Source organism: Chionomys nivalis, chromosome 19 (assembly GCF_950005125.1).
Source record: "Chionomys nivalis chromosome 19, mChiNiv1.1, whole genome shotgun sequence".
Lineage (NCBI taxonomy): Eukaryota > Metazoa > Chordata > Mammalia > Rodentia > Cricetidae > Chionomys > Chionomys nivalis.
The window spans coordinates 17,139,092-17,211,180 of NC_080104.1; the positions used below are offsets into that span (position 1 = coordinate 17,139,092).

At 36.8% G+C, this 72,089-nt stretch overlaps 1 protein-coding gene across 1 annotated transcript; it reads right to left on the reverse strand.

Annotated features, from left to right (window-relative positions):
- Positions 1-16,659: 16,659 nt before the first annotated feature.
- Positions 16,660-44,995, reverse strand: Crisp1 (cysteine rich secretory protein 1). Its single transcript, XM_057751415.1, has 8 exons — positions 44,938-44,995; positions 37,579-37,661; positions 35,526-35,660; positions 32,469-32,559; positions 30,495-30,643; positions 24,320-24,417; positions 22,473-22,561; positions 16,660-16,787 (listed from the first exon to the last, which is right to left on the reverse strand). Exons 1-8 carry the CDS (start codon positions 44,993-44,995, stop codon positions 16,660-16,662), a joined length of 831 nt encoding a protein of 276 aa, XP_057607398.1.
- Positions 44,996-72,089: the final 27,094 nt, after the last annotated feature.

Below are 72,089 nucleotides of genomic sequence, written 5' to 3' on the forward strand. Positions count from 1 at the left end.
TCTCTGAATCTTTTGCTCTCTCCTCTATAGCTGTTCAATTATCTAGAGCAGTATGATTTCTTACAAAAGGCATTAGGTTCTTTAATTGCTTCTTTTTGGGTCTGGGTTACCTCACTCAGGATCGTATTTTCTATTTCCATCCATTTGCATGCAAAATTCGAGAATTCATTGTTTTTTACCGCAGAGTAGTACTCTAATGTGTATATATTCCACACTTTCTTCATCCATTCTTCCATTGAAGGGCATCTAGGTTGCTTCCAGGTTCTGGCTATTACAAATAATGCTGCTATGAACATAGTTGGACAAATGCTTTTGTCATATGATAGGGCATCTCTTGGGTATATTCCCAAGAGTGGTATTGCTGGGTCCAGGGGTAGGTTGATCCCAATTTTTCTGAGAAACCGCCACACTGATTTCCAAAGTGGTTGCACAAGTTTGCAGTCCCACCAGCAATGGATGAGGGTACCCCTTTCTCCACAACCTCTCCAGCAAAGGCTATCCTTGGTGTTTTTGATTTTAGCCATTCTGACAGGTGTAAGATGATATCTCAAAGTTGTTTTGATTTGCATTTCTCTGATCGCTAAGGAGGTTGAGCATGACCTTAAGTATCTTTTGGCCATTTTAACTTCTTCTGATGAGAATTCTCTGTTCAGTTCAGTGCCCCATTTTTTAATTGGGTTAATTATCCTTTTAAAGTCTAGTTTCTTGAGTTCTTTATATATTTTGGAGATCAGACCTTTGTTTGTTGCGGGGTTGGTGAAGATCTTCTCCCAGTCAGTAGGCTGCCTTTTTGTCTTAATGACAGTGTCCTTTGCTTTACAGAAGCTTCTCAGTTTCAGGAGGTCCCATTTATTCAATGTTGCCCTTAATATCTGTGCTGCTGGGGTTATACATAGGAAGCGATCTCCTGTGCCCATATGTTGTAGGGTACTTCCCATTTTCTCTTCTATCAGGTTCAGTGTGTTCAGATTGATATTGAGGTCTTTGATCCATTTGGACTTGAGTTTTGTGCATGGTGACAGATATGGGTCTATTTTCATTCTTCTACAGGTTGACATCCAATTGTGCCAGCACCATTTGTTGAAGATGCTTTCTTTCTTCCATTGTATACTTTTAGCTCCTTTATCGAAAATCAGTTGTTCATAGGTTTGTGGGTTAAAATCCGGGTCTTCTATACGATTTCATTGGTCGACTTCTCTGTTTTTATGCCAGTACCACGCTGTTTTCATTACTGTAGCTCTGTAATAGAGTTTGAAGTCAGGGATGGTAATGCCTCCAGAAGTTCCTTTATTGTATAAGATTGTTTTGGCTATCCTGGGTTTTTTGTTTCTCCATATAAAGTTGATTATTGTCCTTTCAAGATCTGTGAAGAATTTTGATGGGATTTTAATGGGGATTGCATTGAATCTATAAATTGCCCTTGGTAGAATTGCCATTTTTACTATGTTGATCCTCCCAATCCAAGAGCAAGGGAGATCCTTCCATTTTCTGGTATCCTCTTCAATTTCTTTCTTCAATGCCTTAAAGTTCTTGTCAAATAGATCTTTCACTTCTTTGGTTAGAGTTACCCCAAGATATTTTATGCTGTTTGTGGCTATCGTGAAAGGTGATGATTCTCTTATTTCCCTCTCTGCTTCCATATCCTTTGTGTATAAGAGGGTGACTGATTTTTTGGAGTTGATTTTGTATCCTGCCACATTACTAAAGGCGTTTATCAGCTGTAGGAGTTCTTTGGAGGAGTTTTTGGGGTCGCTCATGTACACTATCATATCATCTGCAAATAATGCAAGTTTAACTTCTTCCTTTCCAATTTGAATCCCCTTTATCCCCTTATGTTGTCTTATTGCTATTGCTAAAACTTCGAGAACTATATTGAAGAGGTATGGAGAGAGTGGACAGCCTTGGCGTGTTCCTGATTTTAGTGGGATGGCTTTAAGTTTCTCTCCATTTAATTTGATATTAGCTGTCAGCTTGCTGTATATAGCTTTAATTATATTTAGGTATGACCCTTGTATCCCTAATCTCTCCAAGACTTTTATCATAAAGGGATGTTGAATTTTGTCAAATGCTTTTTCAGCATCTAATGAAACGATCATATGGTTTTTTTCTTTCAGTTTATTTATATGATGGATTACATTGATAGATTTACGTATGTTAAACCAGGCCTGCATCTCTGGGATGAAGCCTACTTGATCATAATGGATAATTTTCTAATGTGTTCTTGGATTCGGTTTGCCAGAATTTTGTTGAGGATTTTTGCGTCGATGTTCATGAGTGAGATTGGCCTGTAATTCTCTTTCTTGGTTGGGTCTTTGTGTGGTTTTGGTATCAGAGTTACTGTAGCTTCATAAAAGGAATTTGGCAATGACTCTTCTGTTTCTATATTGTGAAATACATTAAGGAGAATAGGTATTAGGTCTTCTTGGAAGTTCTGGTAGAATTCCGCATTGAAACCATCTGGTCCTGGACTTTTTTTGGAAGGGAGGTTTTTGATAACAGCTTCTAATTCTTCACGACTAACAGGTCTATTTAGGTTGTTCACCTGGTCCTGGTTTAACTTTGGTATATGGTATTTATCTAAAAAAGCGTCCATTTCTTTTACATTTTCCAGTTTTGTGGCATACAGGCTTTTGTAGTAAGATCTAATGATTCTCTGAATTTCCTCTGTGTCTGTGGTTATGTCCCCCTTTTCATTTCTGATCTTATTAATTTGCAAATTCTCTCTCTGCCGTTTGATTAGTTTGGATAGGGGTTTATCAATCTTGTTGATTTTCTCCAGGAACCAGCTTTTTGATTCATTGATTCTTTCAATTGTTTTCTGTGTTTCTATTTTGTTGATTTCAGCCCTCAGTTTGATTATTTCCAGTCTTCTACCCCTTCTAGGTGAGTCTGCTTCTTTTTTTTCTAGAGCTTTCAGGTGGGCTGTTAAGTCTCCAATGTGTGCTTTCTCTGTTTTCTTTAAGTGGGCAGTTAGTGCTATGAACTTTCCTCTCAGGACTGCTTTCATAGTGTCCCATAGGTTTGAGTATGTTGTTTCTTTATTTTCATTGTCTTCAAGGAAGACTTTAATTTCTTTCTTTATTTCTTCCTTAATCCAGGTATGGTTCAGTAGTTGACTATTCAGTTTCCATGAGTTTGTAGGCTTTCTGGGGGTAGCATTGTTGCTGAATTCTAGCTTTAATCCATGGTGATCTGATAAGATACAGGTGGTTATTAATATTTTTTTTGTAACTGTGGATGTTTGGTTTGTTACCGAGTATGTGGTCGATTTTTGAGAAGGTTCCATGAGCTGCAGAGAAGAAGGTATATTCTTTCCTATTTGGGTGGAATATTCTATAGATGTCTGTTAAGTCCATTTGATTCATTACCTCCATTAATTCTCTTATTTCTCTGTTAGGTTTCTGTCTAATTGACCTGTCCATTGGTGAGAGAGGAGTGTTAAAGTCTCCTACTATTAATGTGTGCGGTTTGATGGCTGCCTTGAGTTTTAACAATGTTTCTTTTACGTATGTGGGTGCTTTTATATTAGGGGCATAGATATTCAGGATTGAGACTTCATTCTGATGAATTGTTCCTGTTATGAGTAGAAAATGTCCCTCTCCATCTCTTCTGATTGATTTAAGTTTGAAGTCCACTTTGTTAGAAATTAGTATGGCCACCCCTGCTTGTTTCTTAGGTCCATTTACTTGATAAGCCTTATCCCAACCCTTTACTCTGAGTAGGTGCCTGTCTTTGTGGTTGAGGTGTGTTTCTTGTAAACAGCAGAATGTTGGATCCTGTTTTCGTATCCAATCTCTTAGTCTGTGCCTTTTTATAGGTGAGTTGAGTCCATTGACATTAAGTGATATTAATGACCAGTGGTTGTTAACTCCGGTCACTTTTTTAGTAGTAGATTTTGTGTGTTTCCCTTCTTTGAGTTTCGCTGGTAATGGGTCTCTAGATGTCTGAGTTATTGTGGTCATTGTTGGACTCCTTGATTAGTGATTTTCCTTCTATTACTTTCTGTAAGGCTGGATTTGTGGCTACGTATTGTTTAAATTTGTTTTTATCCTGGAAAATTTTGTTTTCTCCATTTATAGTGAACGAAAGCTTGGCTGGGTATAGTAGTCTTGGCTTGCATCCATGGTCTCTTAGTTTCTGCAGTACATCTATTCAGGACCTTCTGGCTTTCATGGTTTCCATAGAGAAGTCAGGTGTAAGTCTGATAGGTTTACCTTTATAAGTAACTTGGCCTTTTTCCTTTGCTGCTCTTAGTATTCTTTCTTTATTCTGTATGCTTTGTGTTTTGATTATTATATGGCGAGAGGATGTTTTTTTTTGATCCAGCCTATTCGGTGTTCTGTATGCTTCTTGAACCTTCATAGGTATATCTTTCTTTAGGTTGGGAAAGTTTTCTTCTATAATTTTATTAAATATATTTTCTGGACCGTTGAGCTGCGCTTCTTCTCCTTCTTCTATTCCTATTATTCTTAGGTTTGGTCTTTTTATTGTGTCCCATATTTCCTGAATGTTTTGTGATGAGAATTTGTTGGCCTTGCTGTTTTCTTTGATCAGCGTGTTTATTTTCTCTATGGTATCTTCAGAATCTGAGATTCTTTCTTCTATCTCTTGTATTCTGTTGGTTATGCTTGCTTCTGTAGTCTCTATTCGTTTACCTAGATTTTCCCTGTCCAGCTGGCCTTCTGTTTGTGTTTTCTTCTTTGCCTCCATTTCAGTTTTTAAGTCTTGAACTGTTTCCATTATCTGTTTGATTGTTTTTCCTTGGTTTCCTAGGGTATCATTCACTGATTTACTCAATTCTTCAAACTTTCTGTTATACTTCTCATCCATTTCTATAAGGGCATTTTTTACATGCTGTTTAAGGGCGTCAATCATTTTCATAAAGTCAATTTTATCTACTTCTTCATGATTAAGGTGTTCATGTCCTCCTGTTGTGAGGTTGCTGGGTTCTGGTGGTTTCATATAGTTTTTCATATTGTTGGGTGAATTCTTGCATTGGCGCCTGCCCATCTCTTTCTCCGAATGCTCCCCTATGGATCTTCTTTTACCGGATCAGGTCTCCTAGCCTACTGATGTACCTTCCCAGTGATGGCTCTCTGCAGTGATAGCTCTCCTGGTGCTCCAGTGATGTCTCTCCTGGTACCAATATCAGATCCCCGTGCCCAAAGACGGCTCTCCTGGTACCCAGATTAGCTCTCCCACTGATGGCTCTCCTGGTGCCAAGATCAAATCTCCCTGCAGGTTGGGTAGTTCGTAAACAAAGCCCCTACCTTGCTTGTTGCAGGCAGGCCAGTGAAACAAAGGAAGTCTCCTCTGCCTGCTTGCCCTGAGGATTTGCCCCCAGCGCCAGACAGACTGAGCTGGATGGTGTTATGTGCCCAAAGAGGAAAGGGGGCAGAAGGAAGAGGGGTTCTGGATGCAAGCTGGGTGGGACAAGAAGAGAGAGGCAGTATGCGGGGTGTAGAGCCCCTGCAGGGAACCCAGGGAGTATAGGGTGGGGGATGAGGAACTTCAGAGTTCCCTGTCCAGGGCTGCTTCCGCCGCCGCTGGTCACAAACTCACCCCACTGCTTTCTCTCCTGGTGCCGAGATCAGATCTCCATGCAGGTTGGGTAGTTCGTAAACAAAGCGCCTACCTTGGTTGGTGCAGGCAGGCCAGTGAAACAAAAGAAGTCTCGCCTGCCTACTTGCCCTGGGGATTTGCCCCCAGTGCCAGACAGACTGAGCTGGATGGTGTTATGTGCCCAAAGAGGAAAGGGGGCAGAAGGAAGAAGGGTTCTGGATGCAAACTGGGTGGGACAAGAAGAGAGAGGCAGTATGCGGGGTGTAGAGCCCCTGCAGGGAGCCCAGGGAGTATATGGTGGGGGATGAGGAACTTCAGAGTTCCCTGTCCAGGGCTGCTTCCGCCGCCGCCGGTCACAAACTCACCCCACTGCTGTCTCTCCTGGTGCCGAGATCCTAATATCAATCTTTGTAAGAAATTTGTGAAGTATTTTTAGGGGTCTTATATGACGTTTTTATGTCATACAGCATTCAAATCTGCTGCTTGGCCTAAAGTCAGAATGCCACTTTAATATAGAGACTGTCTTTCTACAGAAGCATAATCTCTTTTTTTTTTCAAGTATTTTATCTTTGGAGCTTTACATTTTTTTTATTCTACTGTTTTTTTTTTATTCTATTGTTGAATAGTCATAGCCTCTTTTCTGAACAAGATACTTCATTGACATTGTGGATTAGGCTCTAAAGCAGCTTTAATCAACTCTATCCAGTCTTTAGGCAAAAGTCTGTGGGAAAGTGACCATGAACTTAACATTTTCTTCACAAAAGATGAATGCATACTATACGAGACTGTCGCTTCCTTAAATTCTCTTAAATCTACCATTTGCAGAGGATTCCATTCTGGACTTAGTGCCTCTTTTATTTGGCAATTCCTGTAAGATTATTTGATATATTGTTTAGCTGTTTGAAAACCTCACACTGTTCCTCTCTTTTACTAGAATGCAATGCTAAATTAATTTTCCATTAAATTCCTAGTCTGGTTTCAATATCTCTGTGATTTGTATAATTAAGTTTTTATAAGGCCTGTACTTAACACTCATACTAAGCAAGGTTTTTAGTGATGAATTTAAAATGATAATGGTGATGATGTTTATAATTGACACTATATAAATCCCATCTAAATTAGTTATCCTTTCATTTAATTATTCCCTTTTCAAACTGTCTAATATATTATCATACAGAAACTTAAATTCCTCTATTGCAATTGTTTTTCCCATTTTTTATGGTAGAAAATATTCTCTCTTTATATTATTCCTCCCTGTAAGAATTCAGAATTGTCTTACCAAATTTGCCAACTCTTTTAATAAAGATTTAAGACTTATTACTACTGTGGAGAACAGTAAAAGACTGGCTGAATTTCCTGGCAGCTACCTAGTTTTTCAGCATCCCAATGGGGAGAAATGCCAGAAAAGAAGGTAAAAACCTAGCCGCTGGGCAGTAAATCCTACCATGTATAACTCCCACTTATACCAGTAGTTTTAAAGCCACAGGTAAATACCTCATTTGTGAATGCATACCTCAAACATTGGACACAAATATAGCCAGAATAACACAAACCCAAAGAGTTATTTGGGTCAAAGCAGAAGATCAGAAAAGCAAAGTAGCCAAGTCACTAAAAGATCTTAGCTCTACCAAAACTCAGACAAACAAAGGGGTGATGATGCAATTCTATCCAACAACTTGAGACTCTACACATCAGTGAGTTCCTATCTCTTCCCCTGTATATTCCCCTCTCTGCCCCATCATATCTCTCTTATCTCTACCTCCCTAGTGCTGCATTAAAGGTGTGTGACACCCAAACACTGTAATTAAAAGTGTGAACCACTGCCACCTGGATGTATTTCTGAATCAATCTTGTATAGCCCAGGGTAGCCTTGAATTTAAATGATCTGCCTGCTTCTGTGAACAGAATCCTGGGATTAAAGGTCTGTGCCACCACTCCCTAGCCCATATGGCTGACTAGTGTGGCTGCTTTGACCTCTGAACTTCAGGCAAGTGTTATTTATTAAAACACAAATAATATACCGCCATAGTAGGCACCTGTGACATATGGGAACAGGACACTTAAAAGGGAAATGCACTATCAGTACATGGTCTTTACCAAATATCAAAGTGCACATTCATTAAGGAGATTGGGATGCATGTCAATCAGTATAGCTTGAAAAGTTGAGTTCTGATAGGAAACTTGTCTGGACTGTTCACTCTGAGAAATATGAGCCTGGGATAGAAAAACCCAGGAATGTGCAAAGAACTTGATCTCAAATAATGTATAATCTGAGAACCAATGTCCAAAATTATTCTTTTACTTCTAAGACATATCCAGTCTTCCTCAATCTCAAGATAAGTAACACCTCCATCCTCGGTAGATGCTTCTTATACAAGTTTGATGACATACATTCTACTCAACAAGAACTTTTAAGATGCTATATTTCTATATTATTCCCAATAATTTTTTAAATTTTTAGACCTCCTAATGAATACCCCAACAATATTTATTATGGAGAATTTACATTTCTTCTGAAGAATTTTTATATACAAGACAAGATTGCATAAGAAACGGAAATTTACCATTACCTTTTCTACTAAAAAAACTAATTTCTCTGTTTTGAAATGTATTTTTATTATACTCAAAGCCTAGTATAAAACAAATACATTTCAGAACAGAGAAATTAAACCAAAGTTGTATTTCCCATGCTATTTTTATTATACTCAGAGCCAAGTATAAAACAAATAGAATGGAAATAACCGCTTTGGTTTAGATAAAAAAACAAAAACAAAAAACAAAACACTATGCTTTTATCCAATTTATAATATAATAATGTTTACCAAGTGTTTACCATGTGCATCTTTTTCTACAAGGTATGGTAAATGTGTTGTGCTTTTTTAAAGCAATGACAAATAGTTCCCCTTCCTGGAAAAGCAAAGTAAGAGAAAGATATATACAGAGTAGAAAATTGTGTACTGTATAGTGAGGTCTATGAGGCTAGATTTGAGACTCTTAAAAATTCAATATTTTGTTATGGTCAAATTAATAACTCAGTCTATCAGAAAAAATATATAATAGTACATTGTTTACATGTGCATATAACATTGCTTAGTCATAGGCTACCATACTGCTGTAAATTCAATCTTACATCTTTTTCCAACAACTCCCAAGTATTGTTCTACCTTTGCACTTGATGTTCACATACACACATCTACAAAATATTGTATAAATTTGAACCAGAGCTAATAGTTCATAAATAGCATTTCTACAACTAACCTGAACAAACTCAGAAGCTATCACTTCAGTAAATCAATTTTTTCCCAAAATAGACTGAAAGATTTTTTTTTGTGTGTGTTAATATCTGAAAGCTAGTTGTTGATAAGTCCTGAGGAATGTGATTTAAATCTGTAAAATATTCCTGGTAGAGTACTAAATGGGAAGCATGCCCTTGCCATAAGTAAAACTCTTTTAATGTAGATGACAAAGAGGCATGTATTTCCTGTAAAACCTAGGGGATGTCATGAGTTCCCAGCCTTCCCCATCTTATTACATCGTGTGCAAATACAAGTGGCTAGGCCTTACGTTTCTTCCTGTAATTCTCATAATGTTACCTCTACCTTAGACTTTTTCACAGATCCGCAAAGAACCTGGCATATCTCTGGCAGACAAGGCAGAGCTTAGGGCTCCCTTGAAGAGGATTGACTGCGATGATGAAGTAAAAACAATGGAGGCTTTGAAGCTGTTAAGTCCTGAAGAACTAGCAAGGCCGAGAGGATTAGAAAATGATGATAATAAAGCCGTGAAATATTTGTCAACAATAACTGCTGCCATGAGAAAACCTTGTTATTACAAGCTAAAAGATATCCGATAAGATTCAGGAGCATGGCTACAAAGAACCAGAGTTAGGCACATACAATACAGTTCTATTTCTGTTGTATATATATTTTTTTATTCTCTTGCGGGCCTGCACCAAGCTCCAAAATAAATCACACATGGAGACCTACTTTTACTTTTGAATGTTCAGTCTTAGCTTGACTTGTTTCTTGCCAACTTTTCTTACTTTAAATTAACCTGTGTACCATTTGCATCTGGACTTTTACTGTTCTCTTACTTCTGTATATCTTACTTTCTATCTTATTCTGTGGCTGATTGAGTGCCTCAATGGCTGGTCCCTAATATCCTCCTCTCTTTGTTCTCTCTTGATCCTCCTTCTCCTCCTCATTTCTCCTTTTATAATGTCTGCCTGCCAGTCCCACCTTTCCTTGCTTCTGCCTTGCTATAGGTTGGTCTTCTTTTTATTAGGACCTTCAGGTGTTGTAGACAGGCAAAAAATCAGAGTTTCACAGTTAGTCAAGTGCAGCATAAACAAATGCAACATATCTGAAAATAATATGCCTCAAAGGATTTCCACTTTAATTAATGAGATGAAGGAATTCTTGATCTTAGTACTGTGTTGGGCTTAAAATAATGTTAAAGAGGAGCCTCCTGGTATCCTAAACCTAACACTAACCCATCACTGTGCCCATTATTATGTTCTCTATCAAGTCCTTTATACTGTTTAGTTAAGCACCAAAATACAAGCAGAATGGATACTGTAAATAAATAAAATAAAGTTAAGCAGTCTCTCTGCCTAGGGTCAGTAAAAAGGTGTTCTGAACAAGTTGTCGATGGAGCAGGCATCTGAGAATTAGCAACACTTCAGAACTCATATCTTAACCTTTCTATCCTTAAGTCAGTGGTTCTCATCCTTCCTAATGCTCCAATCCTTTAATACATTTTCTCACGTGGTAGTGAACCCCAAATATAAAGTTATTTTCTATGTGACTTCACAGCTGTAGTTCTGCGACTGTAAGGAATCATAATGTAAATATCTTATATGGATAATATCTGATAAGCAAAACCTATGAAAGTGTCTTTGAAAACCCCCAAAGGAGTTTGACCAAAAGACTGAGAACCACTGCTTGAAATGCACGTATTATTTCATGGCAGAATTCCCGGTAAAATTGTTATGGATCTCCCAATCTTCAAACGTGTAGTTCAATCTAACTTGGATGGAAATGCTTTATACTTCAGACTATGAACATTGTAATTACAAATATCATTTGGGTTCTTTATTCCTTTTATGCTATTTTGTGATGATTTTATACAAGTATATGGCAGATTATTGATCACACTTGCATCTCATGATCTTTTATTTCCCTTCCTCTCTGGGGAATAATCATCTATTTTCTCAATAAATTAATATTTCATGGCTTTTTGTTGTTTTTGTGACCTTCTTGATTTATCTTGAACTAAATGCAAGCCAAGTGTATGAAGTTATCCCTAAAGCAAAGGCAAATCAGTAATGGCTAAGACACTGAAGCTAATAACTCTATATACTCCAACAGCTATCATCTGCCTGGACCTCTCTAGAGAGCACCCAGTTCCCATGGGACCCTCCCCCATCTTTGACTGAATCTTAGAAACCACAGTCAGTGTTTTGCTTTCCTGTAGTTGACAAACCAATGTCCCCTTCTCCACGTTGAAAAGAAAAGTAACTCTGAAGGGAATGTTCATATTTATTCAATTCATTTAAACACCTACTATGTTCATATAAGAAGCCGATAACATATTTGTTCTTGAAGACAAGCCTTTGTAAACGGAACAGCCTTCACTCTTATATTTCAAAATATCTGGCATATTCACCACCAACAATGATGATTTTTTTGGTAGGTCTGGTGGGGTTGTTTCCCCTTCAACATTAACTCTGCATATCTCATAGAACATTTGAAAGAAAGCTTTGAACATATTCATGTCTTCCTCAGAGAGGAGATCTCTTTGACACTCTTATCACAGAAGCCTTCATAGCAGATGCAGGCATTATAACCTTATATTGCTTCTCAGGAAGCTTTGGATAGTGGGATCTTCCCATATCTTGTGCCCAGTTCTTAGAAAATGATTTTCCATGATGTAATGATTTTTTAGATTACTTGTGCTTTTTCAATTTGGCAGGGCAGAGTATCAACTACTAAGTCTTATTATAGAGTAGAAGACAGCAAAATCAAATTTTAATCTTGTAATTTAGTCTTCAGTGTCAAACACAATCTTAAATTTTCTGAACATAGACATTTTCATGTAGGTTTATAACAGGAAAGAAAGGAAAATAAAATCAAAGAGAATAAATCTACTAACAGTGACTTTTTGTGAATAAATATAAAGCAAAATTTTTATCTGTAGAATTAAACTACATCAGGTACATCTCATTCTACAGTGTAACTCACACACTCTAGATTGCACAATTCTTTTACCTTTTACCTAAATACAACTCATCCTCACAGCTTTCCAGTTCAATAATAGCAGGCTCATCTATGGCACTGTTTTAATGTAATTCTTTGTTATTCTGCATTATCTAAAGGCATGAGCTATAAAAATTTTCTCAAGTGAAAATGTTTTATAACCTGTTCCAGTATACACTCTTTATTGTTTAATACTTAAGTCCCATTCTTAGTAAAATTGTGAATTACTGGGTTTTGTTATGTCATTGTTGTGTTTTCTGCTTTTATTATCAACTCTTTTTGAACTGGTAATCAAAACACTAGTCAGATTTTGGCTTCCCCAGAAAAATACCCAAAACATTTAAGAAACAATCAGTAAATCTTTCTTTTACACATAGTTTTAAAAACTTCAGTCCTGTTGTGTTACAATGGCAAGCAGAACTGCATTTCTCTATTAAAGGGAAGAAGAAGAAGGTAAGATTTGGAATTCTTCCTCCAATTTTCTCTATTCATTCTCCACACTACCACTGATGCTACGGGTTAGAGCCTACTTAAAGAAACTCCTCATTGTAAAAACCCTGTTTTCAAAATATTCATTCCCCTGAAGGCCTCAATTTTGCAAGTAGTAACTCTGTTTATTTATAAATTAATGCATAGGCCAAATGGCTCTCTACCTTCCTGCAAACATTAAAGCCATATCCATTCACATGATCCATGAGGAAGAGAATGACAAATAACTTATTCTCAAATGATACTTAGTTATAAACTCATTAAAACAGACTGAAATCATCTGAGCACATGAGAGAATTCAAAACATGTCAGGTAAACAAAGAGCAGAGCAACCTTATATAGGTCGTTTCGGATTTTTGCAGGCAAACAAAGCTTAAACAAAAGTAGAACTTTTTGCTATGAACACACACACACACACATTTAGGGTGTTGAAGTCCTATTTAGTGTTACTATTGCTGTGATGAAAGTGATGACACACTATGTCCAACACAACTTGGGAGGGAAGGATTTGTTAGGCTTAACATTTCTTATCACTGTTTCTTGTTGAAGGAAGTCAGGACAGGAACTCAAATATGGCAGGGACCCCAAGGCAGAGATGATGCAAAGCCATGGAGTGGTGCTGTTTACTGGTTTGCTCCTCTGGCTTGCTTTGCCTGCTTTCTAATAGAAGCCAGGACCATCCAGGGAAGGCACCACAAATCAATCAACAAATTAAGAAAATCCTCTTCAGACTTGCCTACATCCTGATCATATGGACACATTTTTTAAATTGTGGTTCCCTCCTCTCAGATGACTTTAGCTTGTGTCAAGTTTACACAAAACTATCCAGCACACTATGTAAAGAGAGATTAAGAAAAGTATGCAAGGATATACACTCAAAAACCTTACAAATTAAATAAAAATGGAAACTTTTAAAATATTCTAATGATGCAGATAAAGTCAAGGAAGGAAAACAGAGTAAGAAAACATGAGTTACTCATACACACATATACACATATACATACACACATACTTAAATACATATATTCAAATGCACACACATACACATATACATACCACACACATGCATCTACACACCACACATTCACACACACCACCCACATGTACACATACACACACACACACACACACACACACACCACAATTAATATAACGACAGACTGAAACACCAAAAATGTTTTGAGGTGAAAGGGGGACAGGGAATCTCTGAAGAATAGTGACCTAATTCCACAAAGGACTGCACTTGACTACAATGTGACCTCTGCTAAGACATCACCCAGTACATTACCTTTAAACATGTACCGGAGAATTCTCAGAAAAAGTTTCTGACCAATGGACGTGGCATTCTAGCAAGGGTGGTGACTAGCGGATTATGATGCTGAAAGAGAAGCTTAAAGTGAGGGCAGGCAAAGGTTTCAGTTACTCTTTCAAAACCACAGGCATCGAATTGGTAGCTCAGTGTGTTTCCCAGATGGAAAAAGTCTGTACTAGTCCTGTCTACAAAGTGTTAAGAAAAAAATGAAAACAAAAATAAGTATGGGAACAAAAGTTCAGATTCCTACTTTGTTATTACAGTTTAAGAAACGCGCCTGAGCCCTCTGCTGGTACGTTACATCACTGCATCTAAAGATCCAAAGAGGATGATCTTGATTTAAGTTAGGTTTCGTTTTGGTGTTCCCTGGAGGAAGATGGTTAAAATCGACGGTCACTGCCTTCATAGTAACATGGAGATAAACCTCATCTCCAGCCTTTTCTATACTAGAAATAATATGTCATCTATAATATGCCAAGTATGTTGGAAGAAATAAAAATGCTACTGTGGAAAAGCGACTCTCAGATGAAAGATCCCGATCTTGGAATGCAGATGCGATTGACTTCTGAATCAAAACAACTTCCAAATCTTTTCACACATTGCTCAGCTTTGTTTATTTGTAGAATATACAAACTGCTTTGAAATATTTTCCACTAAATAAATTCTTATTTTTTAAAAATACATTCATTTTATCTGTTTAAAGAAACTTTGATATTTGCAAATCTTTAAAATAAAATAAAGAGGCTTTTTTATACGTGTTTAGATAAATGAACGACCCAAACCAGCATCAGCACATGGAATAAGTAAAAGCCAAGACAGATGGAGTCTTTGTTAGGATTACTTATTACAGTATATACAGTCTGCCATCTTGTGGTCTTATGCTTAACTTGCCTGGAAAATTGCTGTGGTTTAAGTCGTTGGGAATCCTGAACTTTTGTTGAAGAAAACCTGAAAACTGGTCCTTCAATGAGATAACTGACATCACAGTAGTGAACTTCCCTTGCTGTTTCCTCCTCCTCTCTCCCACAAAGATAAGCAAACAGTGAAGGCTCATTTAGAGTTGGAGGTGGGCTACATCCCCATTATAATAGAGATTTCTGAAGAGTGAACTCAGAATTATATGAGATCGTAGAAGTGGTCCCTTTGCAGTGAAGTAGTAGTGTCTTTCTATGTTGAAAAATAACGCAAATGTAGAATTAATTAACAACACTGTGAATCAGTATTCAATCTAGACATTTGAAAGATCCCATTGTTTTTGTCTACACATAAACTGTGAGGACATCATGCTACTGAACTGCTCTAAATCAAGAATCTGACACATGATATATTTTCAGTTTTATCCATAGTTTCTGTCTTCTACACCCCGCCCCCCCCCCCCACACACACTGTGTCCTTATTCTTTTCTGTGACCAAACAAACGTCTTACTTTGGTATTTATCCCTAGTATAATTCTTTTATTTTTTAATAAACATTGTTGCATTCATAAATATACATGTATTAGATGTTGGCAACCCAGGATGGCAGTCATTTCCTGACACATACCATAGCACTGACTAGTGTCAACGCTGTACTGCACTGCTGAGTACACAAAAGCCCAGCATGAGCTGTGATCCTAGAAGTGTGGAGAAAAGTAGCCTGGCATTTGCCGCACATTTTGAGGAAATATTTGTTCAGTAAATCTCACTTGGGATTGCAAAAATTTCCATCTCTGAAACTAAACATGGATAATCTTCATTTTCACTTACAAAGTGTATTAAAAAATAACACAGACTTAAGGACCGTTGCTTTAGAGACATTTTCAGAAGGAAAAAGTAAATTTTTGAAAGAAAAAAATTATCCCAGCAAAACTAAAAGTACCAAATATCAGACTCTGTATGTAGCTATGCTACTTGCAATGTTTCTTCTTTGATATTCAGACTCACAAGCTTTTGTATCCCATTTGAAACCAGGAAGGTTTGTGGGTTCTAAATAAGTATATATAGGAGGAACATATCACAACATCATCATCTATTGTGTTCGATTTTCAGTTTTCCTTGTTTGAAAATATTTGTATACAGAACAATTTATAAGATATAGTTTTTTTCTAGTGAAGTAATATAATAAGGTCAAATAAAACAATGTTTAGGGTATTCAAGTAATTTGACAGCATGGTGTTATATGCATTCATTTATGATGTAACAAACACAAAAGTCTCAGAACTGGATGTTCAGGGTGAGGTGAGAAAACAGAGGGACACTGGAGAAGTGGAAGTGAAGGTCAAGGTACCCAAAGATAGACTGGCTCTCATTTCCCTCACTTCACAGATATGCATGCAGAGACAGGAATGAGTCAGTGAGGCTTTTATACCATTCTTAGCTGAGTAATACCTACAGTTCAAGTGGAGACTTGGTTCATGTTAGGTTGGCAAATGTTTTTAATGCCGGATTTAAAAGAAAAAAGAAATTGAAAAGTAAAGCAGAAAAAAATGGGAGAGTTAGAAAACTGAGTTGATTATAAAAATACTTATTTTATGTTACAAAGAACTCAATTAAATTATTAGTTAGATTGTGTCAACCAAAATTACATGTATTAAATTTGGGGCAAATATTTGACTTGCCCTTTAGTTAAAATATCAAGGAAGGGCCCACTGGTGGTTGCGGCAACAAACACCATTAATCCCAGTACTTGGAAGATAGAGGCAGGTGGATCTCTTCGAGATTGAGGCCAACCTGGTCTACAGAGTTAATTCCAGGAAACCATGTCTCGACCCCCCCACACCAAAAAAAAAAAAAAAAAACCAACAAACAAACAAAAAACCAGAAAAACAACCCAGACATTTAAAACCGTGTTACTATAGGATGGAATGGGGAAAGGGGTAACATGGATCATGATCTTGATGAACATACACTGATGCCTATAAAGGATGATTAAAAATTAGGTTCTTGAGCATGATAAAAAAAGCAATTGAAATTCAGTGATGATCTTGTGGTACATTAATGTGAAATCAATGATCCTGAAAACATCCTTTGTCTCCACAGCACAGTAGTAAATAGTAGAAGATTATTTTATTTCGGTTTTACACAGACAGGTAGCCTTGCAAAACTGCAGAACTGAAGAATGTGAACATCCAATAAGTGTCACTTGTTTATCACAGTTGTTGTATTCATCGTAGTAAAGGCAGGGGTTTGCTGGAAAAAAAGTAGAATAGTTACACGACATTGTGTTTAAAACAGTGGCAACCATTGAGGAAAGGCATTATCTTCCCAAGAGGCAAAGACAAAGATTCTATATAGTAAAGGATTAACTTACTTAAGGTGAGCTAATTAGATGTGGATGCAAAACAATTGAGTGAGATCAAATTCTTTTGAAATAATGGACCAATTCTTCTCATGACACAAAGCAGTTTTATTCATCTAAATTTTTAAACCTGGGTACACTACACCTCAAAAAACCAGAGATGAATAATCTTTTCAATTACTTTGCCATTTTGAGGCCAATAATGCCATTACAGAAAATAAAGCCATAGGTTTCAGTCATTTTAAAAAATGGTTTTGGAATTTATCCTTGAAGGACATAGGTAGTCAAGAGGACACCAAAAAAAGGCTTCCAGCCAAGTCTCTCAAAAGACATATCAGTTTCAGTGGCAAACCAGGCATGAAACTGTCCTCTCAATAATTCATCAGCTGAGAGATCTCAGTACCTGTTTTATTGCATAATAGAAAAAGAATTTCAAATTAATGAAAGAATTGCCATCACAACTCCCTCCTCAACATGAAGAAATACAGAATAAAGAGATCCTCTCTAAGCCCAGGTCATAGGCCTGGAATCCTATATGAGACTCAACACAGAAAATGTCAGAATCAGAGAGAACCAGCCCCTCCTACTATGTCATTGCTCATGAACTGAGCCTTTAGCTCTATTTTAGCCTTGCTTTTTGACCTTCCTCCACCAGTGCTCTGATGGTGAAAAAGACACCATTCACTCTTACTCTAGATAAAGTAATAATGTCTAAGTAGAGGAAAGCACTCCACATAAAACTAGTAATTAGTAATAATGCTTTGGAAGTTATTGAATAAGTGAAATTTATGTAAATTGGTTATAAATAGCCAATTGAATGAGAAAAAATCAAGGAATCACATTACTAATATCAGTATTATGATTTATCATAGATTAAATTTTGTAATTTAAAATATTTAAAAATTTCAAACATGAGGAATGTAGTATTTATACTCTTTCCTCTGTATCATCCATACCTATCAATATTTCTCAATCTCAATGGTTAATTGATGACGTTATTTAAATGTTATATCTATGTCAAGGCTTGGATAACCTATCAAAAAGCTCATTCTTAAAGTAACTGATTCTCCCTTTTTAAGCAAACAGCAATTGTCTGTAGCTCTTTGTCTGCAGGTGGAGCCTATGCAAGTTTGACACACACATGGAGTTGGATCTGGTTTTCTCACTGTGGTGAGTTGATTGTTGGTTTTTCATGGGTATGTAGTTTCTCAATGGCTTACAGAATACATCATCGCAGCGCAGATGTCCTGCTCCCTCGGATCTTATACTTTTTTTGGCTCCCTCCTCTGTGATTCTTTCTTAGCTCTATGTATAGGGAGTGTGTTGTAGATGCATCAAATGGGGTTGTGCACCTAAATATGAGTTCTTCTCAGTTTGACTAGTTGTGGGTTCCTGTAATGATCTTCATCTCCTGCAGAAAGAGGCTTCGTAGTTGAGCAGTGAGAGATAAACCTATCTGTAACAGTGAGGATCACTGCTGAGACTCTAGCTAGAAATGATATTGGGTTAGAAAAGACAGTAGTAGCTTATCTTCAAGGCCAGTGACAAAATCCATGGGTATTTGTGGTTTATAGTATCATGCATGCGTTTCCTCCTATTAGAAGGTGTAGGCCCATTCAGACGGAGGGAACATGGGTCCTACTCTCTCCATGGACAGGAAAGTATGCAAAAAGGTAGCCTCAGGGAACTGCAGTTTCAAAAGAGCTAAAGGGCTGTAAAAAATAAATGACCAGGTTAAATATGCTTCTTTTTCCATTTCACAATTTTTGCTGTAAAAATAAGCATAAACTAATATATAAAATAAAATACATTTCCTTATGGTGTTCTTGGGCATCCTTAGTGTTATATATCCCCCATTTCTCCTTCTCTTTATGAAATTCTTTCCCTTCCCTAATCCCAATTATAGTCTCTTTTCTATTTTTTTCCATTTTCCCTCTCGTGTCTGAACCCTACTATACCCTTTTCTAAAGCTCCAAACAGTACACCATGGTCTCTCCTTATTTTCCTGGTTTCTGCAGGTTGCTCTAGGTTACATACTTGCAACCAAAGATTTGGAAACTAAGATTCACAATAAGAGAGAACATGTGGCAATTGTTTTCTGGGCCTGGGTAACCTCAGTCAGTATCATCTTTCTTTTCCAGTTTGATCTATTTCCTTAAAAATATCTTGACTTTATGTTTTTCACCAGCTGGACAGAATTTCATTGTGTGTAGATGTAGTGTAATTTAATCATCCATTAATCTGTTGAAGAGCATTTATGCTGTTTCCATTTCCTAGATTTGTGAATAGAGTGGGAATGATCATTGCTGTGTAAGTTCCCATGAAGAAGGGTGTCAGCTCCTGTAGGCATATGCTAAGGAGTATTATAGTTAAATGGCAAGATAGATCTGTTTTAATTTTCTTTTGAGAATTCTCTGCACTAGTTTTAATAGTTACTATACCAGCTTCCACTTCCACTAACAGTGATTGGGTTTTCCCATTGCCCTTCACCCTCATCGACATTCGTTCTCACTTATTTTCTTGATCTTATCATTCTGGCTGTGGCAAAAGCAGGTCTCAGTATAACTCTTATTTGCATTTCCTCAGTTTTTAAGGGTGTTGAACATTTCAAAAAGAAAACTTTTCCCTTTTTAATATTTTTTTCTTTTGAGAATTCTGTTTTCAGTTACGTCGTCTATTTTTAATTGAGTCATTTGCTTTCTTGACTCTTGTTTTGTTGGTCTTTATATATTCTGTGTAGTCAAGCTCTATCACAAGTACATACAAAAAAAACCTCTCTTGCTTTTGGATTCCTATTTATTGTCTTGATTCTGGGAAGTGACTGTGATGACAACTCCGTGCAGTATTTGTCAGTTGTTGACCTTATTTTATAAGTGAATGAAGTCTTAGACACAGGGGCCTTTCTCACACCTACATTCTGGAAGGCATTGACTATGCCTTCTCTTTGTAATTTCAGTGTTTCAGGTCTCACATTGATCTATTTGCTCCATTTGGAGTTGATTTTTCTGTAGAGTGGTAGATCTGAAACTAATTTCATTATTTTACGTGTGAGTAACCAATATCCTGAGTTTGTTGAAAATGTTGCCTTCTCTCTAGAATGTATTTTTGACATCTTTGTTCAGTCTTCTTTCTTGATTGAAATGCCATGTGAGTAATATACATAAAGAAGTAAACTCTCTCTGTAATAAAGCCTCTTATAATGAGCTAGTAACTAACATCACGCTGAATATCAAAGCTGGATGATTTTCTACCGAGATGTGAAAAAAATCAAGAATGGTCACCGTCATGAATTTGTTGAACACATTGGTAGAAATCCTAACTGAAACAGTGAGGCAAGATAACAAAATGAATAGTTTTCAAAATTGGAAAAATAGCTATCCAAATTGTCATAGTCAGAAGATGACATGGTCTCATATAAAGAAATGGACAGAGAGCCTGCCAAAATTAAGAAAAATTAAATTAGCCGGGCTGTGGTGGCGCACACCTTTAATCCCAGCACTCGGGAGGCAGAGGCAGGCGAATCTCTGTGAGTTCGAGGCCAGCCTGGTCTACAAGAGCTAGTTCCAGGACAGGAATCATAAAAGCTACAGAGAAACCCTGTCTCCATAAAAATCCAAAAAAAAAAAAAAAAAAGAAAAAAAGAAAAAGAAAAATTAAATTAGTTCAATAAACTGGTTGCAGTAAATCAAAGCAGCATTTAAAATATGGAGCATGTGTAGCCCAGGCTGGCCTCGAACTCGTGATCCTCCTGCCTCTGCCTCCTTCAGCAAATCCTACCGGCGTGCGAAAGAAAAACATATAAGCATCCCCCTGAATATTAACCTTCATCAGGCGATGAAAGAAGACAGAGACAGAGACCAACATTGGAGCACTGGACTGAAGTCTCACGATCCAAAGGAGGAGCAGAAGGAGAGTGAGCACGAGCAAGGAACTCAGGACGGCGAGGGGTGCACACACACACTGAGGCAATGGGGATGATCTATCGGGAACTCACCAAGGCCAGCTGGCCGGGGACTGAAAAAGCATGGGACAAAACCGGTCTCGCTGAACATAATGGACAATGAGGACTACTGAGAACTGAAGAACAATGGCAATGGGTTCTTGATCCTATTGCATGTAATGGCTTTGTGGGAGCCCAGGTAGTTTGGATGCTCACCTTAATAGACCTGGATGGAGGTGGGTGGTCCTTGGACCTCCCACAGGGCAGAGAAACCTGCTTGCTCTTTGGGCTGAGGAGGAAGGAAGACTTGATTGGGGGAGGGGGAGGGAATGGGAGGTGGTGGCGGGGAAGAGGCAGAAATCTTTAATAATTAAATTAATTAATTAATAAAAAAAAACAACAAAAATGACAAAAAAATATGGAGCATGGTGTATGCAATAGCAATATGTGAAATAGAAATTAAGAAAAACAATTTCATTCATAAAACACATAAAATTACACAGCACTTAATTTGTTCAAAGTAGTGACATATCTATTATGAAATAAGAGCATTATAGATGGCACACAAAGCAGGAAGGAAACCTGTGTCTTGTATTGGAAGAATCAATATTTGTAAAATGCCATTCTCTGGGTCCCACCACTAGACAAAGAACTCCAGACAACAAATGGCTACTCAGAGAAGGAGAATTAACATCTCAGAGGGATGAGATGCCTTCCTGAGTGTTCGATGCAGAGTGGTCAGCTTTAAAACACATACACTACAAAAATGGACTCAGGGTTGTATTTATATATTTGTGGACATTTTTAAAATAATAGTCAAATTAAAGAGGCTAGCAACTTGAAAGTGAAGAGACATGCTTATTAGTGGCTGCTAAGTAGCAATTAGACAGAATTGAGAGAGGTAAATGTGTTTATTGGTGTCTATACATGATAGCATACTGCATACTTTTTTAAAAGGTGGAATTTGAACAATGTTCCAAAATTACAAATTTTTGAAAAATAACAGGTATAACTACCCTGATCTAAAAATGTGTAATATTTACCTGTCAGAATATGACTGAAACTTCTACATATTCAACTTTCATATGTTAATTAGAAAAAAATCAGAATTTACACAAGCATTGAAGGAAAAATTGTTATAGAATGCTGTATCAGATAACTTCTCAGCAAATAAAAAAGAATAAGGATCAGCCTAAAGAAAATTCCACCATGATGTGTATTCAGCCAAGTTGGGGGCAGCAAGCATTTTGGAGAGACTGGTAAACTGAAAGCAATATGCATAATTTGTGGTCAACAATAAGGTATCCAAGGAATTGTCTAGGGACAGCAATCACACATAAATATTAGGGTCACTCTACCTCATAATTTGAAACTGTTGGAAGGTACCCTGAGTTTCATACCAAGGTATTCCAATTTTCCATTCACTCCAATAGTGAGGTCAAAGAGATTTGCTTACACTGGATATGAAAGAAAGGAAAATAGAAACAATATAGATATATCTGTGGTAATACTGAGCTGAAAATTACAGAAATATAGATCTTAGTTAAGTGTAACCTAAAGCATACACATTCACCATATCAATATGATCAATATGCCAACTTTAAGCAACCCAAGTTGAAGAACAAAAACAACTCACTGCATAGTCCATCTTCACAGTGATTTGGACAGTCTCCACATGGTGAGCCTTCCTTATAAGGCATATTTAGCAAGTCGGGATTATTTCCCCTTTACAAAAGAAAAGAAAGTGGAGGTATAATGAAAACTATCAGTGGAAAATATTTATAAACTTATGTTCACTGTTAACTGCTAATTCAATAGATAATTCATTTAAGCATGTTTGTAAATAAACAGAGTTAATATTTATGATAAATTTATACATGAGTATTGCCTTTGCAATAAACCATCAGTAGTTCTGTTTAGTTGTAGTTGTTGTTTCCCTATCTCTGAACAGTTGTGTGCTCACAGGACTCGGGACATTTGTACAGTCAAGACCTGAAAGTGGGGCTTTAAGGTGGTTTTGTGTTTTGTCTTGTTTTGTTCGTTTTGCTTTAACCTTCACAAGAACTTGAGAAAGTGTTTTGGAAAATGTATGGATCTTAATAGTGTTAAGGAAAAATACACAATTTATTTGCATTGGATCTTTTTGTTTAATCTCATTTTAACCAGTGATAAAAGCATGCCACTTCTTATTGTGTCTATCTATAAAAATTAAAAAAGCATTAAGCATGGATAAAACTAAAGGAAGTACTGGGTGTGGAAAACAGAAGGAGGAAATCAATAGTTGTGGAATCGCTGAAACTTCAGAAAATGCAAAGTTCTTGCTTATCAATATCAAAATGTTTGGATAATATGCAGTTCTTAATTAGTGCCGCTTTTTAAGTTGCATCAAGACTCAATGATAACAGGTAGTCACTTAAATAAGTTATGTTGAAATATTTTATAATCTATTAATACACCACGGTTCAGTAAGCTCTATTTTAAATATAAATAGGGTTCAGTTTTTAAGGCTCATGTTAGGTGTCTCACTGTTCTGTACACATACACACTCTACTTAGATATCACAGTGTTGGTCTAAATAATAATACAGATAAAAGAAACATTAGGAGCTGTCATCAACTTTTATCAGCAAAAGTCATTTCAAATTATCAATCAAAGTCAAATATCCTAGGTGTTTGCCTAGTCTTGAAGAACCCCCGTCTCCTACCATCCTCCATTAGATTCACAGCAGTAGACCCTTATAGTCATCTTTACCTTCATGCACCCTTCTGCATAACAGCGTTTGATAAGATAAGGTTGTATACCTTCTCCTCACTGAAGTAACTGGGTTATATGTTCTAGAATTTATCACTAGTACCTATGATAGCAGCATTTAGAATACACAAATTCACTTTAAAAAATGATTTATTTTAGTTTTGAGATTGGATGTGCATGTGTGTGAGTCTGATGTTTATATGTGTGCAATGTATATATGCATCCAGTGTTTGTTTGTATGAACGTGGTCAGTGGAGGCTAGAAGAGTCCATGGGATCCCCTGAAGCTAGAGTTATGGGCAGTCCTAAGACTTCAGTTTTTGGGTACTGCATGAGAAGCAAGTTCTCCTAATCACTGAACCATCTCTCCTGTGCCATGTAACTATCATTTCTAAGGGAAATGCATAGGTTAACACTGACATCAGAAGATGGTACACAATGATTTGTGTGCCTCGGAATATCCTTGCTTTGCCTACGACAGCTCAAATTCACTTCCTTGTGGGACAACTCTCCAGTGAATACCGATAAATTGTCTGAATGTTTGTGTCTTTTAATAAGTTTATTTTTAAAAACATGATGAAAAATGAAGGGCTGTGGGTGTATTTATGACATCTTTCTGACAACCTAACTGAAAAAGAAATATCAGAACACTAATTTATGATGCTTGAAACATTAGACAAGATTTTTAAGAAGTTAATATATTTTAAAACAATAATAAACTGGTATTACATACTCGTGGCAATAGTGACACACATAGAGATATATAGGTGCCTTTTGTCTGCGACATGATGCAACATCACAGCCAATGAGGTAAGAAGAGGCCCAGACCATCTGTAAAGATAAGAGATAATTTTATGCCAGTGGTGATGGTGTACATCTTTAATTCCAGCACTCGTGAGGCAGAGGCAGGTGGATCTTGGTGTGTTTGAGGCCAATTCGGTCTAAAAAGCTAGTTCCCAGATAGCTAGGAATGTAACACAGAGAAACGAAACCCTGTTCCCAAAAGCAAAATAGAAAAAGAAAAAAAAGAAAGGAAAAAAGAGAGATGATATTATTCCAGATTTGCATGCTCACTGAATGACTACAATATCAGCACTATTGTCATGATTAATTGTAAACATTCAGAGTGTAGAGAGATGACTCAGTGCTTATGAGAGCTTGCTTCTTTCCTAGCAGACATGATTTTGACTCCTGCATCCCCCTGGACTTCCCACAACCATCTCTAAATCAAGATCTAGGGTATCAAAGATCCTCCTCTTAACTCTGTGACACTCTTGGGTGCATGTGTAAATGAAAATATATATATACACACACAATAAAAATTAATGTTTAAAAAGTAGTCATGTCTTCAGTGTGCATTCAGCATCACCTACTCAGAAGGCACACAGATGAAAATCTCATGTGTTTATATCATCTTACTGCAACAAGAAACCTGTTATATAATTCCCACCAAAAAGAAAGAGCATCATCATCCATACTGCTTATTCTTTCCATTTCAAACCTCCGTGGTGAATAAGCTAATATGGCAAAGATAGCTTTTAAGACTCAAACCAAGGAGGGATGCTTTCTCACTGGTCAAGTATAGGTTAATACTCAAATGGCTTTCAGTGCAAGTGAGCTGGTTTAAATTACATCTCTATACGACTAAACTTGGTGGGGTTTTTTTTTTTTAATTGTTGTTTGTTTGCTTGTTTTGCAGTTTCTTGGTTAGCGTTTCATTTTCTCATCTGTAAGATGGGTGAAATAATGCTTCCCTCTGTATGCATGTACATGGTGAGGGTTTAATAATAAAATGGTTAAGAGGTTGGAGGATGAAGTGAGGGTGAGTGCAAGGGACCCATTATCTCCTGTGACCTCTGCAGGGGCCTAGATGAAGTTTCTCTCAACCCACACTGGACTCTTTACTCATGTGTCCTTCCTTCCTTCCTTCCTTCCTTCCTTCCTTCCTTCCTTCCTTCCTTCCTTCCTTCCTTCCTTCCTTCCTTCCTCTCCCTCCCTCCCTCTTTCTTCTTTCTTTTCTTTTCTTTTCTTTCTTTCTTTCTTTCTTTCTTTCTTTCTTTCTTTCTTTTCTTTTCTTTCTTTCTTTTTAAATCATAGTAGCTTGCTCTGACTAATTTTGAAAATTCCTTCACAGAGGGAAGCTTTCCTGGGTGTCAGTCTCTCTCCACACCATGCAGTATTTAATTATCTATGATTAAGGCTATGCTTTACCAAATTTGGGACTCCACCCACTATGCAAACATCAGATGATGTACCTCAATGTTTGCAAGTTTCTCTTCTCATTCTTTTTCACAAATGTCTATTTGCTTATATTTTTTTCAAATCAGAATGTTAGAAAACAGAAAAATTGTAATGAAAATGAATTAGAATATCAGTTTTGTCATTTTCACATTATATTTAATTACTAATAAAGTGGGTAAGTTCTTTCTTCAATTTATTCATCCTGTACATATCTAAGAAAAAGCACAAATAATGTGAAAGAAATGATTTATTTTATTGAATAGTTCTATGATCATACTAATGTACTCACATGGACTTTAACATTTAAGGAAAAAAGATTAAAAAACATTTATTTTTGAGATTAAAATATAATTGAATCATTTCCCCCTTTCCTTTCCTTTCTCCAAGCCCTCTCGTAAATCCTTCCTGTTTTTTTTTCAGATTTGTGACCTCTCTTTTCACTAATTGTTATTTCTTAGATGTATAATATTTTCTTCTACATTTCCTAGACAGTTGACAGATTGGATGAGTCATTTATTTATTTATTTGTTTGTTTGTTTGTTTGTTTGTTTATTAAAGATTTCTGCCTCCTCCCAGCCACTGCCTCCCATTTCCCTCCCCCTCCCCCAACCAACTCCTGTCCCTCAGCAGCCAGAAGAGCAGTCAGGGTTCCCTGCCCTGTGGGAAGTCCAAGGACCTCCCACCTCCTTCCAGGTCTAGTAAGGTGAGCATCCAAACAGCCTAGGCTCCCACAAAGCCAGTACGTTGGAGCACCGGACTGAAATCCCAAGATCCAAATGAGGAGCAGAAGGAGAGAGAGCATGAGCAAGGAAGTCAGGACCACGAGGGGTGCACCCACACACTGAGACAATGGGGATGGTCTATCAGGAACTCACCAAGGCCAGCTGGACTGGGTCTGAAAAAGCATGGGATAAAACCGGACTTGCTGAACATATGGAGGAGTCATATTTTTATAAGTTCTTTTGGCATGCTATTGAATTCTTTTGACAAATGAAGAAGCGATTATTGAAACCGGTGGAATAAATTATTACACAAGACTGACAGAGCTGAAGCCTTTACTATAGAAGAAAAGGAAGGGTCGAGTTGACTTTTGTTCGAATGGATTACAAGGCTGGGGTGACATCATAAAATTTTTGACTGTTTTTTTCCCCCCTTGGGTTCCTGTTCTGCTGATGTCCCCTAATCCTTTGTTATCATAAAGCATACAATTCAATTGTTGAATATTAAAGCATCCTGATTTATTGACACACATTATTGGTGTCCAACAGCATTAAATTTGAAAAAAATATTATATTAGTGACTGATATTCATTTAATAATTTTGTACATATATCCATGACTGCTTATTATGTTTTATTTTTGGAAATTTCTAATGTCAATCTTAACCAGAATTTAATTTATGTAAATTATGAGACTTACCAATGAGTACTTCTGTGTCTTCTACTTTGTGGACAATAACTATTTTCTAATATTTTTCATTTTAAATATTTGAACATTCTCTGTCTTCTAGTAGATATTCTTTTTTTTGTTTAAAGATTTATTTATTTATTCATTATGTATACATCATTTTGCCTGCATGTATGCCCACATGCCCGAAGAGGGCGCCAGATCTCATTACAGATGGTTGTGAGCCACCATATGGTTGCTGGGAATTGAACTCAGGACCTCTGGAAGAGCAGCCGGTGCTCTTAACCACTGAGCCATCTCTCCAGCCCCTCTAGTAGATATCTTTTACTTTATATTTAGGGATTCAAGTTTTGTCTTCAAAATTATTTAGTCTCTCTATGGCAGGCAAATGTTCCTTTAAACTTTGTAATCAAATTAAGACAATCCCTTGTCTATAGTCCTTCACTGATTCCTTTCTGAATTTAAAATAAATGTAAATTTGATAACAGCTAACAGGCTTTACTCAAATGGTACTGCTTTGTTTCTGTTTTCAATACCTTCTCTATTCCAATTAGTCACCCTCTAGTTTTCTGTAATAATAATAATAAATGAATACAAAGAAAATTAAATTAAGAAAATTAGTTTGTTTAAAAGACATAATAATAACAAAACTACTCAAGAGTCTGTGACGAAGAACCTTAAGTATTTTAAGGTTAGATTTGCAGCACATTGTTGAAAAACATTAAAGAAGATGTGACGTAATTTGAAAATGGATACTGCTCCCCACTGTGTCAGATGTTCAACATTTTGAACATTGGATAGTTGTACTTGGAAAGAAGAAATACAAATGTCCAATAGATCTTTGGAAAAAAATGTTCAACGTATTTAGCCGTTGGAGAAATTTAACCAACATGTCAGTAAGATTTCTCATCACTATCACTGCTGTTAAAATGACTGACTTCTAGGAAAATTAAAAGGACAAACATTGATGATTTGGGACAAGAAGTCTCTTGCCTAGTGCTGGTAGAAACATACAGCAGGCCTCCCCTGTGGAAATCAGTATGGAGCTACCTAAAGGATTAGAAGTAGAACTTCCATAGGGCCCAGCTTTATCCTTTCTGGGTGTAGGAGGAAGAAATCAAAATCAGCTTAAAACAGAGACATGTGCACACTTGGGTTTACTAGAGTACCATTTACAACAGCCAAGTCAACATAGGTACCTGCCAATAGATGAATGTATCAGACCTAATAGAGAGTTTTGTTCAGCCATACGGAACAACAAAATGTGCCATTTTCGGGAAAATAGAGCTGTGGATCTTGATATTGAGTGAACAAAGGCCATCTAATGAAGTCCAGTTTCAGATTTTTCTCTCATATCTGAAGTCCCCGGGTTAAAAAGACAGGGCATCCCTATCTTTGACTCCTTTGCTCATATTATCACTCCTTCCTCTCTTTGAACTTTGGGAGTTCAGCCGAGTGGCTCACAGTGGATCTCAGCATCTGCCTTATCCTCTCTGAAGAGTGGATGGGGGTAAGGTGGAGGGAAGCTGGCGAGACTGGAAGAAGGAGAAAGAGTAGGAACTGCGATTGGTATGTAAAGTGAGAAAAGATTGTTTTGTTTTCATTTTTGTTTTTTGAGAAGTAAATAAATACATTTAAATTATATCGGAGACCCTCTGGCAAAAATCAGCTGGAGGCACCCTGGGAAGGGATGCTGAGCCTGAGGAAATGCTAGATTAGGAGAAATGAAGATAGAAACATAGGATGCACTGGGAGGACTGAAGGTCAATATCCAAGAGCCAGAGTTTATTTCTCAGCTAGCATTTATACCAATTGCAAGCAAAAGGTAGAGCAAAGAACAGTGCAGTGCACCTTCCTGCACTGTCCTTGGGAGGAAGCTCAAGCAGGTGCATTATCTCATTCAGTTAAGCAGTTTCTAATCTCTGACAAGGAGTGCCTCCAGCTGGCATGTGCCAGCCCAAATCTCCATAGAAAATATGTGCTCTTTCATCTGGGCAAAAATGCTCTTTCTGTGGGCTAACAGAGACGTTACTCATAGCCCTCAAGTTTACTGGGAAAAGCAGAGCACAAAAGTGTGAACTCAAATGACTTCTTTATGTCAGAAATGACTCCAGATGGAAACTGAGTCACTCGTGGGCTCCCACAAATTTAAAAAAGAAAAGAAATTTTTAAAAAGCTGTCTAGAAACAAACAAACAAATCAAGCTTAAAAAATAAAAAGACAAGGCAATAGAGGGAAGGTTAGGGTGATGAAAGTTAGAAAGGAAAAGGGAAAAGAAATGGTAAGCACAGGGAAAGAATGGTCAGAGCAGGCATTTCATGTATGCAAATGGCCTGACAAAATTTACTCTGTACAATTAGTGTATGCGAATAAAAATAAACTAAGTGGGAAGCCAGGCGGTGGTACACGCCTTTAATCCCAACACTCAAGAGGCAGAAGAAGGCAGATCTTGGTGAATTCAAGGCTAGCCTAGTTTGCAGAGTTAGCCAAGGCTACACACACACACACACACACACACACACACACACACACACATACAGTCCTGTCTCCAAAAACCGAAACCCAAATCAGACCAAACCAAAACGAACAACAACAAAAAAAATGAGCAAATAAACAAAAAAGCTAAGTTAACTGAGTTGGGAAATTGTTCAATAGACAAAGCATATGCCTTTTCTACGTGAAGCCCAGAGTTCTGATTTCCAGAACCCATATAAAGACTCCGGCAAGCATGTTGTCCACTTACAGTTGTAGTGCTTGCCATTTAGTTTTATTTAATCATAAAAAAATAAACAAAAATATGTTTGCTGCAAACATCATACATGAGCTCCATATCAATATCATTTCTACTCCCACTTCAAGTTCCTTCATGAACCCCTCATTCCTTCTTTAATAACAATTATTGTTACATATTCTTTAATAATCATTATTGTTACATAAATATCTAGATATGTACCCATTGTATATTCAATCTACTGAGTTCATTTGGCATGGCTCTTATGTAGACATGTAGGGCTGACACTGTCTTTTTCTCAGCAACCCGAGATCAGCTGGCACTTGTCACCTAAGAGGTGGGACCACATGGAATTTCCTCTGCCTGCAGTGGCTCAGTAAGTGGTGTTTTCATTGTTCTGGTCACGTTCAGGCCAATTGTATTGTTCGGATTTCAAGGATCATTTTCCTGAACCTGAGAGGAGAACCAGTACTTATCTTTGACCCACATGTGTATCCACTTATGTTTGTATCTGAAAGGCTATAAGTTACCTGAGTGTAATGACTTGTTTCAAAGTCATCGTCTGAAGATGGCCATTCTCCATATGTGAAGTATTTAGATTCATTGTACCACATTTCAACTACTTTTGACCAGGAGTAGGGGTAACGTCCCAAGTGCATATTTTCTCCACAAAATGTATCTGAAAAGGAAGGAAATGACTCTATAATATTGTTTTCTTTTTTTCTCTATATATTTCTGGTTTTTCAAGGTCAGGGTTTTTCTGTGTAGTTCTTGCTGTCCCAGAGTTCACTTGGTAGACCAGGCTGGCCTTGAACTCACAGAGATCCACTTACCTCTACCTTTTGAGTGCTGAGATTAAAGGCATGCAGCACCACACCCAGCTATAATAATCTTTAAAAATAGAATACATTTTTTCCTCATTTTCTTTCACAAATGTTTTAATGATCATCTAGGCATCAATTTATAGTTGAAAATTATAGTTGTTTCTCTGCTGAAAAATCTTCATTCTTTTTGAATGAGCATGCGGTGCTCAAGAAAAATTGGTAATAGATGATGAGAAAGCTTTGAAATGATAACTGTTCTATCCTTTTCTTTGTCTCTCTTTCTTTCTCTCTCTCTCTCTCTCTCTCTCTCTCTCTCTGTGTGTGTGTGTGTGTGTGTGTGTATGTGTGTGTGTGTGCGTGCGTGTCTTGATTTGTTTGAGACAGAGATTATCAGTGCCACAATTTTGGCTGTCATAAAACTCCTTTGTAGGCCAGGCTGGACTCGAACTCACAGAGATCTGCCTGCTTCTGCTTCTTAAGTGCTGGGATTAAAGGCGTTTACTAAAACCACACAGAGACTACAAATATCTAAGTCTCTTGTCAGGCAAAGAAGGGTGGGGAAAGTGCATCAGCTCTTTTGCAAGCAATTACAAAGAGGGCTCACAATCTCAAAAGATATTGGATCCAATTGTCATGCATTCTCTAGGTGGGTTATGGTACTGAGAAATATTCTGTTTTTTTCAAGAATACAAAGATCCCCCCATTGCCAACCAACTGCTCAACACCTTAGCATAAGAGTTCCAATAATCTTTAGACATAAAGTTGTACTTTTAAATGTTAGTTTGGAAGAAAGCAATGCATACAGTTTTATATAGTTCTGTCCAATACACTAAAAATTGTATCATAATTATTTAATTTATATGACAAAACCAAGTCCACTTTTGAACACTCCAAATTGTTCCTCTGGGTAGTTCTACAGTTGCCTATAACTCAGTACTTAGCTGTGTTAGTGTTCCAAAGCCAAGGAAATCCCCATTCTGATGTTATAAACAACTGAGATAACATTGGAAGGAACCTTCCTAGGTATCCAGATGCACGCAATCCTTAAACAGTGCTGGTCATGATTCCTTTCTCCTGTTAATCATAACATAGACTCTAAACCCAAGGATCCTCATATGTTAAAAATTATAAAGAATGATATGGTAAGTCAGGCTACAATCCACCGTCAAGGACAGGTGTCAGTGTAGAGTGAGTCTGTCAACTTACTATTGTCAAGTTGCTTGCATCTGTGAGGTTTTGGGGGGGCTTTTTCTTTGTTTAAATTTTTGTTTATTTAAAGGTAGTTTGTGTCTAACATGCATGACAAAGCCTCACGTGTTGAAGGCTTGTTCTTTGGATGCAGGTAGTTTTGTGAGGTTGTAGAAGCTTTGAGACATGGAGCCTATCCAGCAGGGTTGGGTCTTTCAAGGCATTCATGGCAAGTGTATACTTCCTAACTTAATTCTTTCTGTTCTATCCTGTTTTGTTCCAATGGGGGTAAGAAGCTTCCTTCACTGTAACTCTAGCATGTTATTTGGTCTCAGTTCAGTCCCAAATCGCTCCAACTAAAAATCATGGGCTGAACCTTCGGGAGTCGTCCAATAAAAACCAACCTCCTCATTTTAAAGTGTTTTCTTCAGGAGTTTCCCAGGGTTGGAAGCGCTGGTTAATACAAGTCGTGCAATAGAGACACATACATACTGTTAAGTCTTCTCTCAAGTGGGTCGCTTGTTGACATGTCACAGTATCTCGCCAGGATTCTCGCATTTGCTGCAGCCGCAGGACTCCAACTCTATGAGGCAAGAAAGAAAAGTCCAGAAACCAACTGAAATTAGCATTCACCAACTTTTAAAAATATAGGGCTCGTGACACCTTTTCTTGGCGAAACTGACCTCTTGCATAGTTTCATTTTTATTAAACAGTCTAGAAAGAACAAAAAGGAGATAAATTTGCACTTCCTTTTAGATTCCTAGGAAACTGCAAGTCCATAGTTAGGTCATAACATTCAGATCACAGCACATTTCTTAGAGTTATGGCTGAATAATTTCAGAAAGGCAGATCAATCTTAGAAAGCTACCTCAATAATTGGTCAGCTACTTTGCTGTTGTCTGGTTAGTCTGTGTCAACTTGAGACAAACTAGAATCACCTGTAAAGAGGGAACCTTACCTGAGGGAGTGCTTCCATCATCTTGGCCTGTGAGCAAGTCATTGGGGAGCATCTCTTGATTAATAATGGATAACTTCTAATATGTGATCCTGTGTGTCATCAGAAAGCAGCCGGGGAAGCCATGAAAGGTAAACCATTAAGAGGCTTTCTTCTATGGCCTCTGCTTCATTCCATGGCCTGTCTTTTCTCAATGACGTGTTGTGATCTGGAGTTGTAGGCCAGATAACCTCTTTCCCCACATGTTCCTTTGGGTCAGTGTTTTTAATCACAGAACAGAGAAACAAGCAAGTACAACTCTAAGCATGTCATTTTAGCCCTTTGAGTTTCAATTGCTGTAAAGATGATGCCTAAGTCATGCCAAAAATTTTATACAGCAGACTTAGTGTGACGATCCTTACACCAAAGTTGTTCTGTTCTGAGTCTCACTGTATGTGCTCGGCAAACAAATTATCTCTGTGAACAAAGCAGTTACCCATCTCTGCCTCAAATTATGATGAAAATGAAGGAGCAGTTGATGTCACTAGAACCTATTACTGTTTTATTCCTATTCTTCCTTGCAGCCGCCAAAATCAGGCAGTAATTCTTTCTTTATATGTGAGGTAAGAGGAAGCAGAGTTTTAAAGCTTTGACGGATCACACGATAGAGAATTTGAGTCAATTAACCTCGTGGGCTCGGAACGCTTCATGTCGGTAGGATAAGGATAGTATGTACTAAGTTGAAACATTTTATTACATACAGCTCAGAAACAGCTGGGTGGGAGTAGCTGTGACATCCTGAAAATCTCACTACCAGCATTTTCATAGTCTGCTCCTGTGACACGCTGTCAATCACAATTACAGAGTGTTTTAACCACAGACATTTGAGTTAAATCCTCCAAAAATGTAAGAACATCTACAACTTTTTGAACTCAGTTTCCTCTGCTTCTGTGTTTGGGTTTGCTGTGATGAGCAGATTTTTAGTAATAAACCAAGGTCCCTGGACTTTATAGCAATGTAGGGAACAACATTAGCATTAGCGTTATTGCAAATCCTCTTTAGAGTGGAGGCCAATCTGCTTCAAGTTCGGGGAATGATTAACTGTGTGTGTATACTACCATCTAGTGGCTCTTTCGTAGAATTACTCTTCAGATTGACTGCTCAAAACAGAGGACTTCAAATTCTTCAAGTAATAAAGATTACTTTTTCATGTCTGTGTCTAACTGAGGAACCCGAGAAGACCAAAAGAATAACGTTTTTTTTTGCAATAAGACTTCTCAATCCAGAGGCATTCTTAGCTGTAGTTTTTTTTTTTTTTTTCATTTTGGGAGAAAAGAATTTGGATAACTTAAAATAACTAAGATCGAAGTCCCTGGGGAATGGATAACCCTTTTACAATAAGGAATTGGAATTAGGTAGATTATATTTGAGACTCTTTAAAATGTATTCGACTGTAGGTGGAAAATTCATAAAGTAGTTTAAGAAATTATAAGACTCCCTTTTCTGTAGAACAGTAGATTTGAACTCACATGTGATTGGCTGAAGAACATTTATTAGCAGTAACAAATTCTGTTTTTAATGTTAAACCAACATGAATACCTACTGATGTTTTTAAAATTGTGTTCTTTATCAAGTAATACTGTTAACTTTTAAAGTGGTCCAGAGATGAATTTTCAAAACCCACATCTCCCTTCTCCTGTTTCTCACCCTCCATCATTTACAAGAGGGTACTGTCAATCAGGGTCAGCTTCTAGGACAGCAGTTCTTAACCTTCCTAATGCTGTTGCCCTTTAATATTGTTCTTCTTGTTGTGGTGACCTCCAAACATAAAATTTTGTGTTACTACTTCATAACTGTAATTTGGCACTGTTCTGAATCATAATGTAAATATCTGATTTATGAACTACAGGTGAAGGATTGCTTTTCTAGGGCCAGCACTATATCTGAACTTGATTCTTGAATGTCCTGGGTCCAAGGATACTGGACGAGGTCCCTGAAGTTGTCTTGTGATAGAACCCACCAGATTTTGCACTGCAAAGCCAGGCTCCTAAATTTCCATGAAATTCAGTAAAATTCGCTAGTAGATTTTTTTCAATGTTTGTTTAACTAGTGTGTGTGGGGGGCTCTCAACTAGCTTTGAATTTGGACATCCCGATTCTTTTTTTTTTTTTTTTTTTTTTTTTTTTTTTTTTTTTGGTTTTTCGAGACAGGGTTTCTCTGTGGCTTTGGAGCCTGTCCTGGAACTAGCTCTGTAGACCAGGCTGGTCTCGAACTCACAGAGATCCGCCTGCCTCTGCCTCCCAAGTGCTGGGATTAAAGGCGTGCGCCACCACCGCCCGGCACTGGACATCCCGATTCTAAAATAAATGTCACATGTCTGAAGGTGCCCAGGAGTGCAGTTGGACTGAGTCAGATTGTGGTTCTATCCTGTAGCAAGGATGACTCTGGAGAAGTTATTTATATCTTCTTGGACTCAGTTTCTCCTCTTGTTATGTCATAGATTTGCTGTGATGATCAAGCATTTGGCATGGTCACAGTTCACAGGACTATATAACAATGAAGGGAGCACCATCACTGTCCCTGCCATCACCGGGCATGATGTTCTTTGGACTTACCATCTTCAGCATGTTCTTGGCAGGTGGAGAAACTTTCCTCCTGAAAGCATTGTGCGCATTGACAATTTCTTCTTGTGGATCAGTTTGTGATTCCGTGATCAGTTTATTATAGAGAGCTCTATGACATTTGTGGTGCTAACAGAAAATTATTAATTAGTATCACTTCAATTAGAACTTACAATAAATAAACAATAATGTTCAGAGTTCAGGAACTGTTAATAGGCATGTTTCAAGGATCTCTAAGTTCTAGTCTTGAAAAAAGTACAAAACTATGCTGTTCCTAGAGATTTTCAAATTTATGATTCACACTTCAAGTCCTATAGAAGTTCTTGTTAATGGACTTGGTTTGACACTACTTGTTCACTGACTATCTGCCTAAGCTCATTCTCCATACAGCAACTAAAAGCAGTACCTATACTCCCCCGATGAACCATGTGCACTTCCGTCCTTGTCAAAGTGTGCATGTGTGTAAGAACCAAAACTGAGAGCGTATTTTGAGAATGTGGCTGTGTTCTTTTCACTTTCCAGCTCTATATATTCTTTTGTGTGTTTGTAAGATCACCAGTGTCTGCAAGCACATGTATTAAAAAGTATAAGTGAAATTCAAGCTCAGTTTGCAGCTAAGAATGCGTAACTCTTTTTTATAAAAATTATACCTTTTATTTTCTAATTAAATAATAAAGAAAAATGTTTTCCAAAGAGCCTATATTAGTATAAGTAGTCACGAAGGGTATCTTTGTATATGTGTGGTTTATAACACACATACTTTAGACATTTTTTATCAGTTATTAAAAATAATGCTGTATAATTTGAGTGGTATGTTTCTTTCTCAGCTACCACAGGACTATTGAGATAAATTTAGGAATGGTCAGAATCCAGAATAGTGCCTTGACCAAATGATTGTCATTTGGAGCAAAAGAAGACATTTCTGTGTAATGCAGACACTACCTCCTTTCTCAGGAGCTTGCTTACAAAATGTGTTCCTCTCTCATTGCAATCAGCTATGGTCTACATCAAAGAAAAGTCTGGAGACTCACAAGAATCCAGAAATAAAATTGAAATACTCCTTATTCCCTTGATCAGTTTATTTTAATGAAACATATAATGTTTGCCTCTTTCAGGTCATCTCCAAACATTTGAAACCTCTATAATAAATACATAAAACAATGCCTACTTTCCTGATATTTTGTTTCATTTACTTTTATGGCAATTGACCCTCTGTAGTAGTTTTGAATGTCACTGACCCCCATAAGCCCACAGTTAGTGGCACTATTAGGAAGTGTGGCTTTATTGGAGTAGGTATGTCTTTGTTGGAGGAAGTGTGTCACTGTGGCGGTGAGCGTCATTGCCATGCTTTTGTAGTTCTGTGGTTGAACTCTGGATGTCACACATAGAGGTAAATATTCTATCACTGAGCTATATCACTAGCACCGCAGAATTATTTTTAGAAGCAATCAGATCCAGACATCATATTCCATTGCTGAGTCTCTCACACATCTTTGTAGTTGTACTTCTCAATTTCATTTTTAATTTTGATGTGTAACATTCTCAGAATCACAAATGATAAAAGCTCAGTTGAAGACACGATTATCTGGGAGAAAAAGTAACAACAGCAGTTCTTCTTAGTTCATTTTCTTCTAGTTAGTCTTGGAAAGGTGGGTAAATTGTAAAGAAGTTCTTATCTATGCTTCCATCATTTTCCTTCCTCCATCCCTCCTTCTCTTTTACTTTTTCTTTGCTGCCTGCCTTTCTATATTCACTTTTCTTTTTATTATTTTTGAGAAAGAACATAGACTTGGGCCGAAGGAGTGAAAGTGAAGGCCAAACTTTAAGACTCTAGTCATGTAAATATGACTTTTCGCTTAGTCCTTCTATTCTTTGGTTCCATCCTTGATCTATTGAAAAAAAGAACATCTTTTAGCTTCATATTATGTGAAATAGGTGAATAACTGAAGAAACCTTCTCATAGCAATATATATAACAGCATTTCATCAAAGGGTTGTTTGGTATCCTTATTTAAAATATAGTTCTGTAATATGCAGTCTTCACATACTCTGGTAGCTGGAGCCAGAACAGGAACAAAAACAGTAGCAGGCACAGCAGCAGCAAATAACAAGAAGTATTTCACCATCATTCCTGGAAAGATAAAAGAGTTTTAGATTATTTTCATGGTTTGGGACAGTATTTTCTAAGAAACCTTGAACCACTTTATACACATTGCTTGTCTGTCTTTTCTTTCTTTCTTTCTTTCTTTCTTTCTTTCTTTCTTTCTTTCTTTCTTTCTTTCTTTCTTTTTTTGTAGAATTAGACCTGAGAAAAAAATCTTAATGTTATATCTTAGTGTAGGAGACTCAGAAAATAATACATAACTGATTTGAATGATATGGCGTCAAACACGTCAACTTCTTAACTCCCAGACTCTGAATATGGTCAACTCTGTGTTAATAGGCAATTAAGGTAGCAGATGGGATTTGGGTTGCTAATCAACAAATTGAAGAGATTATCCCATGTTGTATTCATTTGTTAAATTAATCCCAGAGGTGCTTAATTGTAAAAGGAAAAGGTCAAGAGACAACTTCAGTAGCAGAGCCCAAAATGAGTTTATCAGTCATACCTTGTTTGGAAGACTACACAGGAGGGAGGTGATCCTGCTACTACTAATGTGTGTGTGTAATTTAAAGATATTCTGTACAGTTCTGTCACTTTGCTAAGGATAATGATCATTGTGCCTTAAATCAGTACTAATGGATCTCTACTCTGATCTCATACAGAGAATTAATTCTAAGATACGATGCATACATGTTTTAAGAGTGTGATGACACTTTTTTCTTACAACCTATTAAATTTATTTCTGAAAACATACTATTTATCTTTTACAGAAATTTCTAATTTTGCAAAGCATCTTAATCAATCTTTGAAGAATTAAATGGTAAAGAAGAGCATTCATTCCACAGTCACACAGTTGTTCAGTCATTGCTCTCAGATGACCCATGTCCATCAAAAGCATGCTTAATTGAGCGATGCCATAGAGAAGCTAATTAAGAAGGTGAACCCAAAGAAAAACATTTAGGCAATGAAAGGAGACAGAGACAAAGACCCACATTGGAGCACCGGACTGAAATCTCAAGGTCCAAATCAAGAGCAGGAGACAGAGCACGAGCAAGGAACTCAGGACCGCGAGGGGTGCACCCACACACTGAGACAATGGGGATGTTCTATCAGGAACTCACCAAGGCCAGCTGGCCTGGGTCTGAAAAAGCATGGGATAAAACCGGACTTGCTGAACATAATGGACAATGAGGACTACTGAGAATTCAAGAACAATGGCAATGGGTTTTTGATTCTACTGCACGTACTGGCTTTGTGTGAGCCTAGGCAGTTTGGATGCTCACCTTACTAGACCTGGATGGAGGTGGGTGGTCCTTGGACTTCCCACAGGGCAGGGAACCCGGATTACTCTTAGGGATGATGAGGAAGGGGGACTTGATGGGAGAGGGGGATGGAAATGGGAGGTGGTGGCGGCGAGAAGGCAGAAATCTTTAATAAATAAATAAATAAATAAAAAATTAAAATCAAAAAATCTAATCTTTTTTCTGCCTTTTCATCCACCCCACTCCCTTAATCTCTATTTTCTTTAAAGTTTAATACTTCCTCACAATCAACTGTGTACACATAAGAAGACCTGGAGACCCACAAGAGAAAAGGAAGGCTTATAACAATTAGCTCAGAAGATACTCAGACCAGGCCAGTGAGACAATGCAATACACATGCTAAGAAGAGACCAGTCATTTTTTATCTTTTAGTGCCAACCAGCTCCACCGCAAGCAGCTGTTTCTTATCTGAACAGAACAGTAGGTCAGCCAGTACCTTGCACTGTGACATCTTACTGTTCCACGCTTACTCCCATTCTCACTCTATCTCTGCTTCTCCTTTTCTTTCCTTTCCTTTTCTCTTCCTTGCTTCCTTTTTCTTGTTTCCCCTTTCCCATGCCCATTCATCTTAGTGTTACATCCCCCAAGGCCTAAAGACAGACTGGATTTGTGACATCTAATACACATCTTTCTCTCCTCTTTTTATTTTGTCATTAACACAGATCTCCAGATATCCAGCCCATTTTTTCTTTCCTTCTATTATTCCTTTGCCCATGTATGCCCCTTTGCCCATGTATGCCCCTTTGCCCATGTATGCCCCTTTGCCCATGTATGCCCCTTTCCTCTGCTTCCCATCTGACAGTCTGACACTAGTGACTGCTCATCCATTCTGTGCTTCACTGCTCATACCTATAATAATTAACCTGATAATATACACAATAGCTCTTTAATCCTTAAATCAATTAGTACTTAACAGGTATCTCTTTTACAGTTACCTGGTAGTCTATTGTCAGAATGTACTAGTGTCTAGATTGTAACTGCTGTTGCACTCAGCCCGCAGAGACAGACTGGAGATAGAGCCTGGTGTCCAGAACACTAAACAAAAGGGACAAAAAAAAAACCACCACCACAACTTCAATGTAATGATGGTCTACTGAAAACTGCAAACACATGTACTTAAACAAAAGGAGCAGACTGAATCAAAAGAAAAAACCAAAATCTTTAATTGACATCTAACCCATATGGGCAGATTTTGAGCACAGACTGCAACAATCTGCTAACTTGTCTCATAACTCAAATGAGAAGGCATATCATATTCTATAAATTGTCTTTAATTAATAATGAGATGGTGTTGGGAAACATGTATTCTCACATAGAGATTAACTGAAGCATATGTATGCATGAATGCTCAGGTAAGCATTTCAGATACAAAGAAATCTGTCACAAATGGATGAAAATTATTGTTTTATGCAACACGCATAAGGGATAAACCTGCGAAAAATAGACAAAAGCCACAAATACATTTACCCTGACATCTTGAAAGTGACTATGGGATGACTAGTTTCTCTTAGGATTTTAGTTACTTTAGTATATTTAGCTCACACCCAGAACTTTAGATTAGCAAAGATTAGGGTAACTGGACTGAAAGAAGAAAATCTGTTACGAAAGACATCTCATACCCCAACGTCCACTTTGGCTTTAGCGTTGTAGACAGGCAGAATGTCCATTCATACTAATGTTCCTTAGAGAATTGAAAGTACAAAGACAGTAAGTTGGTTAAAGCTCAAATACCACTTGAAATGACTAAGTTCAAACAGGAAGATACTATTTGATATGCAAGCATCAGCGGTGCATTACGGATTTTAGGATGAAAATGGAACCCAAGGATTTCTGTATGAGTATAAGTGATGAGTATAAGGGATTGCAGAGTCTGGTCCCTTAGGCTGTGCTTGTCGACACAACTCAAAATCACTGGGACATAATGAAACCCACGGACCAGCCAAGGCTGAACTTCCAGGTATGTTGCAAGATTCTGCATTGACCACAGCCTTCAAATCTCAAAACAATGTTGACCTTTTATCTGAGATGCCAGTCAGTTGTCTGAACTCAGTTAAAACAGAGACAAAGGAGAACAAAGTCAACATTTCCTTTTGAACACTCTTATTTTACTCCAAACATGCAATTTTTAGTCAATACTCTTAAAAAATAAATAATAATACCTCAGTCTTGAGAAACTGGTTATATAAACTTATTTTCCAAACTTTCAGCTTGGACAGATGGTTCACACGAACAATTAAAAGTTAATATTTAGTGGGAGGAAAGATCAAGGATATGGGAAAAGGTTGAGGAAGATCAAGCAGTGCCCTGTGGTAAGCCTTTGGAACAGTTTTCTCATCCAGGAATTGTTAGACCATGACCTTTCATAGTGAATGTTAATGAAGAACAGACTCTTCCTTGCCCTGGCTCAATAACCAGTAAGAACCAACTAAACCAACTGCCTACTTTTCACATTTGATCTTCTTTTCCACAGTGAATAGGTTAACCCCTTCAGTAGTCAACAGACTACTAGAATGCAATCAAATCTCTGGGGTCCAGATGATCACTTTGTGTGTATGTGTACAAACATATTACCTCTACAGCAATCAATGCACATATTGAGTCTTTCCAATACCCATGTAGGTCCCTCACACCTCATTTAATCTATAGCCCCAAAATAAAACAGCATCTTGATTTTCATGGCTATAGGTTGTGTTGATCAATATGAGCTTTCTGCTGCTGACATAAATATATAAAATATATCAGTGCTAGTTTTTATACCTACTGTTAAGCTAATGTGAATCATTCATGGTGCATATGAGGAAGTTTGTGCTTGGTAATATTTATGCAGATGTCCACAATCTATTTATCATGTAATATATCCTTTTTATTATTCACAGACTTTGATATTTTGAGTTAAGATTTTAACAATTGTTTTTATGAACATGCTATCTTATATATGTTTTGGTATAAACTATTTATATTCCATTTTTAGAGCTGTACTGTCTACCCTAGACAGGAACTATTGGGCTACAGAAATACTTGTGTTTTCTTTTAGGAAATTTAAATGATTTTCCAGAGTAGTTCAATTTTTTAATAAATTCATGCTTTTAAAAAGAGCCATCCATGTCTTTTGTCCTCACCCTCTATTTGTACTTGCTGCTTTAAAGCTTTTGTTATTATCTTTTGTTGTACATAATGATGTATCATTAAAATTTTAACTTATATTTATCCCTCCAATAATAATAGTGAGTACATTTAATGTTTTATCAGACACTAAATAGTATCTTCTGTTTAGTCTTTGCTCAACACTTTGTTTATTGTTATAATTACTTGATTATACTTTTCTTATTGTTTTGTGTGAATTATCTATGTTCTTTGTAAGTTTTCGAAATAGATCACAGGTTTTTTTTTAGTAGTTTGTGACTCATGTTTTATCTTCTTTTACTAATTTTATTAGTTCTTCGAGAATTTCATACACTGTATTTTGATCACATTTACCTTCTTCCCCAACTTGTCCCAGAACCTCACCCTATATTTTTGGTTTGCTTGTTTGTATTTAACTTCATAAAATATGACTTGTGTTGCCATATCTTCTTGGATCAAAGATCACATCTGTAAAGAAAACCGACTCTCCCTATTGAGCAGCGATCACTGGCCAACAACGCCTCAACAATGGATGGGCCTTTGTGCCCACTTTCTGTGTTCATGCTGAGATTTTGTCTGGCTTGGATTTGCTGCTAATACCTAGGACTGTGCAGTCTGTTACAGTCGTTGTAGTTTCATATCTACAATCACTCTGCTGTATTCTGAAAACAATATTCTTGTAGTCACCCAATGCCCCTGGTTCTTGTAATTATTTCACCTTCTTCAGTGATCTCTAAGCCTTAGAAGGAGGACATGTGGTATAGATGTCCATTTTTAAGCTGCATATTTTAGCTAACTAAAGTTTTAAAAATAGATGTCTAGTTTTGTTTTCACTTATTATAGCTAATACTGTGTTTGTATATCTCTGTGTTATGAATGTTTGACAATTGCTGGTTATCTGAGTAGACAAATGATGAAAGTATTTTTCCTCTGGACATTGATTCAACCTTGATAAAATATTGAAGATTAGAAAAACTTGAAAACTTATACTTATAGATATTAAAGCATATTAAAATGGGGCATGGAGAACACTGGTGACATAAGATACAAAAAAAATCAAGGAAATATAATATATAAATTTAAATTTACAGAAATTATCATCTGATTTATTATATTACAAAGTCTAAAATAAAATTTAATAAGGAAAAGTCATTGGAATATATAATACAAAAAATAAGGAATTTGAACTTTATCTTATGTCCAAAACAAAAATTTTGTTTAATGTACCATGTATTTAAAAATGAATACTGCATGACTTATTGCAGATTACATTTGTTTGACATAAATCCAAACTTATTTTATGCGAGTATCTCATCATTACTTTTTAAATAAATTGTCCTCCTTTTGCTTTTCCTTTTTAATTTTTGCATTAGATTATTTCATTAAATTCTGTACTAAAGGTCACTGAAAGAATGAGTATGCACTCATCATGTACACTATGAAATATATGCTCAAGGTAATGTTTTTCCGAATCAGAGTGCAGGTGAATGGCACACATAATGGGAAAAAAAGTAGAACAGAGAGAAAAACCACAGGGGGAATTAGGGAGGAGGAAGGGCACAGATGAGAGACACTGATGAGGAAGTGTGTGGGCAAGTGGGACACACGGTGATTTGATTTTACAGGATCCCAGATCTCACATGAAGATACTGAACAGTGGAAGAAAGATCAGAGACTAGCAATCAAAACAGCCTCAGCGAGGTATTTGGACAGCTAAAAACAGCCCTCCTCCCCGGAGTCCACAATTGCTTCTGTAGGTTGCTTTTCTTGGGTAAAGCAAAAAGTTTTATTCTATCATCCACACAATGAGCCCCCAAGGGAAACTGCAGATGTAAAACATATGTAGTACTTCTACCTGTTGGAGTGTTACACTCTTCTGCTGGCTGGCTGTATTGACGGCAGCTTCAAACAGATTCAGATAAAATAAAAGGTGTCCCAGACACCACTTATTTCTTAGTTGGATGCTTTACAGGGCTAGTTGGAATGCAAACTAGTTCAGCCTCTATGGAAGTCTGTATGAAGGAACTCAAAGATTTCACAACAGGTTTACCTCCCACCCCACCCCCAAAAAAACCCTCCAAGTCAACTCCACATCACAGAGACACATGCCAAACAATGTTTACTGCAGCATTCCTCACAATAGCTGCATTATAGAATCAACTTAGATTCTATACAGAGTAATGGTTTAAAAATATTCTGTATCTTCTGTTTACACACATAAAGATAGAGAAGTATTTAAACAAATTTTTTTATCCATAAAGATGAACACAGTCATGTTTTTCACTTGAGAATGAATTCAACTGGAGATAATCATTTTTAAGTGAGTTAACACAATCTCATAAGGACAAATGTCTCATATCTTCTCTCACTTACTTACGGTGTCTTGATTTAATATAAACACAAAATCATATAGGGATACATGACATATAGGTAGGAATAAAATGCCTAATGTAACAAAAGAAAATAATTAAAGGAGCAAAAATAGAGAAGAAGGGAATGGAGGTATGAGGGGAATCTACTTAAAATATATACACGTGCAAAACTTAAAACTTAAGTAAAGATGTTTAAATCAGCACTATCAGATTTTTTATAACTTGTGATAATTAGTCCCACATGACAAGTCTCTCTTCTGATTCCTTCCTATGATAGTTCATGAGAGTGAACTCAACAAGTAACCTTATCTTGTACAAAATATATTGATCAAAAATCCTCTTAAAAGTGTGGAAATGGCAGACCTTTGCACAACAACATTAGCAGACTTCGCATGCATTCTATTTTATAGCAATGCTACTGAATTGTTACATGTGCATTTCCTTTACAATTAAGTGAACTATAAATATGTATGGTGTAGAACTTACCCGGGTTCACGTAGCTCTTAAAACCGTGTGCTACTAAGAAGCAGGTCTTTGTCTGCATTGCGTACTAAGGTTTTAAGTGACACTTCACAGAGAAGATCAACTCAGTGAGGCAGTCAGTACGAGGGGAATGACTTCAACAGATCCAGGAACTGCATGCACAAGTGTTTCATGAGTACAGCATGTTCAGAGCAAAGTTATAGCCTGCGGATTACAAATCATGATGAAGGGTATGTTTCTGTAATATATAATGACTTAGAGAACATGATTTACCAGTATTAAATTCTTGCACTGAGAACAAACTGTAAGACTTAGTTGTAGGACTTGGTTGACTGAATCATCAATGGGTCAAGGAAGAAATAAAGGGAAAATTAAAGACTTCCTAAAATTCAATGAAATTGCCCATATAACATACCCAAATTTATGGGACACAATGAAAGCAGGGTTAAGAGGAAAGTTCCTAGCACTAAATACCTACACAAAGAAGCTAGAAAAAATACCACACTAGTGAATTAACAGAACATTTGAAAACTTTAGAATCAAAAGAAACAAATTCACCCAAGAGAATTAGATGACAATAAACAATCAAACTGAGAACTGAAATCAACAAAATATAAACAAAGAAAACAATATGAAGAATCAATGAGACAAAGAGTTGGTTCTTTGAGAAATATCAACAAAATAGACAAACCTTTACCCAAACTAACCAAAAGGCGGAGAGAGAATATCCAAATTAGCAAAATCAGAAATGAAAAGGGGGACATAACAACAGACACAGAAGAAATCCGGAGAATCATCAGGCAGAATCAAAGAGGAATAGCAAGAATCCTGAAAGGTTCAGTAGTGGTAATAAAAATGAAAGTACTTTGTCAGTTTCTTTCTGTAGCTCAGAGATATTTATTGAAATATATGCATGTATGTGTGTGATGTGAATATGTATGTGTACACTTGTGTTCTTGTGTGTGCACTCATGTTTACATGTGTGTGAAGACCAGAAATGATCAATGTAAGGCATCTTCCTCAATCACTCAAAACCTCATTTTTTAAATATGGATTTCTTTTTTATATTAACTGGTCAGCAAATCTCAGGAGTCATCTTGTCTCAATTTTCCCTATGCAAGGATTGAAAGAGTGTGCCAGCAGTTCCAATTTTTTATTTGGGTGTTGGTTATCGAACTGAACTATGCTCCTGATGTGTGTCTGGCAAAGACTTTACCTACTGAGTCATTTCTCCAGTCTATTAAATTGTGAATGTAAAATGCTTCTTTTTCTGCATGTCTTTCTGCTTAGCATAAACAAACACACAAACTATGCAACCTACCGATATTGGTTTTTTAGTGGCCGAAGTGTTGTGCTTACAATGCATTTATGAGATGATACGATATTATCCCAGGCAGGTTGAGAGTTTCTCGGGATGTAAGCAAAACTGCTCTACTAACATAAAGGTCTCAGTGATTACAGAAAAAAATCTACAAGAAGACAAGGTTTTGGCAGAGATACAATCAGAAGTATATAGTGATAACAAACTGCCTTGAGAATTCTGGAAATATTAAGTAGGTTTGTACTGAACGTTAACTAAATAAACACTATGCCTCCAGACATCTCTCGAGTTTATGGCAAAGAAGTAAACAGATTTTTCGAAAACAAAGAATGCCAGTTCCCACCAATAGACAGAAACCACACATGAAAATAGAAAACTCACTCTGGGGATGATACTTTTAGTTTCTCTTACGGTTGTTTTTAATTTCTTTTATTATTTTCAGAAACATCAAAGGAGGGCATTACGAATTGTTTGAGCTGGTTATAAGTGCATACAAATAAAAGAAACTGTGCTCTCAAGTGAATTTTTGGGAATGTCTCCTATTTACTTTCTTTTGCCCATGTATAATTTAACATGCATATGATGAAAATCAGATGCTTTGGAAAGGAACATATCTATCATCTATAGACCATAAATCAAGCTTTTTTTCTAATACCTTCAATTTTCCTTATATCTTTACCTATAATTTTTCATGCTTATAATATTTACTCACAAATATATATTTGTCCATTTATATATACACCTTTGTATAAAATTATATTGAATGATTTCTCCCATTACTTTTTAATATGTTTTTCCCTTGTAGATTTGAAAACTTTATTTAATAAAAAATATTTCTTCACATCTTTTTCAAAAGTAAGGTCACTTGAGTTTCTAGAAAAGGAGAAAATAAAATGTAAGTAGTAGAGGATTATTCTGTGCTCACATGGGAGTTAAATAAAAATTCAGAGAAAAACTGATGCTTCTAAAGCAGAATTTAATTTCCTGTCCTTGGTAAGGGATTTATAATAAATCCCTGGAAAACAGTCTGCAACAAACGAAAAAAGTATCTTTCAAAACTTGCAAACCTGTAGCCAGAAGAGTTTGAGGGAATGATACTAAGTTGATAAAGTATCAAAAGTTATCTAAAGTTGTCTAAACCTTTGTAGACAAGAACCTTTGCTCGACCACAGATTACTGAAGAATTTATTTGTATCCGTTGAAAGAAGAAAACTGGAAAAGAATTCTTTTTTTTTCACTAGACCAGCCTGGTTTATGTATTGGAAATGAATGATTGTCATTTATTTCTTACTACACTGCTGTTTACAAAGAAGAGTGTTGTTTCAACACCAAGTCAACTGTTTGTGGAAACTTAATTGCCTTCGTTTTATCTGTTGGTCCTGTCAATCCCTGGCATTGCTCTCCCCAACACAGTGCTGTCTGTATTTATATCACCGATGACTTCATATAGAGTTGCTATCCAGCTTTAAATATGGTTTCAAAAGAATTTGGGAAGTGTTGGAAAGCACAGAGGAACCTGATTTGCATGCAAGCTCCAAACATGGTGCCAGTTGGCTGCTTCTGCTCATCTCCCTTCTATTTCCATAAATTGTTCTCTTTCTGCTTAAGATTTTTAGCATAGTAGGGAGTGATCTGCAGTGACTTTTCTCCTGAAACAAAGAATAAAGACACATTGGCCTAACATATGATGCAACAACATGATGGAGTATTTTAAATTGGAGCCATCCCAAAATTCCCTTGGGAGATAAATAAAGACTAACGTGTTTGTGAACACATCCTGTTCCTTAAAATAAATGCATTTAAAAGAAACTTTAAAATCAGTCATTCACTCAGAAATCAGCTACCAAAACTTTAGAAAGCATAAATGAATAATACAAACTCAATCAAAAATCAAATATCTGTATGCTAAGTATGAAAGAAAATATTTTTTTTCAAAAATAATTGTATACTTTCTAGCTGAAAAGACTCATAGGACAAGATTTGACATTGTTAATATCTCCTCTTGTGAGATTTTCATGCTCATATATGTGTACACACAAACTGTTTCTCTTGAGTCCAGTTAGATATTTAATACTGGACATCAAGCTAACTTCAAAACTAGTGAAATCATGGTTGTTGGAGGAGATTCTCCAATACTAAGTAACTAAACCAGCACAATTCCTAAGAATTATCTGCTAACAATTGTCCTTATATCAACAGATAAATGTTTTTCCTTCTATCAAGGAAATTTCTATTTGAAACACTTGGAGATCACTAAAGAAAACCACAATCGAAACACAGACTCTTGCAACACAATCCCAATGGAGACATCTATAAACCACTCTTGATGTGGGATTCCCCTCTGTATGCTGTGAATACCATTAGTTAATACAGAATCTGTCTTGGGCCTGTACAGGGAAATAGAGGTAGGCAGGGAAAACTAAACTGAATGCTGAGTAAAAGAAGGAGTGAGAGAGAAGCCATTTAGCCCCACCAGAAACTGATGTCAGAATTTTAGCCGGTAAGCCACAGCCATGTGGTAATACACAGATTAATAGAAATGGGCTAAATTAATATATAAGAGTTAGCCAATAATAAGCTAGGGCTAATGGGCCAAACAGTGATTTAAATAATATGGTTTCAGCCCAGGCGGTGGTAGTGCACGCCTTTAATCCCAGCACTTGGGAGGTAGAGGCAGGCGGATCTGTGAGTTCGAGGCCAGCCTGGTCTACAAGAGCTAGTTCCAGGACAGGAACCAAAAGCTATAGAGAAACCCTGTCTCAAAAATTCAAAATAATAATAATAATAATAATAATAATAATAAGGTTTCTGTGTGATTATTTTGGGTCTAAGTTTCTGGCAATCAACAAGTGGCCCTCCCCCAACATACTCTCTTACCTAATGCTCCAAAAACATTGAGGAATTGGGGCTGGAAAGATTCAAAGCACCAGACGGTTTGGGGTATTTCCTGTGAATTTGTGTCTCTTAGTTATACCAGAAACTACATTTTTAATGGCTCAACAACATGTCTTCCCAAACACATACTGAACAAGAATGACCCCGAACATGCCAAACAGGAAAGAAAAGAGTCCACAAGGCTTCAATCCTGCACAAAGAAGTATGGACAACTGAGGAAAACTCTAAGTGTGAGAGATTTCCTTCCTTGGAAAAAGTATACCAATTCGTTTGTTCTGTGCCAGATGGTGAGCCCTGAAATCATACACGCAGATAGCATTATAGAAACTGAACAGATTATATTTAGGAATATCCCTATATGCATCGAATTACAATTCAGTTAAATGAAAAGCTACGAATTTGAAAGAGAGTGGTAAGGGGTATATGGGAGTGTTTGGAGGAAAGAAAGGGAGGGAGAAATGTTGCAATTAAATAATCTCAAAAAGTTGTAAAATTGTTTGTTTTCCCCACTTATTGTTTCCGTGGCATCACTTTCATGCTTCGTTGTCCCAAGATGAGATATCGTGTATCTTGTTTTCTTTGTCCCTAGGTGAACTCTTTTTTTGAGAGTTTACTGAGGATTGACTATCACTGAAAACATTTCTGCTTATGCTTCAAAATCTTCCTAGTTGATAAAGCTGGTTTAATTCATATGAAATTTAGACTCTATCAAATCTAAGCCTATCCTACATAGAAAATAAAATTAGTCATTTTTATAATTTAATTCTATAAAATATATAGAAATCATGACCATTGATTTTTCTCTAGTGTTATCTTACAATTTATTAACTTTATAATCTTGTTAATGTACACCCATCCTTCTAGTTGTTTTTCCTGCCTACTTCCTGTAACAAATAATTCAAAGGTTTTAGGAGTTTAAAACAATAAGAATAGGTATTAGTAACTCAGTTTTGAGTGTTGTGTCTCATCCGGAGCAGTCAGCTGTCAGGAGAGGACACAGACGTTTCTCATCCTTGTGTTTGTGTCCGAGTTCGTTCATTCATGATTTGAAGGTTGCCTTTATTTTGGGGTACTTTTCTGATTGACCTCCTGAATACTGAAAAGCAATGCAGTTGGTAAACACCTCTGTGCTCAGATAAAGTTTAAAGCATCTTTGATGATGTTGGAGAGATGGCTCACTGGCTAAAAGTGCTCACTGTTCTTCAAGAGGACCTGAGCTCTGTTCCCACAACACTCTTCTGGTGGCTCACTGTAACTCCATCTCCTAGCAACCTCATGCCCTCTTCCATAGGCAGCAGTATGCAAATTGCATATATTTATTTGGACATACACATACACAAAAATCAAAACCATGTATTTAAAATGATTTTTTAAATGTTTGTTGAGTTGGGAAGACTGAAATAAAGATATTAGGAACTTTGTCTGGAGGAAAAGAAAATTATTTAGCCTTCCACAGAGATAGGTTGAAAAACCTAATGTATGGCATCTACATATTACAAGTGATATAAGAACAGAATAAATTTGCATGTTTTCAATGAGCTTAAAATGACAAAGTATATAGCCATATGTCCCTATTTACTAGCTATAAAAACTGGCCATGACTTGGTCAAGTACTCCAGGGAGCACATAAGGGTATACGTGCCACAAGTTCAGGATGTTACAAGAATCCTAGAAAATCATTTATTATTTTTTAGTATAGAAAAATATTTTATTGAATTATGCTTTAAAATGACTTATTCATCTTACTTGATTATATAATATATGGGAAAAGAAAATACTAGCATTAACATATAAATACTATCTATTGAACTAAGAAGGCATAGTGTGATTTAGATGCCTCAAATGAATCAATTTGCCATATCTTCACGGAAACTTTAGTAGAACATTAGTACTTATTTTATTCAGTGACAAAGAGGATGGAAAACACCAGTTGATTTTGATTAATGTCATTCATCCCGCAAATTAATGAGGGCATGAGACACTGGAATCTTAAATCTTATAACTACAAACACCTTTGTTCTTCAGGAAATAGTTAACAGCTGGTCTAACATGGTACAGCCCTTTATTAGGTGTTAGAGTTGTGATCCTAACCAAGGCATAACTTTATCCACATCACAATTTAAATTGTCCTCCTAGGGTCAATAGTGTTTCCAAAGAGTGACACAAGGTTAATTACCAGAATTCTCTTGGGTAAAGAGATTAGTTTAAATGAAAAAAGGCAGAAAATGTTTTCACCTGTTTGGTTAATGGAAACAAAACTATTGATATAAAGTCATGTTTTAAAATCATGATAATTTCTTCATCTTTTCCTCTTAGTTTTATTAAAACTTCTAGATGTGGAGGTCAATATCTGAAGGACTACAAAATTATCATATGAAAGAGACAATCCGACAGAAAGACAGACTGGACACCCCCGGTCTTCCCACGCAGTACAGAGGTGCTTGAGAAAACCTGTGCAAAGCAAATAACCAACCCACAAGCACCCTATCCATTGTAATTTTTCTTTGAGTCGATAGCCCAGCTAGGGCTCACTTCTTTTCTTAGAAAGGTATTGGTAAAAACTGGATCTGTTTGTCTTGCTTTCCATGTGTCTTTGTCAACTTTCTTGTTCTTAGATCTAAGAATCTGGAAATCTAGTGAATGGCAACTGAACTAAAGTAGTGAATGATATCAATATGATACATAACTTTTAGTCATTATCAAAAGCCATATGTATATTCTAGATTTATTATTTTCTGTTTTATGAGTTCTTTGAGAATTTTCAACAATGTGTTTTAAGCATATTTGAGTCTCTATGCTTCTCAGATACATTGTCTAGGAATTCCCTTCTTACTCACTTTGTGTACTCTCTTGCTTTTCTTTAAATTAAGCTCATCAAGGACAAATTGATACTGTGCATATACTCTTGGACGTGTGGCCTTCACTGGAGCATGGTCAATCTATCAGGGACTGAAAGTTTCAGGAAAGATAGACTCTCTCTTCCTACAGCAATCATCGTTAGCTCCTTAATTAGGCATGTGACTTTATGCTCATCTTCCTTCTCCATACTGGGATTTCATCTGGTTTGAGTTTGCACAGGTCTGATGAATGCTGCCACCTTTCACTCATGTGAAAGCTTCACATCTGAGACTTCTAGTGTCTAGAAAACACTGTTTCCTTTTGTCATTGACTACTTTTGGCTCTTATTCTCTTTCTACTGTCTGCCGGAGACTTAGGGGTAAGGGGTATGCTACAGATGTTCTGTTTAGGGCTGAACATTCTGTAGTCTCTTGTTTCCGGCCCCTAAAGGATTATGAGTCTTTGTGTTAACCACAATCTACTGCCAAAAGAAACTTCTCTGATAAGGATTAGGGGGTGCCCTAATCTATGGGTATAAAATAAGTTATTAAGAGTTTGTTTAAAAAGGGTGGTGGTGACGCATGCCTTTAATCCCAGCACTTGGGAGGCAGAGGCAGGCAGATCTTTATGAGGCCAGCCTAGTCTAAAAGAGCTAGTTCCAGGACAGGTTCCAAAGCTAAGAGAAACCCTGTCTTGAAAAAAAACCAAAAAACAAACAACAAAAAAAGAGTTTGTTTAATACTGTTTCTCCAGAAATGTACTTAGAAGCTTACAGAGCAATGAAGAGCCATCCAGTAAAGTATTTAGATGAATACCTAAGGAAAGCCATTCTGGTCCTTGGTCTTTAATTTGTTATCCTTTGGTGTCTAGAATGGTCATCATTACCCTGTTTTAGAGTAACTCAATTTTAAACTATTTTTACGTATATGTATATAAAAAGTTCCTAGTAGAAACTTTTTCCCTCTTTAGCATCCCTCCTATTTCATACCATAAAAATTGTTTTACATAACTCTAAAAGCTCTGTGATAAATAAATTAGACAAAACTTGTACTATTTTGTCATTCACTTTGGATTACTTTACTTAATATAATGTTCCCAGGCTACAGTCTTCTTTAAGCACTAAAGAGTATAATTTCTTTCTTCTTTATGTCTGTCTGTATGTATGTATGTACATGAGTGTATGTATAGTCTTCAGATAGGTAACTAGGCTAATTACATTCCTGTGAATAATACTATAGTAAGAATGATATGCATGGATCTTTAAGTTTTACTCACATGGAGTACTATGGGCATATACCTAGAAGTGGTGTAGATTGTATAGCTCTCTTTTAAACTCATTCCTTAGGTTTTGGTCATTACTGATTTTTTTTTAAAAAAAAAAAACACAATCAGTATAACTCTAAGTTCTTGTTGTGTGCCTGTGATTCTCTTACAATAGGTCCATGGCATTTTCTGGTTCAGAAATTCCAAAGACTTTAGAAGCAGAGATGGCAACTTGGAAGGCTGGATCATTTAACATTCAATTTCTGGTAGTTTCAAAAGTTATTTTGTCTAGAGTGAGGTTTTCGTTGAAAATGCAGATGTAAAGTCATTGGGAGCAAATTTTAATTCAAATAAAAATCAAAATAAAGACATTCTGCATAATACCAACTTTAAATCATCTCCATCAGCACAGCCTGAAACAAAACTAACCAAATAATCAAATTCATGAATCAGTAGTGATGTAATTATACACACACAATGTTTGACTCATGACTCATAAAGCATCTCCCAGATCATGCTGCATATCAGAAAATATTAACAAAAGGAAAACCTCACAGTCTAGCAGCACACACTTGTATCTCCTTCCAAATAGAAAGCTAAAGCAGAAAAATGGTTCAACCTAGTTGTTAGAGATTAGCCAGGGCATCAGAGTTATAGAAATTTCTAAGACTGGGAGCTGTAGTTGCTTCTAAAGTTCCTCCTTAGCATGTGAAAAGGCCTGTGTTAAATTCCAAGAACTATCCAAAACATAAATACTGGCAAACTAAATCCAAGAACATATCAAAAAAATATCATCCACCATGATCAAGTAGTCTTTATCCCAGAGATACAGGGATAGTTCAACATTGAAAATCTGTCAATATAATCCACCATATTAACAGATCAAAAGGAAAAACAAACAAATGATCATCTCATTATATGTTGAAAAGCCTTTGACAAACTCTAACACTCCTTCATGATAAAGATCTTGGAGAAAGCAGGAATTCAAGGAATATACCTAAACACGATAAAGACAATATACAACAAGTCGACAGCCAACATCAAACTAAATGGAGAGAAACTCAAAGTGATTATACTAAAATCAGAAACAAGACAAAGCTGTCCACTCTCTCCATATCTAATCAATATAGTACTCGAGGTTCTAACTAGAATAATAAGACAAGAAAAGGAGATCAAGTTATACAAATTGCAAAGGAAGAAATCAAACTTTCACTATTTGCAGATGATATACAAAAGTGACCACAAAAATTCTACCAGTGAACTCCTAGAGCTGATAAACACCTTCCGTAATGTGGCTGGGTACAACATTAACTAAAAAAAAATAAAATAAAATCGTAGCCCTTCTATATACAATGATAAACAGACTGAGAAAGAAATCAGAGGAACAATACCGTTTGTGAATCTCACAAATAATATAAAGCATCTTGGGGTAACTCTAACCAAGCAAGTGAAAGAGATATATGACAAAGAATTGTATATTTAAAAAGAAAACCCAGAATAGCCTGTTTGCAATGCATCTGAATTTAGTTCTAACCTCTAATACTTTCCGATGACAGTAGTTACGATTACTGAAATATTACACACAGCAAGATTTTGGTTCTGACAGCTAACTTCAAATATCAGAAACTTTAAGTAGATAAACTATAATGCAGGCCCTTTATTTTAGGTAATTTAGTGACTATTATCCCCTAGGGCTTCACATGATTTTTTAAAAAGACAGAAAATAATTAAATAAAAATAATATTTCTTTCACATATTTTTAGTGGTGGGAATGTGTCTAACTGATTTATAAACCTATTTTATAGGTCATTAGGAATAGAGAATGGATCCATAAAAAATTTTCCCAAGTTTGGAAAGATTTTTAAGATTTTTTGATATAAAAAAACAGATTCAAATAGTCTGGAATATTAACAGTAACTCAGTTAAATGCTGCTCAGTGTGTTAGCTGCAATTACATTATGGCTGGCTAGATGGCTCAGGGGGTAAAAGTGTGTGCTAACAAGCTTGAGGGATCAGTCTGATTCTAGGAACACATGTGGTGGAAAGAGAGAAGATTGACTCCTGTCAGATGTCCTCTGATTTCTAAACACATGCCATGCCAACACACACACACACACACACACACATACACACACACACAGAGAGAGAGAGAGAGAGAGAGAGAGAGAGAGACAGACAGACAGACAGACAGACAGAAAGAGACAGAGAGAGGGTGGGAGAGACAGAGAGAGAGAGAGAGAGAGAGAGAGGAATAAACACATAATCACATTAACCGAATGCAATAATGTATTATTTAGTGAAGGAGAGACCACCCCTGAGAAATGTATCACTAAGTGGCTCTCCTGTATGATTATGATAGAGGACACTTAGATAAGGATGGTGAAGCCTGCACCTCCCCACCCCACCCCCCGCACCCTGGACTCCATCATCTCTGTGTTACATTCTTCTGTGTTATAAAACAGCTCACAAATGTATTGAATAGAGTAGGCAACTGTAACTGTAGTGCATTTGCCTAACTCAATATAGAAAAGTGGTAGTAAATATGCTGCGTAAATGAGGGAAAACAATTAGAGCTGTAAGACAGGAGCACTATGAATGGAGCTTGTATAGCAGGGACCTTCCCAGGATGACTGTAGCTAATCAGTGACAGGGAATATGGGAGCAGGGAAGTATATATCTTAATTAAGGGAGCCATCTTCGGGTTGGCAAGAGACTTGACTCTAGAGGGGCTCCCAGGTGTCCAGGGAGATGTTCCCAGTTAGTTCCTTGGGCAGCTGAGGAGAGGGAACCTGAAATGGCCCTATCTTATAACCATATTGATGAATATCTTACATATCACCATAGAAACTTCATCTGGCGATGGATGAAGATAGAGACAGAGACCCACATTGGAGCACCGTACTGAGCTTCCAAGGTCCAAATGAGGAGCAGAAGGAGGGAGAACATAAGCAAGGAAGACAGAGGGGGTGATCTATTGGGAACTCACCAAGGCCAGCTGGACTGGGACTGAAAAAGCATGGGATAAAACCGGACTCTCTGAACATGGCGTACAATGAGGGCTGCTGAGAAGCCAAGGACAATGGCACTGGGTTTTGATCCTACTGCATGTACTGGCTGTGTGGGAGCCTAGCCAGTGTGGATGCTCACCTTCCTAGACCTGGATGGAGAGGGAGGACCTTGGACTTCCCACAGAGCAGAGAATGGTGACTGCTCTTTGGACTGGAGAGGGAGGAGGAGAAGAGAGGGGGGAGGGGGAGAGGAGTGGGGGGAGGGGGAGGGAAATGGGAGACTGGAAGGAGGAGGAAATTTTTTTCAATTAAAATATATATATGTATACGTATATATTTATAAAACACAACTCTGCTTCTAGTTTCTGTGGTTCTTGCTCTGATTGCCTTTTGTTATACAGATGTGAAGGTTTGATTTGGTTTTGGATAAATCTAGTTAACAAGACAAACATTCTCTAGAAAGCTCCTAATGCTTTCCACCTTTTCACCCCAGCCTTTAGCAGCTCTGTGGCCCTACGCTGTGGTGTAACTGAGCTCAAACATCATTCTTGTCTTTATTTCTTATTCTTATGGCTCCTTTTCTTCCTTTCAATGATCCTTCCATCGTAAGTGTGTAGTTAGTAAGCCTGCATTCTTTTATTTACAGGAGCCATGGGAGACAAGTTTATATTAGATCTGTACTAAAAGCATTATTTCTTTTTCGATTAACATTCTAAACACTTCAAATGGAAATTATTGGGCATTTCCACTCTTTGTGACTGAAGAAAAAATGTCAGTGAAGAGGCGAGATTTGGCATGGTCTTCTAGGAGGGTGGAAAGCAGAAATTGAGTATACTAAGCCAGTGTGTAAAGATTGGCACACAAGTCAGTCTCACTGACTTTTTCCTTTTCCTTGCCAATTTTTCATTGCTGAACTCAAAGCTTTTTCTTGCATCAGATCCTCTTTTCTGCAGGGCAGGATTCATTGGTGTATACATATAAAGAAAGTCACTAAAGCATGGTGGTAGCAGGGTAAACCTTTAAATACAGACTTTCAACAAATGACTGTGTCTTCTATTCCAACCATTCATATACATGTCTATTACCAAATTTCAATCTAAAAAGATCTTTTACATTTAATAATTTCCACATTATGTTTCTTATTACTTTGTTAACCAATTATATGGCAAAGATACATCAGACATGTTTATAAATCTAATGTTGCTGAAATCCACATGCACTTGTTCTACTTTTCCTGAATGTAAAATATTTTTAAAGGCAAGACATTGTCTGAATTCCAAGTAATTTTATAATGGTGATTTGAAACTTCGTGTATCTTACTATAGCTAACCATACAGAGTTTTCTCCAGTTTTTAAAAGTCACAAATAGTATGAAATTTGTGCTCATGAGAATGAAGGTATTCTTGAAGTAAACCTTATAGATATCTCACAAAGGGCTTCTTTAAATCTAAAAGGAGAAATGACTCAGGACTCAGGCGTCCTTCTGTTTAGGAGAAGGTGAAATGTGTTGTAATTTCGGCAGTACCACTGAACAGTGCAGATGGGAATGGAGATGGCCAGGCAGATGGTGCCAAGGCAAGAATAGCAGATGCTGGTGAGTGAGAGCTGAGCAGATGGTGCAATGGCACAGGCCACGTCAACCTTAGCAGCAAGAAGTATAATAAGTTCACGTTAGAAGATTCTGGAACAGCTGTCCTGAGGCTAGTACAATACGAGGTCATTAATTTCAATGATCATTTGTTAGTGTGCACTGGTGCTCAATGTTAGCCAAAGACAATCAAACTCTTAAGTGAGCAAGAGGATACCTTGAATGAATAGCCAACGATTTTATATTTTCTATAATTTAAGTTAGTAAAGTATTATTCAATTTATGTAATCTTGTAGATAGTACAAGGAGACCTAAGGTCTATATTATACATTAGCACTGATGCTGTCAAACTTTACAAAAACATATAACATCGTAATCCTTGTATCCAGTTTTTGTTATGGTATGTTAAAGTTCAGACATATGACAATACTATTGAATGTCTTCTAAGAAGTATAAATTCCTAAGTTTATTCCCTAAACTCTTAAGTCAGAAATACGTTATTGACAAAATGGTTTTATGGACCCACAGACACTAGAGTCCTCACATGAAGATAGTTTGAGGAAAACTTTTAGAAAATACAATAGCAGTATGAATAATTTTAATTACAAGTGGAAGAAATTGTGTTTTCTTTGAATTTATATATGGTAAGTCAAACAATAGGATTAAGGCTTTGTCTACAGCAGAGTTCAGGTTCTGAAATGCTTACTCTTTGCCACCACTCAGTGGCTTCTAGCTACTTCACCACCTCTCTCTAGAGACAGGGTATATTCTCTAAACAAATCTTAAGTGATCTCTGAAAGGAAACCTGTGCTTACCTGACTGCTCATGGGAAACAAGAATCCTCAGGACCACAAAAGAAAAGTTCCTCATAAAGAAGCTAGTGCAATGGGAAGTAAATAAGTGTGACAATCTAGAAATTAGAACATGCCTTAACTGTGGTGAGGATGGGCCTGAGCAATAAAAAAATTTATATAAAATAGACATGAAACTTACTGCTGAAGATTTTTTTATAAAAAAAGATTATTTTTAGCTTGCAGTTTAAAGTATAGTCCATTATGGAGGAAAAGTCAAGATAGAAGGAGCTTGAAGCAGCTGGTCCCACCACATTCACAGTTAGCAAATGGAGAGAGATAAAGGAAAGTTAGTGTTCATCTCACTTTTCCATTTTATACAGTCCAGCATCCCTCGACCAGGGAATGGTTCCGCTCACTGTAGGCATGTCTTCATACCTAACTAGCCAAGATCCTAGCGTTGATTGTGGCCATTGGAGGGGAGAAGTAGGAAGAGTCAGTTTTCTTCAAGGATGCAGATCCTATTTGACTTTGCCATGCTCCAAAGAACATCTCTACACTCACGCGGGTACAGATATTGCTACTCAATATGTTTGCAAAAAAGCATATGAAGTCGGGAAGAGTAGTGGGGGGCATTTAGAGGGGAGGGATTGTAGTGAATTTGATCAAATTGTATTATATGCATAAAGGAAATTCTCAAATATGAGAAAGAAATGAACCACCATAAAAACCATTAAGTATATGTAAAACTATAGCTTCATTTATATTTTATTATAGTTGTTTCTTTTCTTTTTTTCCCTTTCTTTCTTTCTTTCTTTCTTTCTTTCTTTCTTTTTTTTTTTTTTTTGAGACGTGGTTTCTCTGTAGCTTTGGTGCCTGTCCCGGAACTAGCCCTTGTAGACCAGGCTAGCCTCGAACTCCCAGAGATCCGCCTGCCTCTGCCTCCCTAGTGCTGGGATTAAAGGCGTGTGCCACCACCGCCTGGCTTGTTTATTTTCATTATAAGTCTTGTTCATTTGATTTGTCAACTGTCAATTGAATCAAGGGTTACACATGCTAGGCAAGGGTTCTATCACACAGCTGTATCTCCTGTTTGTTTTGAGACAGGATCTTCATTTCATATCTCTCTCAGGCTAGTTTTGAACCCACTATTCTGTCATGGTATTAGGTTAATAGGTTAATAGGAGCTCAAAACTCTTGGCTTTCTAGTTTTTGTATGACATTTCATTATTAACTCTTGAAGCTGTTTCCATCTACAGCATAGTTGCGTGGTAGAATCATGATATAGATGGTCCTTGCTTTGCAATGGTTTGAGGATGTTTCTCAGTTTTAGAAAAAATATAAAATTAATATACATCAAGTAAAGGTTACACTTCCAGTTTTGAAGTTTGCTGTTTTCCTAGACTTTCAACATGCTACCCCATGATACTCTCTGAGGATGCTGTCCTGTAGTTCATCTGCAGTGAACAAGGGTCCTAGTCAGCCATGCTGTCATGAGGATGTGCACCTGATATACCACACGGACTATGCAGTTGATTGAAGAGCCTCTGTAGATTAAAATTATTCAGTTATTGTGATTTGCCCTTATGTGTGCGGATTAGAGTCAAGAGGGCACCTGTAGGGACTTCAATTATTTCCAGTTTGAAATGAAGTAATGGTAGAAATAGAGACAATTCATTAAGAAAATGTTTCCAAAGATAGATGTTGGTCAGAGTGCTGGAAAAGGTTAGAAGTTCAAAGACCTTGAACTACCAGAGTCCTAACCATCATTGAGTCATTTACCTCATACCTACCTCTTCCCTATTTGTAGATTCAGGTCTATTTTCCAGAAAGTTCTGTCTCTTACTTGTAGTCTTGGTGGGAAAGATTCTCCAGTCTTCCTGTCAACTGGCTTCTTTCTCATTCTATCTTGAGTCCCTACCCTGTTGCCCATTATAACATTTTCATCTTAAGAACTACCACCCAGCTACAAATGGAAGATCCTCTGATTAATGGAATCCTGTTGCACATCTCTTCTTAGTTCTTCCTTCAGCAGTGCAGTGCTGGCCTTTTGAAACTCAAAGCACCAACTGCACTATAACTATTGCTCAAACATTTATAGGATCTCCTCTGTCTGTAGATATTCAAAACTCCATTTGTATTCTTGCTGTGTGTGTATTTAGAGTGTGGATTTATGTACACTGTTGGAATTTCAGACCTACAGCTTACACAACTTTGGATTCAGCTAACTGCAAATGGGTGATACTCCCAGCAAACACAGCTAATTGAACAAGTCTAAACTCCAAACTCCTTTTGCTTACCATGACCCTCTACACAGTACAGTCTGACAAAGGTTTGCATATAATTTGCATTGTGTGAGACTTTAGAAAAAAATGTTTTAATTTAAATATTTACCCAGGAACTGCAGAAATAACTCCACAATTTAGAGTACTTGAATCTCTTGCAGAGGACACTAGTTCTTTTCCGAGCACTCAAGCCTAGTGGCTCACAATCACCTACAACTCCAGATCAAGGAGTTCTGATACCTTCTTCTGGATTCCATAGGTATGAATATGTATATTTAACACGGACAGACATGTATTCATACTCAGAGAAAATAAGTAATAAAATATAATCACACTTAAATTTTTGGGTTGGAGATACGGCTTATTGTTAAGTTAATTATTTCCTTTGAAGAGGATCTGGGATTGGCTTTCAGGAACCAGGTTCTCGAGAAGACTAGAATTCCAATGTTAGTTTCAGGTGTCTCCTAACAGGTGTCTGTAACTCCTGTTGCAGGAGATCTGATTCCCTTTTGGCACCTGTGAGCATCCAAATGCATGTGCTGATGTCCATACACAGATATGTACACATAGAAAATAATAAAACAATGAGCTAAACTAAAAAGAGAAAAGATTTCTGTGGTACAATTCCAAAAAATGAGTCAAAACTACATATAATTACAGAATTACAGAAGATTTTTGTTGGGGAAAAGAATCCAAGCCAACTTTGAAGAATCTTTAGGCTATATGATTGAATTCCCCGTGAGCTTCAGTTTTCCCATGAATTATTACTTTCTAAATAGCACTCATTTACAGCCTTTTAAATAAAGAAAACAGATATCTAAATTATTTTGCCTTTTCATAATATTAAGAGTTTTTGACATTCCTGACCTAAAAAATAAACTGATTCGGCTAATTCAGGGGGATGGAGTTTCTTTTTAGGTACTGGAGTTCTCTGATTATAAGTGAGTGTAGCTTTTGTATGTGGGAAAAAACATAGAAATTTAGAGAGTAATTGGGAAGTGTGGGAAATAAGAGATTGTTTGGGGATAAGAGTGGTGAGCCTGCATTATGTACATGTGAGAAATTTTCTAGGAAACTTCTAATTAACAAAAACGTTAATCTAAGAAAGAAGAGCCAGATTTGAAGTTCATATTAGTTACAAATCAGCGAAGTAGGACCTGAATCTCTTTTGTTATACAAGGTTAAATGAATAACAATGATATAATCTATTTGCTTATAATAGTAAGTATAATTTTATCTATAGTGCACACTCATGAATAGTAACTTGTTCCTTTGTCTCTCATTAATGTAATTCTTCCAAGCATTTATTGTCTGATGATTTGAACAAAACACTGCAAATTTAAAGCCAGTGATTTGCAATGCTGTTCAATTAATAAGGGTGCATTCTCTTGCAAAATTTCTTTCTCCGTTACTTTTTATCTATACACAAGAACCATAACTAAGGAAATAATTAATTTCTATTCTAAGAATTCCTGTAGGAACAAATGATATTTTTCTGGCAGTGTTCATGAATACTTGAAGATATGCCAGAAATAAATCACAAGAAAGTACTGTTCGTCAGGATGCTTAGCCCCAGAATGGGTTATTGTCAGCATCTAGCAGATGTGAGGTGATGGCACAGTGGCAGTTCGTATTCCCAACTAGACTTGGCAACAAGGCTTGTTAACCTTGACTTAGGCTAGAAAACCCCTCTAAAATCTCTAGTCCTCATTAACACATAAGCAAGCAAGTCTCCAAGTCTCCATTTATGCTAATGAGCTGATTCTAATGGTAAATACACAGAAGTGAAGGCTAGAACAAATGCCCTGTGTATAAACTGCCTTTTGGTGTATTTTAGTCAAAAAGAATCTCACTCATCCTTTGTGTATAGGAGGGCAACTGATTTTTTGGAGTTGATCTTGTATCCTGCCACACTACTAAAGGTGTTTATCAGCTGTAGGAGTTCTTTGGTGAAGTTTTTGGGGTCGCTTATGTACACTATCATATCATCTGCAAATAACGAAAGTTTAACTTCTTCCTTTCCAATTTGAATCCCCTTGATCCTCTTATGTTGTCTTATTGCTATTGCTAGAACTTCAAGCACTATATTGAAGAGGTATGGAGAGAGTGGACAGCCTTGTTGTATTCCTGATTTTAGTGGGATGGCTTTGAGTTTCTCTCCGTTTAATTTGACGTTAGCTGTAGGCTTGCTGTAAATAGCTTTTATTATATTTAGGTATGACCCTTGTATCCCTAATATCTCCAAGACTTTTATCATAAAGGGATGTTAAATTTTGTCAAATGCTTTTTCAGCATCTAATGAAACGATCATATGGTTTTTTTTCTTTCATTTTATTTATATGATGGATTACATTGATAGATTTTCGTATGTTGAACCAGCCCTGCATCTCTGGAAGAATGGATGAAGAAAGTGTGGAATATATACATATTAGAGAACTACTCAGTGGTAAAAAACAATGACATCTTGAATTTTGCATGCAAATGGATGGAAATAGAAAACACTATCCTGAGTGAGGTAACCCAAACCCAAAAAGATGAACATGGGATGTACTCTCTCAAAATTGGTTTCTAACCATAAATAAAGGACATTGAGCCTATAATTTGTGATCCTAAAGAAGGTAAATAAGAAGGTGAACCCAAAGAAAAACATACAGTTATCCTCCTGGATATTGGAAGTAGACAAGATTGCCGGGCAAAAAATTGGGATCTTGGGGGTGCGGTGGGATGGGGGTAAGGGGAGATGGGGAGAAAAAAGTGAGAAGGGGAGGAGGGGGGAACTTGGGGGAATGGGATGGTTGGGATAAAGGAAGGGTGGATATGGGAGTAGGGAAGTATATATTTTAATTAAGGGAACCATCTTAGGGTTGGCAAGAGACTTGACTCTAGAGGGGTTCCCAGGTGCCCAGGGCGATGTCCCCAGTTAGTTCCTTGGGCAGCTGAGGATAGGGAACCTAAAATGGCCTTATCCTATAGCCATATTGACGAATATCTTGCATATCACCATAGAACCTTCATCTGGCGATGGATGGAGATAGAGACAGAGACCCACATTGGAGCACCGGAATGATCTCCCAAGGTCCCAATGAGGAGCAGAAGGAGGGAGAACATGAGCAAGGAAGTCAGGACCATGAGGGGTGCACCCACCCACTGAGACAGTGGGGCTTATCTATTGGGAGCTCACCAAGGCCAGCTGGACTGGGACTGAAAAAGCATGGGATAAAACCGGACTCTTTGAACATGGTGGACAATGAGGGCTGCTGAGAAGCCAAGGACAATGGCACTGGGTTTTGATCCTACTTCATGTACTGGTTTTGTGGGAGCCTAGCCAGTGTGGATGCTCACCTTCCTAGACCTGGATGGAAGGGGGAGGACCTTGGACTTTCCACAGGGCAGGAAACCCTGACTGCTCTTTGGACTGGAGAGGGAGGGGGAGAGTAGTGGGAGGAGGGAGAGAGGAGTGGGAGGAGAGGGAGGGAAATGGGGGGCTGGGAGGAGGCAGAAATTTTTTTTTCAATAAAAAATAAATAAATAAATAAATAAATAAGAATCTCACTAGAGGCAGTAAGTTACTAAACTTGTGATTTTTGGTAAGAGTTCCCTCAGCCATATAAAGATTTCGATAATAACTACAACTGGTTAAGTTATAATTTTTAGTATTTCTTTTAGCTTATATAGACCCAGTATTAGGAACATGGATTATATTAAGGAATATAATTCTAAAAATCATCTTTTGGAACATGGAATTTTTATAGCAGTTAGAAGTGAGCTTGGTTTAGCAGATTAAAAAAATCCCTCTTTAATTTATGAAGTAGTTCAAATAACAGTGGATAGCTAAAGCAATTTCACATAAAAGCAACAATACCGAAATCATCACAATATCTGCTTTCAGAAAAACCCACGTTGCAATGGTCACAAGACTTTTGACAAAGCTACCAAATCCACATAGTTGAGAAAGGATCATTTATTTCAACTAGTGGTGCTAAGAAAATTGGATAGTCACAATTAAAATGAAATTCTATTTCTATTTCTTTTTTATTGAAAAATTTTTCATACAATATGTTCTTGTCATGCTCTCTCCCTCCTCCAAGTTCTTCTAGATATTCTCCATTCCCCCACCTAAATAACTCCAGGTTCTTCCTCTCTCTTTAGAAAACAAACAAAAATCCAAACAAATGAAAAGAAAGAAAAAGTCACAGAAAACTCACACACGCTACTTTTTACATGGTGCAAAACTCACAAACACACACTATATCTAATACTCTGCAAAAATTAATTTAAATGAGTCAATGACCATAATATAAGATTTTAAACCATTAAGGGAAAACTAGGAAAACCCCTTCATGACAAATGGTACTCATTGGCTTTTGAACAGATTTCCAATAGCCCAAGAAATAAAGCAAAAATTGAGAAATAGTACCCCCATGAGAAATTTCCCCTTTAGTCTTCTTAGTATCTAGCTTTTACAACTTTTTCCCCCTCTCTTCTATGCTATTTCTTGAGCAATGTTGAACAATAGATACAGGAACTGTGATGTAAATATGTACATTTTGTTTGGGCTACCCATGCATGATCTTTTGATCTCTGCATGGTGCACAATTGTGGTTCTTGGTCATAATCTCCATTTACTATAAACAAGTGTCTTTGATAAGGGGTGGTATCTATGCTTATCTATGGGTATAGAGGTAAGATCTAAGCCTAAAATGTAGTTAGTGATTTTTGTTGGCCTAACAAAATGGTAACAGTAGAGCCTACTTGAAGATCCATACTTCATTAGCCTAGGAGCCTGGCTAGTTTTCTAGCACAAGACATGATTTCCCTTCTATTTAGAGGGCCTTAAGTCTAATTTAAATAAGTTACCATCAACATTTGAGTGCCACTCAACCCACCTTTCAGATATCTTACCAAGCTGGTCAGTATTGTGGTTCATAGGATCCATAGCTTGATAGGATTTTTGATAGCTTCCCTCCCTTAGCAGCTTTCTTAGTATTTTCTGGTTCTATGGAAGACAGATAACTGGAAGAAGGCATTCAGGTTAGTGTCAGTTCAAATCACTGAAGTCCTATATCCTAAGTATGAGTTGTTTTCAGCAATAGGGGCTTAGTTTCAAACTCTGTATGGTTACCAAGGGCAATCGCCATAGTCTTTATTGTTTTGGGAGTCATTCGGATTACCTTGATCATAGATATATTTATTTGTCTGTGTGTGTGTGTGTGTGTGTGTACACATACACTTACAGGGACTGTGAAAGCTTTTAGGCAAATATAAAATAATGAAGTTCTTTGAGGCCTTATTAAACACCATTGGTGTTATCTGTCCCTCCCCTACTCCCTTCTTTCACATTGATTGTCCCTCCTCAGTTGGAGGCCCCTTCTCATTTTGTCCATCTCATGCTTCATATTAACTGCATCCCGCTATTATGTTCTCATCCACTTTTCCCACTATGGTCCCTTTATGCTTTCATGGTGTCTGAGGGTACTCCATAGTATTCAATATTATCTGCAGATTTAGAGCTAGAAACCACAGAAAAGAGAGAACATGTGACATCTGTCTGTATCTGGGTTGCACTGCTGAACAAAGATCTAGAGCTGCCTGATGATTACTGAAGAGAGTCAGTCTCTCATAATTGTTTGTCTAATACAGAGTGGTCAGCTCTGACTCATGTACTTACAAACAACAAAATGCATGCAACAGATTTTATTTACATATTTCCCATAGATATACATCCATATATGTACAGAAAAATATATTAGGAAAGAAGAGTCTATTGTTCTAGAAATATTCTAGCATTATTCTTGATAGTCTTGATTTAAGAGTAAGGGCATAGGAAAAGTGGGAGTATCAAAGTTTGTCAGGGCCTTGAGGGAGGTAATGGAAGATGAAGAATTATTTAATTATATTTAAATTTAGATTTTTTGATTAAAAATAATTAACAAATGAGACTACATAAAAATTAAAAGCTTCTACTTAGCAAAACTGTGAAGGGACAGCCATAAAAATGGAGAAAATTCTTTCCTACCAATTCATCCACCAAGAGATTAATATCTGGATATACATAAATTTTAAAAAGGTAATCACAAGAACAAAAACAATTACATGTGGACAGATGAATTTGACAGGTACTCTTCTAGTGAAGAAACACAGGTAGCCAAAGAATGCATGAAAAAGTGCTGAGTGTTCTGAACCACAAAGGATGTGCAGAGCAAAACTACACTGATTCTCATCAACAAAGGGCAATAAACAATGCTGAGGATGAAGAGAAAAGGAAATGCTTTTGCAATGTTGGTGGGTATGCAAACTTGTCAATCCAATATGGAAGTAAGTGTAGAGACGGTCCTCAAAAAGCTGAAACTGGAATTCGTGTATGACTCAGATACACCAATCTTGGGCATGTACCTAAAGCAATCAAAATCAACCTTATGATAGAGACTGGTACACATCCATGTGGTGGTAACTCTTTTTACAGTAGTGAAGACATGAAATAAATGAAGGTATCCTTAAAAAGGTGAAATGTTGCCAGGCAGTGGTGGCACACGCCTTTAATCTCAGCACTCGGGAGGCAGAGGCAGGTGGATCTCTGTGAGTTCGAGGCCAGCCTGGTTGACAATAGCTAGCTCCAGAACAGGTTCCAAAACTACAGAGAAACCCTGTCTTGACAAACCAAAAAAAAAAAAAAAAAAAAAAAAAAAAAAAGTGAAATGTGAAAGATGAAACTAGATAATTTATAGAGGGAAATAGTGTTTTCTTTATGTGTGATATTCATATTTTTTAAAGATGTGAATGTAAATGGGGGACTTATGGAATAAGAGAAGGCCACCATTGTAAGTTAGGAAATAGGAGGTAAACCAGGGGTTGAATATGACTTAAATACATCTATAATAAAACTTTATATTTTACAAATATAATTCATAATAGTAAAACACATGGTTAGAAATCATTACTTTATAAAAAATATATCTTAAGTAAGGACACAAAGGGAATTGGGAGTTTGTGGAAAGTTGAACAGAATCGGATACAACTAGTAAACATACTTTGCACACCCACACATGCACACACACGCACACACACACACACACTACATTTATGTCAGAGGCATTCTTGGAAGCACTTGCAATAATGATGAAAGCCATAGATCAAAGTGAAAGAACAAATTCATAGCTGGACATTGTCCATGAGTGAGAGAAGTGGGGTTTCTCATAGGAGGCACAGTTTAAAGAAAGCATTGGAAGAACCAGGCTTGCTAAACATGTGGGCATATTTTCCTCAAAGAAAGGAAATAGACTGATGAATCCTCACCCTCAAGCTTGGAGTGGATGTTATCTGATCATCTGGTGGTATTTTGAGTGGTCTATTGAGCATCCTGCACATTGTTTAAGCCCTAATCCTAAACTTAGTCTCTTGGTGAGTAGAGCCCATTTCATTAAAGAAGTCCCATGTACTCGGCATTATCAACCAATAGAATCTACTACTCTATTATGATATTACAAATCCTTCCTCCTTACACCCTTTTCCTAAACTCAGTTTTTCATCCAGTAGAACTCATTCTTATTGTGAAGATGCTACTTTGCTAGGGAGTTTCTATGTATCTATACTATGCCTAAAGTTTAGTTGTCATAATTGCCCCATGGAAATCTTCTTCCAAAGTTTTACTATGCTTTAATATGTAAGAAGAATAAAACACGAGGCCAAACTCCGGACTTTGGGACCCATTGTCTGCAAAGGTGGTGCTAACTAAAGTTTCATTATTTTCCCTCATGTGGATCGTCTTCATTTGGGTCATGAGGCTTTACAGAGTCACCAACAGGTACCAAGGTAGAATGTTAGGAGTCCCCAAAGTTGGGTATCACATACTGATGTTACTTGAATTCCACAAAATCCTACTAGATGCAAAGCAAGTCCCTCTGCTGGTTTACAGATACAGAAGTAACTGTTTTATTTGGAGAAAATCTCTCCTATTGATTATTGATTCAGAAAGTTCTACACTGTGTTGGAAATTCTTCAAAGATGGAGATGCTGCATAGCAAAGTGTACGAATGGGTCTCTAGAGAAAAAAAATGAGGTCAATTTTGGAAGTCACTTAACATTTCCCTAATATGAACCAGGGATACAACTCAGTGATAGAGCACTTGCTTAGGCTTTGTGATGACTTACATATTTCTGTGTACCACCAAAATCAAATGAACAGCCTTAGTAAAGAATAGATGCAATCTGATGCTTGTTATCTAGATAAATGTGTACTTCAAGTGCATTTTTATAAATATTGCAACATTCTTATTAGACAATGAGCACTATTTTTTTATTATCCCACAATGTGTTTTTCTGAAACCACCCATATTAACAAAATTAGTACATAAATACATGGAACAAGTGAATTTTATTGAGTATAAGAAAAGATAATTCTACCTATTACTTGTGTAATATCATTTTATTTTAAATCATGCATTTATTCAGTTACGTATTTATTTAATTTTGCCATGGTGGAGAGCATCAAAACCAGAGCCTGGCATACATGCTGCAAATATGTTATACTGTCAACCCCATTTCTATAATGCTTAATTTGCTTGGTTTTGAGACAGGGTCTCCCTATAAAGCCTTCGTTGTCCTGAAACTTGCTATGTATACCAGCCTAGTGATCTCGTAGTGATCAAGTTGCCTCAGTCTCCCAAGTTCTGGGATTAAAGACATGTGGCTCCACACCTGGTTCAGTTATATAATTTTAAATGGGATAAAACAGCTAGCAATATGATTTATAATGCTGATAATATTGAAAATATGTTATTATTTAATATTAAAATGAAGTATGATATTAGATAAAACAAAACCAACACTTCAGATAAGGACAGAATGAACAAAGTGAAGAGAAATATCTTCACAAAAGGAACAAAAAACAGACACAGACTCAGAGATCCACTTGTTTGCATGCTCAGGACCGTATAAAAACATTAAACTGGAAGTCACAATATATACACAAAGGAAATGCAGGGTAAAAATGAGAAAATAAAAGAATAAAAATAGATTAAGAATAAAAATCCCTGACACATTATGAGACAATGAATCATTAAATATGCCATTAAGTTCATCTTCTGTTGATCATCTACTGCTGGGCATACTGTCTATGACTTTTTTCTTTCCCCAGGGAAACATTTGCAAGTAGTTATCAATTGGAGATAGCTTCTGAGTTAGGGACATATTCTTGTGCCTATTCTCCTTTCAGTTCTAGAATCTCATTTGTTGCAGATCTGTGCAGGCCCTATGCATACTGTCTCAGTGTCTATGAGTTCATATGTGTGTCTGTACTGTTGACAAGAGGTCCTGGTTTTCTTGGTTATCTCTATTATCTCTGGTACTTACACTCTTTCTGATTCCTCTTCTCCAGGGTTCCCTGAGTTCTGGGGAAAGAGATCAATGGTAACATTCTATTTAGGGCCAAGTATTCCAATATTTCTCATTCTCTGTGTAACGTCACAGCATTTGTTTCCATCTGCTGTAGTAGAAAGCTTCTCTCAGGATGATTAGCAAGGCCCTGATCAGTATAGCAGAATGTCATTCTGAATCATTTTATTACTATGGCTTTTATTTTGTCTTGTTTTGTTTTTTAGAACAGCAGTATTTGGCTTTATTCAACACCCAAGCTGTGTTGGGCAAGATACCATTATAGATCCAAAGGGTTTTTGTCTGGGTTGATGTTTGCATTTCTCCTTTGGTAGCGTACAACCACAGAGATTAGACTTTACAGCTAACGTCCACATATAAGCAAATACGTATGTTTTACTCTGTGGTAGTCAGATAGGACACAAGACGTTATTTCAATTTCTTGTATTTGTTGCGACTTGCATTGTTAAAAGTAGTTGATTTTGGAAAAAGTTCTAAGAGGTGATGAGAATAAGGTATATTATTGTGTGTTTTGGAAATATCTTTTATATACCTTCTGAAAATATCTTTTAAATCCATTTGTTTTTAACACCAGTTAGTTCCAGAATTTCTCTCTTTATTTTTTGTCTAGATGATTTTTCCATTGGTGAGAATCAGGTATTGAAGTCTCACATTAGTAGTTTGTGAGAGTCAGTATGTGATTTAAGCTTTGACAGTGTTTCTTTTAAGAACTTAACTGCCCTTCCGTTTGTTGCATAGACATTAAGAATTTTAATATCCTCTTAGTGGATTTTTTTCCTTGACAAAGGTGTGGTTTCCTTCCCTATCTCTTCTATTAATTTTGACTGAAATCTAGTTTGTTAAGTTTTACAATGGATACACTGCCTTGATTCTCAGTTCCATTTGCAGGCAATATATTGTTACCATCTTTTTATACTGAGGTGATATTTATCCTTGATGTTAAAGTATGTTTCTTGGATGCAGCAGAAGAATATCTTGTTTTTACATCCATACTGTTGGTCTGTGTCGTTTTTATGCTGTATTTTTGTGCTGGACTCTAAGCATCTTGTTTTGAATATCTAGGTTCTGAGAGCTGAGCATGTCTTAGTTGGTAGGTGTTTTGTTCCTTGGTTTCTGTTGCTCTTTCTTGTTTTAGAAGGGTATGTTTTTGTTAAGTTGCCTAGTAAGAAATTCTTCTGGAATCATACTTGGAGTGGTCCTTGGAGGTTCCAAGTAGAAACCTTTTCTAATACTTAGTAATGGGATAAGCTATGGGGAAGATTCTACATCTCCTTGTGACAGTGTATCCATAGTCTTGGTCTATGGTTCATGCCTACTTCAAATGAATGACAGCAAAACATTTGGAAATCAGAGACCTAAGTATATTTCAAGCTCTTCTGACATTTAATGAATATTTAAGGTGTAATGTTTTGGTTTCTAGCTTTTTCTCTAGGTATGTCAACCAGAAACTGGGCCAAGTCATACTAAGAGCATTCCTTACATGTGTGTCTTTAAGTCATTAGAGAACCAGAAATATATGAACTAGTTCTCACCTGAGACTTGAGATGCTAAGCAAACCAAGTACAGATCCAACATAGTGAAGCAAGTGTGAAGAGAAAACAATCAGTCAGCCAAGAAATTCCTTTCCAAAATATGGTGCCATAAGAAACACTGATTTCATGGAAGGATACCAATAAGAGATCATTTGAGAGAAGAGAAATAAGAGAGTCATCTAAATGAGAATTCAAATTAAGCTTGAATAATCTTTAAAAAAAATAAAGCAACATTCCAAAAGTA

Coding starts and splice junctions, on each gene's coding strand:
- Crisp1 (XM_057751415.1), bottom strand. CDS start 44,995: ATGCAGACAAAGACCTGCTTCTTAGTAGCACACGGTTTTAAGAGCTAC. Junction 32,560..35,525: donor CCAAGAACATGCTGAAGATG/GTAAGTCCAAAG, acceptor CTTGCCTCATAG/AGTTGGAGTCCTGCGGCTGC. Junction 24,418..30,494: donor AAACAAGTCATTACACTCAG/GTAACTTATAGC, acceptor TTATCTTTACAG/ATGGTCTGGGCCTCTTCTTA.